The sequence below is a fragment of the Oncorhynchus clarkii genome, chromosome 20, assembly GCF_045791955.1.
Source record: "Oncorhynchus clarkii lewisi isolate Uvic-CL-2024 chromosome 20, UVic_Ocla_1.0, whole genome shotgun sequence".
Classification (NCBI taxonomy): Eukaryota; Metazoa; Chordata; class Actinopteri; order Salmoniformes; family Salmonidae; genus Oncorhynchus; species Oncorhynchus clarkii.
Genome location: NC_092166.1, coordinates 87,024,798 through 87,096,886, shown reverse-complemented (window position 1 = coordinate 87,096,886; position 72,089 = coordinate 87,024,798). Strand labels below are relative to the sequence as shown.

The 72,089-nt window shown below is 43.5% G+C and overlaps 1 protein-coding gene across 1 annotated transcript; it reads left to right on the top strand.

The window, feature by feature from the left end:
* The first annotated feature begins 30,933 nt into the window (after positions 1-30,933).
* On the top strand, positions 30,934-42,172 carry LOC139375747 (BTB/POZ domain-containing protein 3-like). Its single transcript, XM_071117562.1, has 6 exons — positions 30,934-31,274; positions 34,321-34,411; positions 35,693-35,811; positions 36,323-36,524; positions 39,265-39,459; positions 41,537-42,172. Exons 1-6 carry the CDS (start codon positions 30,934-30,936, stop codon positions 42,170-42,172), a joined length of 1,584 nt encoding a protein of 527 aa, XP_070973663.1.
* The last annotated feature ends 29,917 nt before the right edge of the window (positions 42,173-72,089 follow it).

Genomic DNA, 72,089 nt, shown 5'->3' with positions numbered 1-72,089 from the left:
ATTTAGTGCTTTATCCGGGTAGCCGGAAAGTAGAGCATTGCAGTAGTCTAACCTAGAAGTGACAAAAGCATGGATTAATTTTTCTGCATCATTTTTGGACAGAAAGTTTCTGATTTTTGCAATGTTACGTATATGGAAAAAAGCTGTCCTTGAAACAGTCTTATGTTCTTCAAAAGAGAGATCAGAGTCCAGAGTAATGCTGAGGTCCTTCACAGTTTTATTTGAGATGACTGTACAACCATTAAGATTAATTGTCAGATTCAACAGAAGATCTCTTTGTTTCTTGGGACCTAGAACAAGCATCTGTTTTGTCCGAGTTTAAAAGTAGAAAGTTTGCAGCCATCCACTTCCTTGTCTGAAACACATGCTTCTAGCGAGGGCAATTTTGGGGCTTCACCATGTTTCATTGAAATGTACAGCTGTGTGTCATCCGCATAGCAGTGAAAGTTAACATTATGTTTTCGAATGACATCCCCAAGAGGTCAAATATAGTGAAAACAATAGTGGTCCTAAAACGGAACCTTGAGGAACACCGAAATTTACAGTTGATTTGTCAGAGGACAAACCATTCACAGAGACAAACTGATATCTTTCCGACAGATAAGATCTAAACCAGGACAGAACTTGTCCGTGTAGACCAATTTGGGGTCCAATCTCTCCAAAAGAATGTGATGATCGATGGTAGGCAGACCTGGCTCTCAAAAGACAGGCTATGTGCACACTGCCAACAAAATGAGGTGGAAACTGAGCTGCACTGCCTAACCTCAAAATAAATAAGCATAAATATGGTTGTATTTACAATGATATTTTTTCTTCACTGATTGACCTTTTGTGGCAACAGGTCACAAATATTGCTGCTGTGATGGCACAACTGTGGTATTTCACCCAGTCGATATGGGAGTTTATCAAAATTGGTTTTGGTTTTGAATTCTTTGTGTGTCTGTGTAATCTGAGGGAGATATGTGTCTCTAATATGGTCATACAATTATATTATATCTGTGAGCGGACCAAGTAATTGGGCGTCACTCTAAAGCGTGAAGGTGGAATAAACGAGTCAGGAGTAGGTTTTCTTGGTTGAACACAGTTCTCTATTGAGGGCATTTGGTCAACACAAACACTCCAACATAATCAATGAAAATCTCCCAAGGAAAAACATGCATCTTCTCCAGATTAAACAGGAACATAATAGGATTATCTTTAAACTACAACAAACGTCACAGGATTATCACCGTTTTAGTGGTTCTTCATGGATCGCTCCTCTGTCTTGGTGGCCATCTTCCAGAGATCGTTTTCCCCTCCCTCTCTGCTGGTTCCATACTCTCTCTTATAGGGGAAGGAGAATATGTCATTAGTACCGTCAGCTGTGCTTAATTGCCTCTGGTTACCTTGTCTCCCATGCCTTGTTGGGCTACTTTCCGTGAGCCCAGCCTGCCCACTGGTGGTCCTTCCACATATCATATATATTATATAATATGGTCAAATATGGTGTGGCAGGTAGCCTAGGGGTAAGAGCATTGGACTATCAAATACACGAGCTGACAAGGTAAAAAAATCGGTCTTTCTGCCCCTGAACAAGGCAGTTAACCCACTGTTCGTAGGCCGTCATTGTAAATAAGAATTTGTTCTTAACTGACTTGCCTAGTTAAATAAAGGTATAAAAAATAGATATTTATTTATTGTCCCTTTTTGTATTTGAACTATTTGCACATAATATCACATTTGAAATGTCTTCATTCTTTAACTTTTGTGAGTGTAATGTTAACTGTTAATTTGTATTGTTTTGTCACTTTTGTTAATGATCTACTTCAAGTGCTTTGGCAATGTTAACATATATTTCCCATGTCAATAAAACCCATAAATTGAATTGAGAGAGACAGGGATTGAAAGAGAGCATGACACCTCCCCTCCAGCAAGCCCACCAAAGGAATTCCTAAGAAAACATGTTAAACAAAGAGGATTGGCATTTAGCCTGATATTAACAAAGCGATTCACACTTGAACCTGCCAAACCCAGAAAGGCCCTCTCTAACCCTGGAAGGCCCTCTCTAACCCCTAACTAACCCTGGAAGGCCCTAACTAACCCTGGAAGGCCCTCTCTAACCCTCGAAGGCCCTCTCTAACCCATCTCTAACCCCTGACCAAACCTGGAAGGCCCTCTCTAACCCCTGACTAACCCTGGAAGGCCCTCTCTAACCCCGGACTAACCCTGGAAGGCCCTCTCTAACCCCTGACTAATCCTGGAAGGCCCTCTCTAACCCCTGACATACCCTGGAAGGCCCTCTATAACCCCTCTCTAACCCTGGAAGGTCCTCTATAAATCTGGAAGGCCCTATCTAAACCCTAACTAGCACCAGAAGGCCCTCTCTAATCTCTGACTAACCCTGGAAGGCCCTCTATAAACCTGGAAGGCCCTCTCTAACCCCTGACTAACCCTGGAAGGCCCTCTTTAACCCCCGACAAACCCTGGAAGGACCTCTCTAACCCCTGACTAATCCTGGAAGGTCCTTTCCAACCCATGACTAACCCTGGAAGGCAATCTCTCTAACCCCTGACTAATCCTGGAAGGCCCTTTCTAACCCCTCTCTAACCCCTAACTAGCCCCGGAAGGCCCTCTCTAACCCATCTCTAACCCCTGACAGAACCTGGAAGGCCCTCTCTAACCCCTGACAATCCCTGGAAGGCCCTCTATAACCCGTCTCTAACCCTGGAAGGTCCTCTATAAATCTGGAAGGCCATATCTAACCCCTAACTAGCCCCAGAAGGCCCTCTCTAACCTCTGACTAACCCCGGAAGGCCCTCTATAAACCTGGAAGGCCCTCTCTAACCCCTGACTAACCCTGGAAGGCCCTCTCTAACCCCTGACTAATCCTGGAAGGCCCTTTCTAACCCCTGAATAATCCTGGAAGGCCCTCTCTAACCCCTCTCTAACCCCTGACCAAACCTGGAAGGCCCTCTCTAACCCCTGACAAATCCTGGAAGGCCCTCTCTAACCCCTGACTAATCCTGGAAGGCCCTTTCTAACCCCTCTCTAACCCCTAACAAGCCCTGGAAGGCCCTCTCTAAACCCCTGAATAATCATGGAAGGCCCTCTCTAACCCTTCTCTAACCCCTGACCAAACCTAGAAGGACCTCTCTAACCTCTGACAAATCCTGGAAGGCACTCTAACCCCTGACTAACCCTGGAAGGTCCTCTCTAATCCCTGACTAATCCTGGAAGGCCCTTTCTAACCTGTCTCTAACCCTGGAAGGCCCTTTCTAACCCCTCTCTAACCCTGGAAAGCCCTCTCTAACCCATCTCTAACCCCTGACTAACCCTGGAAGGCCATCTCTCTAACCCCTGACCAATCCTGGAAAGCCCTTTCTAACCCCTCTCTAACCCCTAACTAGCCCTGGAAGAACCCTCTCTAACCCATCTCTAACCCCTGACAGAACCTGGAAGGCCCTCTCTAACCCCTGACTAATCCTGGAAGGTCCTCTCTAACCCCTGACTAATCCTGGAAGGCCCTCTCTAACCCCTGACCAAACCTGGAAGGCCCTCTCTAACCCCTGACTAATCCTGGAAGGCCCTCTCTAACCCCTAACTAACCCTGGAAGGTCCTCTCTAACCCCTGACTAACCCTGAAAGGTCCTCTCTAACCCCTGACTAATCCTGGAAGGTCCTCTCTAACCCGTCTCTAACCCTGGAAGGCCCTCTCTAACCCATCTCTAACCACTGACTAATCCTGGAAGGCCCTCTCTAACCCCTGACTAATCATGGAAGGCCCTCTCTAACCCCTGACTAACCCTGGAAGGCCCTCTCTAAACCCCTGACTAATCATGGAAGGCCCTTTCTAACCCCTCTCTAACCCCTAACTAGCCCTGGAAGGCCCTGTCTAACCCCTCTCTAACCCTGGAAGGCCCTCTCTAACCCATCTCTAACCCCTGACTAATCCTGGAAGGCCCTCTCTAACCCCTGACTAATCCTGGAAGGCCCTTTCTAACCCATCTCTAACCCCTGACTAATCCTGGAAGACCCTCTCTAACCCCTGACTAACCCTGGAAGGCCCTCTCTAACCTCTGACAAACCCTGGAAGGCCCTCTCTAAACCCTGACTAACCCTGGAAGGCCCTCTCTAAACCCCTGACTAATCCTGGAAGGCCCTTTCTAACCTCTCTCTAACCCCTAACTAGCCCTGGAAGGCCCTTTCTAACCCCCGACTAATCATGGAAGGCCCTCTCTAACCCCTGACTAATCCTGGAAGGCCCTCTCTAACCCCTGACTAACCCTGGAAGGTCCTCTCTAATCCCTGACTAATCCTGGAAGGCCCTTTCTAACCTGTCTCTAACCCTGGAAGGCCCTTTCTAACCCCTCTCTAACCCTGGAATGCCCTCTCTAACCCATCTCTAACCCCTGACTAACCCTGGAAGGTCCTCTCTAACCCCTGACTAATCCTGGAAGGACCTTTCTAACCTGTCTCTAACCCTGGAAGGCCCTTTCTAACCCCTCTCTAACCCTGGAAGGCCTTCTCTAACCCATCTCTAACCCCTGACTAATCATGGAAGGCCCTCTCTAACCCCTGACTAATCCCGGAAGGCCTTTTCTAACCCATTTCTAACCCCTGACTAAGCCTGGAAGACCCTCTCTAACCCCTGACTAACCCTGGAAGGCCCTCTCTAACCCCCGACTAATCCTGGAAGGCCCTCTCTAACCCCTGACTAATCCTGGAAGGCCCTCTCTAACCCCTGACTAACCCTGGAAGGTCCTCTCTAATCCCTGACTAATCCTGGAAGGCCCTTTCTAACCTGTCTCTAACCCTGGAATGCCCTTTCTAACCCCTCTCTAACCCTGGAAGGCCCTCTCTAACCCATCTCTAACCCCTGACTAACCGTGGAAGGTCCTCTCTAACACCTGACTAATCCTGGAAGGCCCTTTCTAACCTGTCTCTAATCCTGGAAGGCCGTTTCTAACCCCTCTCTAACCCTGGAAGGCCTTCTCTAACCCATCTCTAACCCCTGACTAATCATGGAAGGCCCTCTCTAACCCCTGACTAATCCTGGAAGGCCCTTTCTAACCCATCTCTAACCCCTGACTAATCCTGGAAGACCCTCTCTAACCCCTGACTAACCCTGGAAGGCCCTCTCTAATCCATGACAAACCCTGGAAGGCCCTCTCTAACCCCTGACTAACCCTGGAAGGCCCTCTCTAAACCCCTGACTAATCCTGGAAGGCCCTTTCTAACCCCTCTCTAACCCCTAACTAGCCCTGGAAGGCCCTCTCTAACCCCCGACTAATCCTGGAAGGCCCTCTCTAACCCCTGACTAATCCTGGAAGGACCTCTCTAACCCATGACTAACCCTGGAAGGTCCTCTCTAATCCCTGACTAATCCTGGAAGGCCCTTTCTAACCTGTCTCTAACCCTGGAAGGCCCTTTCTAACCCCTCTCTAACCCTGGAAGGCCCTCTCTAACCCATCTCTAACCCCTGACTAATCTTGGAAGGACCTCTCTAACCCCTGACTAATCATGGAAGGTCCTTTCTTACCCATCTCTAACCCCTGACTAATCCTGGAAGACCCTCTCTAACCCCTGACTAGCCCTGGAAGGCCCTCTCTAACCCATCTCTAACCACTGACAAATCCTGGAAGGCCCTCTCTAACCCCTGACTTATCCTGGAAGGCCCTCTCTAACCCCTGACTAACCCTGGAAGGCCCTCTCTAAACCCCTGACTAATCCTGGAAGGCCCTTTCTAACCACTCTCTAACCCCTAACTAGCCCTGGAAGGCCCTCTCTAACCCCTGACTAATCCTGGAAGGCCCTGTCTAACCCCTGACTAACCCTGGAAGGTCCTCTCTAATCCCTGACTAATCCTGGAAGGCCCTTTCTAACCTGTCTCTAACCCTGGAAGGCCCTTTCTAACCCCTCTCTAACCCTGGAAGGCCCTCTCTAACCCATCTCTAACCCCTGACAATCCCTGGAAGGCCCTCTCTAACCCCTGACTAATCCTGGAAGGCCCTTTCTAACCCATCTCTAACCCCTGACTAATCCTGGAAGACCCTCTCTAACCCCTGACTAGCCCTGGAAGGCCCTCTCTAACCCCTGACTAATCCTGGAAGGCCCTCTCTAACCCCTGACTAACCCTGGAAGGCCCTCTCTAACCCCTGACTTATCCAGGAAGGCCCTTCCTAACCCTCTCTCTAACCCCTAACTAGCCATGGAAGGCCCTCTCTAACACATCTCAAACCCCTGACAAAATCTGGAAGGCCCTCTCTAACCCCTGACTAATCCTGGAAGGCCCTCTCTAACCCCTGAATAATCCTGGAAGGCCCTCTCTAACCCTTGACTAACCCTGGAAGGCCCTCTATAACCCCAGAAGGCCCACTATAACCCTGGAGGGACCTTCTATAACCCCTGACAAACCCTGGAAGGCCCTCTCTAACCCTTGACTAACCCTGGAAGGCCCTTTCTAACCCCTGACTAATCATGGAAGGCCCTTTCTAACCCCTGACTAACCCTGGAAGGCCCTTTCTAACCCCTCTCTAACCCTGGAAGGCCCTTTCTAACCCCTGACTAACCCTGGATTGCCCTCTCTAAACCTGGAAGGCCCTCTCTAACCCCTGACTAACACTGGAAGGCCCTCTATTACCCCTCTCTAACCCTGGAAGGCCCTCTAACCCTGGAAGGCCCTCTAAAACCCCTGACTAACCCTGGAAGGCCTTCTCTAACCGCTGCTTAATCCTGGAAGGCCCTCTCTAACCCCTCTATAACCCTTGACTAACCCTGGAAGGCCCTCTCTAACCCTGGAAGGCCCTCTCTAACCCTGGAAGTTCCTCTGTAACCCTTGAAGGCCCTCGCTGATCCCTAACTAACCCTGGAAGGCCCTCTCTAACCCCGGAAGGCCCTCTCTAACCCTGGAAGTTCCTCTTTAACCCTTGAAGGCCCTCTGATCCCTAACTAACCCTGGAAGGCCCTTTCTAATCCTGGAAGGCCCTCTCTAGAGGAGAGGGTAGAGGAATTAAGGGGGCTATAATTTTTCAGGTCAGTTTAGTAGAAAATCCCAGAGGCTTCTGATTTCATTTTTTCTGATCTTACCCTGTTCCATGGGTAAATATCTCTTAGATTCCACCCCAGTGTGTGTGTGTGCGTGTGTGTGTGCCATGGGTAAATAACCTTCCTCTCCCTGGGGATATTTCTGTCCTGACCTGAACTGATTCACGCAAAAACCTACTCTTCTCTTCCTCTTTTTTCCAGTCTAAATACATGGGGCTACTGCCATCTAGTGGTGATACTGCTCAGGTACCAGGCTGAAGATATGGGGCTACTGTCACAATGCTGAAAATATGGGGCTACTGTCACCAGGCTGAAGATATGGGGCTACTGTCACCAGGCTGAAGATATGGGGCTACTGTCACCAGGCTGAAGATATGGGGCTACTGTCACCAGGCTGAATGTATGGGACTACTGCCACCTAGTGGTGATACTGCTCAGGTACCTGGCTGAAGATATGGGGCTACTGTCACCAGGCTGAAGATGTGGGACTACTGTCACCAGGCTGAAGATATGGGGCTACTGTCACCAGGCTGAAGATATGGGGCTACTGTCACCAGGCTGAAGATATGGGGCTACTGTCACCAGGCTGAAGATATGGGGCTACTGTCACCAGGCTGAAGATATGGGGCTACTGTCACCAGGCTGAAGCTATGGGACTACTGTCACCAGGCTGAAGATATGGGGCTACTGTCACCAGGCTGAAGATATGGGGCTACTGTCACCAGGCTGAAGATATGGGGCTACTGTCACCAGGCTGAATGTATGGGACTACTGCCACCTAGTGGTGATACTGCTCAGGTACCAGGCTGAAGATATGGGGCTACTGTCACCAGGCTGAAAATATGGGGCTACTGTCACCAGGCTGAAGATATGGGGCTACTGTCACCAGGCTGAAGATATGGGGCTACTGTCACCAGGCTGAAGATATGGGACTACTGTCACCAGGCTGAATGTATGGGACTACTGCCACCTAGTGGTGATACTGCTCAGGTACCAGGCTGAAGATATGGGGCTACTGTCACCAGGCTGAAGATATGGGGCTACTGTCACCAGGCTGAAGATATGGGGCTACTGTCACCAGGCTGAAGATATGGGACTACTGCCACCTAGTGGTGATACTGCTCAGGTACCAGGCTGAAGATATGGGGCTACTGTCACCAGGCTGAAGAAATGGGACTACTGCCACCTAGTGGTGATACTGCTCAGGTACCAGGCTGAAGATATGGGACTACTGCCACCTAGTGGTGATACTGCTCAGCTCACCCAGAAAACTCCTGTACTTGTTCAAAAACAAATGCTTGGTTCCGTTTTCCATTGCATAATGTTTTGGCTACATTTTGCTGGAATTAATATGATCCTGTTGATAATATGAAATGTCGCGTTTGTATCATATGGTCACACCAAAACATATCATCCACACACATCCATCAAGGCCTGAGTTCAGATTCATAAATCCGTACATTGTTGTCGTTAGGTAGAAGGTATGAATCCATACGTTGTTGTCGTTAGGTAGAAGGTATGAATCCGTACGCTGTTGTCGTTAGGTAGAAGGTATGAATCCATACGTTGTTGTCGTTAGGTAGAAGGTATGAATCCGTACGTTGTTATCGTTAGGTAGAAGGTATGAATCGGTACTTTGTTGTCGTTAGGTAGAAGGTATGAATCCGTACGTTGTTGTGGTTAGGTAGAAGGTATGAATCCGTACGTTGTTAAGGTTAGGTAGAAGGTATGAATCCGTACATTGTTGTGGTTAGGTAGAAGGTATGAATCCGTACCTTGTTGTGGTTGGGTAGAAGGTATGAATCCGTACGTTGTTGTTAGGTAGAAGGTATGAATCCGTACGTTGTTGTCGTTAGGTAGAAGGTATGAATCCGTACGTTGTTGTCGTTTCTTTAGAAGGTATGAATCCGTACGTTGTTGTCGTTAGGTAGAAGTTATGAATCCGTACGCTGTTGTCATTTCGCAGTAGGTATGAATCCATACTTTGTTTTCGTTAGGTAGAAGGTATGAATCTGTACGTTGTTGTCGTTAGGTAGAAGGTATGAATCTGTACTTTGTTGTCGTTAGGTAGAAGGTATGAATCCGTACGTTGTTGTGGTTAGGTAGAAGGTATGAATCCGTACGTTGTTGTGGTTAGGTAGAAGGTATGAATCCGTACGTTGTTGTGGTTAGGTAGAAGGTATGAATCCGTACATTGCTGTGGTTAGGTAGAAGGTATGAATCCGTACGTTGTTGTGGTTAGGTAGAAGGTATGAATCCATACGTTGTTGTGCTTAGGTAGACGGTATGAATCCGTACGTTGTTGTCGTTTCTTTAGAAGGTATGAATCCGTACGTTGTTGTCGTTAGATAGAAGGTATGAATCTGTACGTTGTTGTGGTTAGGTAGAAGGTATGAATCCGTACGTTGTTGTGGTTAGGTGAAGGTATGAATCCATACATTGTTGTACTTAGGTAGAAGGTATGAATCCGTATGTTGTTGTCGTTTCTTTAGAAGGTATGAATCTGTACGTTGTTGTCGTTAGGTAGAAGGTATGAATCTGTACGTTGTTGTCGTTTCGCAGAAGGTATGAATCCGTATGTTGTCGTTAGCTAAAAGGTATGAATCCATACGTTGTTATCGTTAGGTAGAAGGTATGAATCCATACGTTGTTATCGTTAGGTAGAAGGTTTGAATCTGTACGTTGTTGTCGTTAGGTAGAAGGTATGAATCCGTACATTGTTGTTGTTAGGTAGAAGGTATGAATCCGTACGTTGTTGTTGTTAGGTAGAAGGTATGAATCCATACGTTGTTATCGTTAGGTAGAAGTTATGAATCCGTACGTTGTTGTCGTTAGGTAGAAGGTATGAATCCATACGTTGTTGTCATTTCGTAGAAGGTATGAATCCGTACGGTGTTGTCGTTAGGTAGAAGGTATGAATCCGTACGTTGTTGTCGTTTCTTTAGAAGGTATGAATTCGTATGTTGTCGTTAGCTAAAAGGTATGAATCCATACGTTGTTATCGTTAGGTAGAAGGTATGAATCTGTACTTTGTTGTCTTTAGGTAGAAGGTATGAATCCGTACGTTATTGTCGTTAGGTAGAAGGTATGAATACATACGTTGTTATCGTTAGGTAGAAGTTATGAATCCGTACGTTTTTGTCGTTAGGTAGAAGGTATGAATCCATACGTTGTTGTCATTTCGTAGAAGGTATGAATCCGTACGGTGTTGTCGTTAGGTAGAAGGTATGAATCCATACGTTGTTATCGTTAGGTAGAAGGTATGAATCCGTACGCTGTTGTGGTTAGGTAGAAGGTATGAATCCGTACGTTGTTGTGGTTAGGTAGAAGGTATGAATCCGTACGTTGTTGTTTTTAGGTAGAAGGTATGAATCCCCATGTTGTTGTTGTTGCGTAGAATGTCTGAATGCGTACGTTGTTGTCGTTAAGTAGAAGGTATGAATCGGTACGTTGCTGTCGTTGGGTAGAACGTATGAATCGGAACGTTGTTGTCGTTACCTAGAAGATATGAATCTGTACGTTGTTGTCATTTCGTAGAAGGTATGAATCCGTACATTGTTGTCGTTAGGTAGAGGGTATGCAGGCATTGAGAGGTATTACCCAGCCAAGTGTCTTTGTGTCCAATCTTAGCAAGCACATACTATATAAAAGGGATAATTTAACGATTGATGACTGAATGGCTTGGCAGGAAAATGTTTTGTTTCATAACAATGTACAGTTGTTCTTCCTTTAATAAATCCTGTTGCGACTCTAGGGGCAGTATTTTCATTTTTTTTAGCGTTCCCGTTTTAAACGGGATATTTTGTGAGGACAAGATGCTAGAATATGCATATAATTGACAGCTTTGCATAGACAACACTCTAACGTTTCCAAAACTGTAAAGATATGGTCTGTGAGTATAACAGAACTGATGTTGCAGGCGAAAGCCTGAGAAAAATCCAATCCGGAAGTGCCCATATTTTGAAAGCGCTGCGTTCCAATGATTCCCTATTGAGCTGTGAATGCCCTATCAACCAGCTTATGCTTTCTACGTATTCCCCAAGGTGTCTACAGCATTGTGACGTAGTTTTACGCATTTATGTTGAAGAATAGCCGTAGGCGGCTACATTGCGTAAGTGGTCACCTTATGGCTCCCAGAGAGATTCTCGCGTAAAATACAGAGGTAGCCATTACTTCAATCGGTCCTACTGAAAAACGAATTGTCCCAACAGATATATTATCCAATTGATATTAGAAAAACACCTTGAGGATTGATTATAAACAACGTTTGCCAAGTTTCTGTCAATATTATGGGGCTAATTTGGAATATTTTTTGCAGTTTTCGTGACTGCAATTTCCGGGCGATTTCTCAGCCAAACGTGAAAAACAAACAGAGCTATTTCGCCTACAAAAATAATATTTTGGGAAAAAATGAACTTTGGCTATCTACCTGGGCGTCTCGTGAGTGAAAACATCCAAAGTTCATCAAAGGTTAACAATTTAATTTGATTGCTTTTCTGATTTGTGACAAGGTTGCCTGCTGCTAGCAAGGCATAATGCTATGCTAGGCTATCGATAAACTTACACAAATGCTTGTCTAGCTTTGGCTGTAAAGCATATTTTGAAAATCTGAGATGACAGGGTGATTAACAAAAGGCTAAGCTGTGTCCAAATATATTTCACTTGTGATTTTCATGAATAGGAAGATTTTCTAGGAAGATTTATGTCCGTTGCATTATGCTAATTAGTGTCAGGCGATGATTACGCTCCCTGACCCGGGATGGGGAGTCACAAGAATTAAAAGTTGAGAAACACCAAAGCACAGCTTGCGCGGTGGCGTAGAATTCTATGGCACGTGTCAGCCATTGTTGCCAGAATGACGCAATTTACCACTATCTACCATCTTCTACCACAAACGTTCAGAGCACAAGCTCAAAGCTTTTACAAGGACGAACCAGTGTCCATGTTCTCTCTAGTCCCAGCTCTGACACTGAGTAGGGGGGAGACATGTTCTCTCTAGTCTCAGCTCTGACACTGAGTCAGGGAGACATGTTCTCTCTAGTCCCAGCTCTGACACTGAGTCAGGGAGACATGTTCTCTCTAGTCCCAGCTTTGAACGGGGAACGTAAAGACTTTTAGGATGAAACCAGAGTCTCAGACATTTTTAAAGGCTTGATATCAGCTTTAAGTTCAACACCAGGCCTGTCTGGGTGAATTATAAAGAAGACAATGACCTGTCTTCCCTTTTAATGATGATGAGGATGGTGAAGGAAAGACAGTTCAAGTTACTTAATTATAATAATAATAATTCTCCTTTAGAAGTTGTACAATTCATTATTATTAGCAGCACCCACCTGTAGCACGCGCTCCAGCAGGTCTCTCTGGTCACCCCCAAAACCAATTCTTTCTTTGGCCGCATCTCCTTCCAGTTCTCTGCTGCCAATGACTGGAACGAACTACAAAAATCTCTGAAACTGGAAACACTTATCTCCCTCACTAGCTTTAAGCACCAACTGTCAGAGCAGCTCACAGATTACTGCACCTGTACATAGCCCACCTATAATTTAGCCCAAACAACTACCTCTTCCCCTACTGTATTTATTTATTTATTTAGCTCCTTTGCACACCATTATTTTTATTTCTACTTTGCCCATTCTTCCACTGCAAAACTACCATTCCAGTGTTTTATTTGCTATATTGTATTTACTTCGCCACCATGGCCTTTTTTTGCCTTTACCTCCCTTATCTCACCTCATTTGCTCACATCGTATATGGACTTGTTTCTACTATATTATTGACTGTATGTTTGTTTTACTCCATGTGTAACTCTGTGTTGTTGTTTGTGTCGCACTGCTTTGCTTTATCTTGGCCAGGTCGCAGTTGTAAATGAGAACTTGTTCTCAACTTGGCTACCTGGTTAAATAAAGGGAACTTGTTCTGAACTAGCCTACCTGGTTAAATAAAGGGAACTTGTTCTGAACTAGCCTACCTGTTTAAATAAAGGGAACTGGTTCTCAACTGGCCTACCTGTTTAAATAAAGGGAACTGGTTCTCAACTGGCCTACCTGGTTAAATAAAGGGAAGTTGTTCTCAACTGGCCTACCTGGTTAAATAAAGGTGAAATAGAAAATAAATAAATATGGGACATGACTGATATACCTGGTAAACTTCAGCGCCGTAAAATCTAAATCCTCTTTTATGAATTGTTGAATTCCTCAGATCTGCAAGTAAACAGTTGTGGAATTATTTAGTATTTATATATACATTATTTAATGAAACACAAACAAAACTAATAATGACAGGAAGAAAACATCAAGTTTGAAGCCTCTGAAGACTGTTGTCTTTTAACGGTGTTGGGTTTATACTTGAATAAAACACTATCTTCCCACACTCTCAACAACAAGTAGCTCATTTATACAGGGCCTCACTATTACTGATACAGACTGGAGATGGTATGGAGAATGAGAGGGAAAAAGGGGGGAGAGGAGAGAGATGGATATGAGAGAGAGAGAGAAAGAAAAGAGAGGATAGAAAGAGAAAGAAAGAGGAGAGAGAGACATAGGAAGAGAGAGAGACCTACAGACCTGGGCCCTGGCAGTAAACCCCAAAAATACTGAAATAATGATTTTCCAGAGAAGATTAGACCAAAGTTCTCAATTGGTACAAAATATATAGAGTACTGCACACACTACAATTACTGAGGTTTAAAAATAAGCTCAACTGGACACCTTAATGATGCAGTGAATGAGCTGAGAGAGAAAGCAAGCAGGGCATTCTACGCCATTAAAAAACGAATTCAAATTGAAATGCCTTACAATTTGGCTAAAACTAATTGAATGTGTCATTGAACCAATTGCACTTCATGGCAGCGAGGTGTGGGGTCCACTTACAAAACAAGATTTCATCAAATGGGACAAACACCCCATTGAAACCCTGCATGCAGAGTTCTGTAAGATTCTCCTACATGTCCAGATGAAAACTACAATCAATGCATGCAGGGCAGAATTAGATATCCACTAATAATAAAAACTAAAAAAAGAGCCATTCAGTTTTGGAAACATCTAAAATACAGTGACCCCCTCTCAAATCATTACCAAGCCCTGCAATGCCAAGAGCTGAGCAAAGAAAAGAGTCCCCTCATCCAGCTGGTCCTGGGGCTGAGTTCACAAACCTGTTCTACTAACACACTGAAGCCTCAGTCCCCTCATCCAGCTGGTCCTGGGGCTGAGTTCACAAACCTGTTCTACTAACACACTGAAGCCTCAGTCCCCTCATCCAGCTGGTCCTGGGGCTGAGTTCACAAACCTGTTCTACTAACACACTGAAGCCTCAGGATCAACGTACAGGCTCAGTGAGCACAGCCTTGCCATTGAGAAGGGTAGACACAGGAAAACATGGCTCCCTGTAGAGGAAAGGCTGTGCAACCACTGCACAACAGCAGAACATGAGACAGAGGTGAATTTCCTGACAAAATGTCAAAAAATATAAAACAATTGGAGTGTCATTTCCCCAAATTTGAAACACTTACTCAAGATTTCAAAGACCTCGCTGATGAGAAAAGGCTACCCGTCCTGTTGGGGCAGGACGCAGAGAGCTGTGGGTTGGCAGCGCACTACATTGCTGCCTGCATTAGATGAGGGACAGTGTCTGACAGACCAATCAACCTGCACATGTCCTCCATGCTTATTGTTATTGTTGAATGTCTGGTTATTTTGACCCCTGGTTATTGTTGTTACTGTTGTCCCGTTGACAATATTGATTCTTATTATCTTAATATTGTAAATCTCCAAAATAAGCTTTGGCAATATGTACATTGTTACGTCATGCCAATAAAGCACATTGAATTGAGAGACAGAGAGAAAAAGACCAGAGAGTGGGAGAGAACGACAGAGAGAGAAAGAACAGGTGAGCAGATGAGCTCCTGCATTTTTCAGCATGTTTTTACAAAAAGATAGATTTAGAGTTAGATAAACTTAGATTTTTCAGCAAGGACATGTACAGGATACTACCCTCTACAACATAACCTTCATTATGTCACCAGGACATGTACAGGATACTACCCTCCACAATACTATGTCACCAGGAAATATACAAGATACTACCCTACACAACACTATGTCACCAGGACATATACAGGATACTACCCTACACAACACTATGTCACCAGGACATATACATGATACTACCCTCCACAACATAGCCTTCACTATGTCACCAGGACATATACAGGATACTACCCTCCACAACACTATGTCACCAGGACATATACAGGATACTACCCTCCACAACATAACCTTCACTATGTCACCAGGACATATACATGATACTACCCTCCACAACATAGCCTTCACTATGTCACCAGGACATATACAGGATACTACCCTCTACAACACTATGTCACCAGGACATATACAGGATATTACCCTACACAACACTATGTCACCAGGACATATACAGGATGCTACCCTCCACAACATAACCTTCACTATGTCACCAGGACATATACAGGATACTACCCTCCACAACATAACCTTCACTATGTCACCAGGACATATAAAGGGTACTACCCTCTACAACATAACCTTCACTATGTCACCAGGACATATACAGGATGCTACCCTCCACAACATAACCTTCAATATGTTACCAGAACATATACAGGATACTACCCTCTACAACACTATGTCACCAGGACATATACAGGATACTGCCCTCCACACCATAACCTTCACTATGTCACAAGGACATATACAGGATTTTACCCTACACAACACTATGTCACCAGGACATATACAGGATACTACACTCTACAAAACTATGTCACCAGGACATATACAGGATACTACCCTCTACACCATAACCTTCACTATGTCACCAGGACATAAACAGGATGTTACCATACACAACACTATGTCACCAGGACATATACAGGATACTACCCTCTACAACATAACCTTCACTAAGTCACCAGGACATATACAGGATACTACCCTCCACAACATAACCTTCACTAAGTCACCAGGACAAATACAGGATACTACCCTCCACAACATAACCTTCACTATGTCACCAGGACATATACAGGATACTACCCTCCACAACATAACCTTCACTAAGTCACCAGGACAAATACAGGATACTACCCTCCACAACATAACCTTCACTATGTCACCAGGACAAATACAGGATACTACCCTCCACAACATAACCTTCACTATGTCACCAGGAAATATACAGGATACTACCCTCCACAACATAACCTTCACTAAGTCACCAGGACAAATACAGGATACTACCCTCCACAACATAACCTTCACAATGTCACCAGGACATTTACAGGATACTACCCTCTACAACATAACCTTCACTATGTCACCAGGACATATACAGGATACTACCCTCCACAACACTATGTCACCAGGACATATACAGGATACTACCCTCCACAACATAGCCTTCACTATGTCACCAGGACATATACAGGATACTACCCTCCAAAACACTATGTCACCAGGACATATACAGGATACTACCCTCCACAACATAACCTTCACTATGTCACCAGGACATATACATGATACTACCCTCCACAACATAGCCTTCACTATGTCACCAGGACATATACAGGATATGTCCTGGTGACCCTCCACAACACTATGTCACCAGGACATAAACAGGATACTACCCTCCAATATGTCACCAGGACATATACAGGATACTACCCTGCACAACACTATGTCACCAGGATATATACAGGATACTACACTCTACAACATAACCTTCACAATGTCACCAGGACATATACAGGATACTACCCTCTACAACACTATGTCACCAGGACATATACAGGATACTACCATCTACAACACTATGTCACCAGGACATATACAGGATACTACCCTCCACAACACTATGTCACCAGGACATATAAAGATACTACCATCCACAACATAACCTTCACTATGTCACCAGGACATATACAGGATACTACCCTCCACAACATAACCTTCACTATGTCACCAGGATATATACAGGATACTACACTCTACAACACTATGTCACCAGGACATCTACAGGATTCTACCCTCTACAACATAACCTTCACTATGTCACCAGGACATATACAGGATACTACCCTCCACAACATAACCTTCACTATGTCACCAGGACATATACAGGATAATACCCTCCACAACATAACCTTCACTATGTCACCAGGACATTTGCAGGATACTACCCTCTACAACATAACCTTCACTATGTCACCAGGACATTTACAGGATACTACCCTCCACAACACTATGTCACCAGGACATATACAGGATACTACCCTCCACAACACTATGTCACCAGGACATATACAGGATACTACCCTCCACAACACCATGTCACCAGGACATATACAGGATACTACCCTCCACAACACTATGTCACCAGGACATATACAGGATACTACCCTCTACAACACTATGTCACCAGGACATATACAGGATACTACCCTCTACAACACTATGTCACCAGGACATATACAGGATACTACCCTCCACAACATAACCTTCACTATGTCACCAGGACATATACAGGATACTACCATCTACAACACTATGTCACCAGGACATATACAGGATACTACCCTCCACAACACTATGTCACCAGGACATATAAAGATACTACCATCCACAACATAACCTTCACTATGTCACCAGGACATATACAGGATACTACCCTCCACAACATAACCTTCACTATGTCACCAGGATATATACAGGATACTACACTCTACAACACTATGTCACCAGGACATCTACAGGATTCTACCCTCTACAACATAACCTTCACTATGTCACCAGGACATATACAGGATACTACCCTCCACAACATAACCTTCACTATGTCACCAGGACATATACAGGATAATACCCTCCACAACATAACCTTCACTATGTCACCAGGACATTTGCAGGATACTACCCTCTACAACATAACCTTCACTATGTCACCAGGACATTTACAGGATACTACCCTCCACAACACTATGTCACCAGGACATATACAGGATACTACCCTCCACAACACCATGTCACCAGGACATATACAGGATACTACCCTCCACAACACTATGTCACCAGGACATATACAGGATACTACCCTCTACAACACTATGTCACCAGGACATATACAGGATACAACCCTCTACAACACTATGTTACCAGGACATATACGGGATACTACCCTCTACAACATAACCTTCACTATGTCACCAGGACATATACAGGATACTACCCTCCACAACACTATGTCACCAGGACATATACAGGATACTACCCTCCACAACACTATGTCACCAGGACATATACAGGATACTACACTCTACAGCACTATGTCACCAGGACATATACAGGATACTACCATCTACAACACTATGTCACCAGGACATATACAGGATACTACCCTCTACAACATAACCTTCACTATGTCACCAGGACATTTACAGGATACTACCCTCCACAACACTATGTCACCAGGACATATACAGGATACTACCCTGTACAACACTATGTCTCCAGGAAATATACAGGATAATACCCTCCACAACACTATGTCACCAGGATATATACCGGATACTACCCTCTACAACATAACCTTCACTATGTCACCAGGACATATACAGGATACTACCCTCCACAACACTATGTCACCAGGACATATACAGGATACTACCCTCCACAACACTATGTCACCAGGACATATACAGGATACTACCCTCCACAACACTATGTCACCAGGACATATACAGGATACTACCCTCTACAACAGTATGTCACCAGGACATATACAGAATACTACCCTCTACAACACTATGTCACCAGGACATATACGGGATACTACCCTCTACAACATAACCTTCACTATGTCACCAGGACATATACAGGATAATACCCTCCACAACATAACCTTCACTATGTCACCAGGACATTTGCAGGTTACTACCCTCTACAACACTATGTCACCAGGACATATGCAGGATACTACCCTCTACAACATAACCTTCACTATGTCACCAGGACATTTACAGGATACTACCCTCCACAACACTATGTCACCAGGACATATACAGGATACTACCCTGTACAACACTATGTCTCCAGGACATATACAGGATAATACCCTCCACAACACTATGTCACCAGGATATATACCGGATACTACCCTCTACAACATAACCTTCACTATGTCACCAGGACATATACAGGATACTACCCTCCACAACACTATGTCACCAGGACATATAGAGGATACTACCCTCTACAACACTATGTCACCAGGACATATACAGGATACTACCCTCTACAACACTATGTCACCAGGACATATACGGGATACTACCCTCTACAACATAACCTTCACTATGTCACCAGGACATATACAGGATACTACCCTCCACAACACTATGTCACCAGGACATATACAGGATACTACCCTCCACAACACTATGTCACCAGGACATATACAGGATACTACACTCTACAGCACTATGTCACCAGGACATATACAGGATACTACCATCTACAACACTATGTCACCAGGACATATACAGGATACTACCCTCTACAACATAACCTTCACTATGTCACCAGGACATTTACAGGATACTACCCTCCACAACACTATGTCACCAGGACATATACAGGATACTACCCTGTACAACACTATGTCTCCAGGACATATACAGGATAATACCCTCCACAACACTATGTCACCAGGATATATACCGGATACTACCCTCTACAACATAACCTTCACTATGTCACCAGGACATATACAGGATACTACCCTCCACAACACTATGTCACCAGGACATATACAGGATACTACCCTCCACAACACTATGTCACCAGGACATATACAGGATACTACCCTCCACAACACTATGTCACCAGGACATATACAGGATACTACCCTCTACAACACTATGTCACCAGGACATATACGAGATACTACCCTCTACAACATAACCTTCACTATGTCACCAGGACATATACAGGATACTACCCTGTACAACACTATGTCTCCAGGAAATATACAGGATAATACCCTCCACAACACTATGTCACCAGGATATATACCGGATACTACCCTCTACAACATAACCTTCACTATGTCACCAGGACATATACAGGATACTACCCTCCACAACACTATGTCACCAGGACATATACAGGATACTACCCTCCACAACACTATGTCACCAGGACATATACAGGATACTACCCTCCACAACACTATGTCACCAGGACATATACAGGATACTACACTCTACAGCACTATGTCACCAGGACATATACAGGATACTACCATCTACAACACTATGTCACCAGGACCTATACGAGATACTACCCTCTACAACATAACCTTCACTATGTCACCAGGACATATACAGGATACTACCCTCCACAACACTATGTCACCAGGACATATACAGGATACTACCCTCCACAACACTATGTCACCAGGACATATACAGGATACTACACTCTACAGCACTATGTCACCAGGACATATACAGGATACTACCATCTACAACACTATGTCACCAGGACCTATACAGGATACTACCATCCATAACCTTCACTCCTAATCAAATTGATTTTGGACAAAATTTACCTGTAAGGATTCCTACTACCAAAGACTCTTATTTCCAAATGATCTGGCAAACAAACAACAGAAAGCTGAAAACACCATCCAACCTGGATCTGAGTGAGTAATGTTTAGTCTGATGCTATTTTTAAAACTACGAAGAAAAAAGACAAAGACATATTTTACTATATATTTTACTTTATAAGGAGTGAATGCTATATTAAGGCTACCAAGCTGGCTAGGACAGTTCTGACTGCAACTTCAATTAGCACTGAGGTGTGAAGTGAGAGGTGTCAAAGCCCTTGAGCCCAACAATGGAGAGTTTCACAGCCTACCTCACCCAAATGTAAAGCCCTTTGAAGCCCCCCCCCCCCCTATACACAAACCACAGATTCCACTCCTTATGGACTCAAATGGGAAATATGTCAAACAAAATAAGTACACTTATTTCCCAAACACAGTGTCTAAACTCTGGTGTCCAAACACCCAGCGTGCCCTAGACCTTCTGTCTGAGGACCAACTAGGGTCACCTAGCCACATTAATACACACAGGCACAAATGACCTGAGAACACAGCAGGAAAGGGTGGCCACAATACTCAAGGGAGTGATTGACCCTACAGGATCAACTGCAGCCCCAACACCTCACACTTGAGCAACAGATCAACAGACACCCCCCCGGACCTACACATAGAGGACCCACAACAAGAGGATCTACATCCGGACCATAACACCCCCAGCCAGATCCACTAGGGTCGCCTAGTGGTTAGAGCGTTGGACTAGTAACCGGAAGGTTGCAAGTTCAAACCCCCGAGCTGACATGGTACAAATCTGTAGTTCTGCCCCTGAACAGGCAGTTAACCCACTGTTCCTAGGCTGTTATTGAAAATAATAATTTGTTCTTAACTGACTTGCCTAGTTAAATAAAGGTAAAAAAGAATCATAAAATAATTATTTTAGCAAAAATGTTTATTTTTAATTTACAATCTGTAGAAGCTATGAGAATAGGAAGGTTCAATTATTTTGTGACGCATCACAGCACAGTTGAAAAATATATGGCAAGTAGAAATCCGAAATGGATGATGTTGAGAGACAGATGGGAGGGGTTGAGTGGAGCTGAAGGGAGGGACTAACAACAAGACAAACAATGTAGGGCATAAGGGATCTGTAGAATGTATATAGGTTCAGAACTTGTTCTCAACTAGCCTACCTGGTTAAATAAAGGTGAAGTAAATAAAATGCTCACTGGTAGAGACACAGGCCCTCTACAAAACACCTCTAATGATCACATGGTAGAGACACAGGCCCTCTACACAGCACCTCTAATGATCACATGGTAGAAACACAGGCCCTCTACACAGCACCTCTAATGATCACCTGGTAGAGACACAGGCCCTCTACACAGCCCCTCTAATGATCACCTGGTAGAGACACAGGCCCTCTACATAGCACCTCTAATGATCACCTGGTAGAGACACAGGCCCTCTACACAGCACCTCTAATGATCACCTGGTAGAGACACAGGCCCTCTACACAGCACCTCTAATGATCACCTGGTAGAGACACAGGCCCTCTACACAGCACCTCTAATGATCAAAGACAGGATTCTCTGTTATTCAAGTTCACCTCGTTATCCCATTCATCTCCAATAATCTAACAGTATAGAGTTAATCTGTTCTGCAGCTAGACAGAGACAGACGGAGCTCCTTCTCTCTGTTACAGGCCAGACATTAGACAGGCCAGTTATTAGGCAGGCCAGTTATTAGGCAGGCCAGACATTAGGCAGGCCAGACATTAGGCAGGCCAGACATTAGACAGGCCAGTTATTAGGCAGGCCAGACATTAGGCAGGCCAGACATTAGACAGGCCAGTTATTAGGCAGGCCAGACATTAGACAGGCCAGACGTTAAAAATCTCGTACAACGCTATGTACTACTCCGTTCATAGAACAGCACAAATTGTCTCAAACCAGAATAGAAAGAGAAGTGGGAGGCCCCGGTTTTCTAGTTTGAGAAACCGACTCCTCACAAGTCCTCTACTGGCGTCTTTGTTAAATAGTACCCGCAAAACACCAGTCTCAACGTCAACAGTGAAGAGGAGACTCCGGGATGCTGGCCTTCTAGGCAGAGTTGCAAAGAAAAAGCCACATCTCAGACTGGCCAATTAAAAGAAAAGATTAAGATGGGCTAAAGAACACAGACACGGGACAGAGGAACTCTGTCTTTTCTCACACCCTGAACAGTAATAGAAGTTCATCCTATTCTAGTCCTGACCGTGTTAGAATAAAAAACACAAGGCTTAATCATGCTCTCTCTCTCTCTATCCATCTGGCTCTCGTCTGCAGGTATGTTTTGATGTGAGAGAGGAAGCCAGTCCCGTCATCGCCACCTTACCCGATCTTAAGATAACCTTCGGGCTGACTGGGAGCCCAAGGCTGGTTAGGAGACACGGCTAGAGACACTGTAATTGTGATGAACTGAGAGAATATTAGGGTAGCACTTTAATTCATGAATCATATGCTGTCTGCCTCTGTTCTTACCTCTTTCCCTTTCTGTCTTCTACACCTCTCTCCCCACCTCGTCTTTCTTCCTCGTTTTATAATGCACACCATATGTGTCACGTGTTGATGCTGGAGATGAAGTAAAAACGAGACAGGAAACGAGACAGGAACAGTGTCAGCAAACTAATAGAAAAGACAAAAACAATACATTGCAGCGGCAGGGAACTGACAAATGTAGGGGAGGATATTAACAGGTGATAAGTGAGTCCAGGTGAGTTCAATATCGCTGATGTGCGTGACGAGGGAAGGCAGGTATGTGTGATGGATGGCAGGAGCGTGTGATGCAGGGCAACCTGGGGGGAGGGGGGGGGGGCAGATGTGACAATATGTGCATTGAAGTACAGATTGAACTTGTATTTATAATATAATTTTACATAATATTATATAATATTATAATTATTTTGCATGTATTATGTATTTATAACACCTGGATAATGAACTTCTTCATATAAAGTGTTTCACATTCTCCACTGGTTGAAATGAAATATCTCATTGAAATACTATCCTGTGTCCTCAGATTAATGCAGATGAAGAGAGTTCGATATGCATAGGTCTTGTTTCTGTATATATTAACTACAAACCAGCCTTTACTTAAATCATGTTTCTAGGCTATTGCATAGTTACAATGCTTCATCATTGATCTCCCAGGAGCAGGAGTGGTAAACACTGTTGAAGTGTAATATTGTAATACATGCATGCAGACACAGCATCATTCAAATACTAGAGTTTGATATGACTGAAAAATAAGGTATCAGAGATTCACACCTGAATTCACCTTTATTTGCCAAGGAAGAGTACATGATCAGTGAATATATTCAATGTACAGGCTACACTGTGGGGATCTCACGCATGGTGATAACTACTCACACATGGTGATAACTACTCATGCGTGGTGATAACTACTCACGCATGGTGATAACTACTCACGCGTGGTGATAACTACATGTGTATATAGGACTTGTATCCTTGGCAAAAAAAAGTTATTACATTCTACTAAATGTATTATATTCTACTCTATCCATAGGCTTCATTAAGGCCATTCAGACTTGAGGTTGATACAACAACTACGACAGCTGAGGTTCATAGATTGGTATGAATATTAGTTCAGAACGTTTTAGGGTCCACACACAGATTGGCTGCATACTGTAGCTAGCTACACATCCATAGGCGTACAGTTATTTTTCTCCTCCACTACACAATAAGCAAGTAAATAGTTAGATAGCTATGCTACTTCAGCTGCATTGCAAGGCAAGCTTACACAATTGTACATTCAGTTTGCAGTAAATGCTTTAGCTAGCTAGATTCCTTACATCCACTGTTTCACAAAACGATAGCCTGGTTTGCTGGTTCTCAGGAGTCCCTAAAACATTAAACACGACTTAGAAATTCATTCTCCGGTCATCCTAGCTTGCCAGCTAACTTAATAAATGCTCATTTTCATAAATTAACTTTATGACAAAAAAATATGCACTAACATTTGTCTCTACATTAACTAAAATATTCCTCACAATTGTAAATGTTTTGCTTGACCCGTTATGACATAACCACTTATATGAGGTTCCACCATAATGTTTTGATTGACCCGTTATGACATAACTACTTATATGCGGTTCCACCGTAATGTTTTGATTGACCCGTTATGACATAACCACTTATATGAGGTTCCACCGTAATGTTTTGACAGCCATCTTCACCCAGGGACGGGCGGCTCGCGTCAAAATTCTTCATTGGAACCACACGATATGATTGGTCAAATAAAAACCTTGGGACCCAAATGCATAATGAGTGATCTAACTCCCCCTAGACTGGTTTGCTGGTTTTCTCAGGAGTCCCTAAAACATTAAACAACACAAATTACAAATGCATTCTCCTAACACTAGGTAGTTGGCTAATGTCAGATAACTTGCTAAATAGCGATTTTCGTAAATTAACTTTTTGACAAAAAAAATATGCACAAACGTTTGTCTCTACATTAACTAACAAATTCCTCTCAATTGTACATCTTTTTCTTGACTCATTATGAGGTTATAACAACTAACATCTGGTTCCACTGTAATGTTTTGACATCTGGTTTTGACATTGGTTCCACTGTAATATTTTGACATCTGGTTTTGACATCTGGTTCCACTGTAATGTTTTGACAGCCATCTTGTTGAAAAACCTCACAAGACAAGGGTGGCTCTCGTCAAAACTCGTCATTGGAACCACTCGATATGATTGGTCATATAAAAACCTTGGGACCCAAATGCATAATGAGTGCTCTAACCGTGACGCTGGGTACCTCTAGCTCCCCCTTGTGGTGGTCTGGAGCATGAAGCCATGACGATGGGTGCCTCTAAGTCTCACTTTTAAAGGAGGAGCCACTGTATGTGGGCATACTATAGGCTATACGTACGGCGGTTGTTCTGCAGTGATGTCTAAACTGCTTTGAATGAATCAGCACCTTGGAGAGAGCTGTCCGTTTCACCACCATAGACAGTAGGCTACATGGCTGTTTACTCTGTCTGCTGCGCTGCTACGTTGTATTTGTCTCTTTTTTCCTCAAGTGTTCCGGTACCTCAGAGCCCCCTGGATAACCCCCCCCCCCCCCCCCCCCCCCCTCTTGTGCTCACTATGTGTTCCCGGGATCTCCCGATTTACAAATTAAGCACGGACTATAAATCTTGTTAGGGACAGGGTCTCGTATCCTGAATTTCCGCCTGACTGACGTGCCCAAAGTGAACTGCCTGTTACTCAGGCCCAGAAGCCAGGATATGCATATAATTGGTAGCATTGGATAGAAAACACATTGACGTTTCTAAAACTGCTAAAGTAATGTCTAAGGCTATAACAGAATTGATATGGCAGGCGAAAATCCGAATAAAATCCAACAGTAAAATACTAATGTTCCTTTCCTATACTTTCCGTATGAAATATTATAGTTTATTTCCATTTTAGAGTACCCGAGGATTAAATAGAAACATCGTTTGACTTTTTTGGACGAAGTTTAGCGGTAGCTTTTTGGACTCCTTTGTCTGCATGTTGAACGACTGTACTACTGAAATCGATGGCGCCAACTAAACTGACTTTTTTGGGATATAAAGAAGGATTTTATCTAACAAAAGGAACATTTATGTTGTAGCTGAGACCCTTGGGATTGCAAACAGAGGAAGATCTTCAAAAGTAAGTGATTTGTTTGTGATTTTTTTTAAGCCTGTGCTGGTTGAAAAATATGTTGATGTGTGGCGCCGTCCTCAGACAGTCGCATGGTATGCTTTTGCCATAAAGACTTTTTGAAAACGCAGTTGGATTAACAAGAATTTAAGCTTTTAAATGATATAAGACGCTTGTATGTCCATGAATGTTTAATATTACAATTATTAATTTGAAATGCCGCCCTTCAATTTCACCGGATGTTGTTGGCATTTATCCCGCTAGCAGAACGCCTATCCTTGGTGTATTTTAACACCAACTAACCCATCCATTTAAATGTTAATTTAGTATATGTCAATCTAGCAAACCAAACAAACCAGGCCACGAGACATTGTTTTGGTTTGTTTCTAGCTTATTAGTTAAGTATACTGCCCCCTATCCTCAACAAGTTTTAAGTTAGCTGGTTAGCCAGTTCAAATAATTACCATAGCTGACAACATCTTAACTTTAGCTAATTTATATTAATTATTACAGGACAATAAACTCAACACAATATCATTATTTACAAGTTAATGGTGAGATAATTACAAAAAATAGCTCATGGTTGTGAGTGTGACAAATGAAAGCGGGGCATTCTAGAATCTTATAAAGTGTCTTGTGGGCCTAACGTTATATCCTACATTCTAGAATCTTATAAATTGTCTTGTTAGCCTAACGTTATATCCTACATTCTAGAATCTTATAAAGTGTCTTGTTGGCCTAACGTTATATCCTACATTCTTGAATCTTATAAATTGTCTTGTTGGCCTAATGTTATATCCTACATTCTAGAATCTTATAAAGTGGACACTGTCTGGTTGGCCTAACGTTATATCCTAATTTTACATTGGTACAGGTCATGTTGTTCTTCGCACTACCATCTCTAGTAAACAAACACTATATCAAATTAAATCAAACTTTATTCATCACATGCACAGGATATAGGTATAAACAGTACAGTGAAATTGTTACTTGCATAGTGGAGTCTTTTGTCGCTAGCTAGCTAACTAAATAAACAATGAACAATAATCCCAACGGTACTACCATGCATGAATCTGCAGATAATTAAAGTTAACCAAATGGGTTCAATGTTAGCTAGCTAGGCTATAACTAGTGGTGCAAATAGTTTTCTGAGATCTTAAAAATATTACTACACAGATCATACACATAACGCTAGCTAGCAAGCCTGCCAGTTAACGTTAGCTAGCTAGCTAATAGTACACTTTAACTTGCAATGAAAACATATAATATCTGAAAATGTAGCTAGACTCTCTTACCCGTTTACATGGATGAACGCTTCTCCCTCTCTGTCATGGAGGCCATGAGGTCATGCTCTTAGTTTGTAGATGTAATCCGAAGACAGGTGTTGTAAACAGCCTTCTGTGTTTTCTCCCATCTCCTGGAGAGATTCTAAATACAGATGAATCATAAATGACAGATACAGTGCCTTGTGAAAGTATTCGGCCCCCTTGAACTTTGCGACCTTTTGCCACATTTCAGGCTTCAAACATAAAGATATAAAACTGTATTTGTTTGTGAACAAGTGGGACACAATCATGAAGTGGAACGACATTTATTGGATATTTCAAACTTTTTTAACAAAACAAAAACTGAAAAATTGGGCGTGCAAAATTATTCAGCCCCCTTAAGTTAATACTTTGTAGCGCCACCTTTTGCTGCGATTACAGCTGTAAGTCGCTTGGGGTATGTCTCTATCAGTTTTGCACATCGAGAGACTGACATTTTTTCCCATTCCTCCTTGCAAAACAGCTCGAGCTCAGTGATGTTGGATGGAGAGCATTTGTGAACAGCAGTTTTCAGTTCTTTCCACAGATTCTCGATTGGATTCAGGTCTGGACTTTGACTTGGCCATTCTAACACCTGGATATGTTTATTTTTGAACCATTCCATTGTATATTTTGCTTTATGTTTTGGATCATTGTCTTGTTGGAAGACAAATCTCCGTCCCAGTCTCAGGTCTTTTGCAGACTCCATCAGGTTTTCTTCCAGAATGGTCCTGTATTTGGCTCCATCCATCTTCCCATCAATTTTAACCATCTTCCCTGTCCCTGCTGAAGAAAAGCAGGCCCAAACCATGATGCTGCCATCACCATGTTTGACAGTGGGGATGGTGTGTTCAGTGTGATGAGCGGTGTTGCTTTTACGCCAAACATAACATTTTGCATTGTTGCCAAAAAGTTCAATTTTGGTTTCATCTGACCAGAGCACCTTCTTCCACATGTTTGGTGTGTCTCCCAGGTGGCTTGTGGCAAACTTTAAACGACACCTTTTATGGATATCATTAAGAAATGGCTTTCTTCTTGCCACTCTTCCATAAAGGCCAGATTTGTGCAATATATGACTGATTGTTGTCCTATGGACAGAGTCTCCCACCTCAGCTGTAGATCTCTGCAGTTCATCCAGAGTGATCATGGGCCTCTTGGCTGCATCTCTGATCAGTCTTCTCCTTGTATGAGCTGAAAGTTTAGAGGGACGGCCAGGTCTTGGTAGATTTGCAGTGGTCTGATACTCCTTCCATTTCAATATTATCGCTTGCGCAGTGCTCCTTGGGATGTTTAAAGCTTGGGAAATCTTTTTGTATCCAAATCCGGCTTTAAACTTCTTCACAACAGTATCTCGGACCTGCCTGGTGTGTTCCTTGTTCTTCATGATGCTCTCTGCGCTTTTAACGGACCTCTGAGACTATCACAGTGCAGGTGCATTTATACGGAGACTTGATTACACACAGGTGGATTGTATTTATCATCATTAGTCATTTAGGTCAACATTGGATCATTCAGAGATCCTCACTGAACTTCTGGAGAGAGTTTGCTGCACTGAAAGTAAAGGGGCTGAATAACTTTGCACGCCCAATTTTTCAGTTTTTGATTTGTTAAAAAAGTTTGAAATATCCAATAAATGTCGTTCCACTTCATGATTGTGTCCCACTTGTTGTTGATTTTTTACAAAAAAATACAGTTTTATATCTTTATGTTTGAAGCCTGAAATGTGGCAAAAGGTCGCAAAGTTCAAGGGGGCCGAATACTTTCGCAAGGCACTGTATTAAAACATTTGAATGTCCTCTCTCCACATGTCCGTAAATGACTATGTAAATATACTTTCAATAAATATATATATATATATATGATACCTTAAATTCAACGAAAGCCTTTATGACCCTGTTATTAAAGTCCAATAAAAGCAACAATGTAAAGACGGCTCTTTATACATTCAGTTCAGCATCTTATAAAGTACAATTTCGTTGTGAAAAAATATAACTGATCAGGCATGCATAAATTAAGCAAATTCTGACCATACAAAGGCCTCTTAGATCAGAATTGCCCTTTAATATTTACAATATTTACAATATAACAAATCATATGTACAGTTGAAGTCGGAAGTTTACATACACCTTAGCCAAATACATTTAAACTCAGTATTTCACAATTCCTGACATTTAATCCTAGTAAAAATTCCCTGTCTTAGTATTTACAATATTTTCAATATAACAAATCATATATTTAGGAGTGACATCCCAAATGGCACCCTATTCCCTACACAAGTGCTCTAGTTTTGTCCAGAGACCTCTGTCCAAAGTAGTGCACTAAAAAGTGAATAGGGTGCAGCCATATATCATTCTCAGGGGGCCACGGCTGTCACTTTAATAGAAGGAGTTGACTTAGCATATCCTAGTAGGCACTGTACTGCACTCAACTGCAACAGCCAATCAGGGATCCTGAGCGTGCCTATTGGCTGACATTGCTGATGATGCCTTGTGCTGCTTGATGGTGGTGGTGGGGGGGTTTATCTCATTCTCTCTCTCTCCCTTCTTTTCCATCCTCATCCTTTCATCTGCTGTAGTCAGCAGAATACAGGAGGAAGGGAGCAGAGTGTAGCACAGACACCGGAGCTGCTTACACAGGGCATCCTGCAGGAGAGACAGGACCTGAGTTACAGAGCGGAGAAGGAGAGAGATAACGGGAGAGAAAGAGAGGGAGAAACAGAGAGAGAAAGAGATAAGCAGAGAGAGAAAGAACGGATAGAGATACAGAGAGAAAGGTAGATAGAAAGAGAGAGAAAAAGAAAGAGAGAGAAAGCAGGCTGTCTGCCTTAGGACTACTGCAGCTGCACTAAATCTCTTGGCTGTCACGCCAGCACTCACCGGAGGAGAGAGGAGATAGAAGAGAGAGGAGAGTGATTTCACTAAGGATTTCATTGGTACGGTATCTGGCACAAATAGCGATGGGTACCCAACAAGACCGTCTGTCACCAGATCAAACTTAAAAAGGAAAACTGGAGGAAAAGAAAAGTCTATCTTCTCCAGAAAAAGCATTAGATTCTACCTTTCTGTTTTCTTGAGTAAAGTGAAGGAGAAGAGAGAGAGTGCAGGATAACCTTGTGACTGTTTCCTAAAAGATGAACCGACGGTACAGTAGAAGGAGGATTTCTGACTGACTAACTCTTTGCCCTTTGCTCTCCACTGTCCTGTCCTGTCCGAGCCCCCCCCCCCCCCCCCCCCCCCCTCTCTGCATATACTCCCACTGCTCGGCGGGACAACACACTCATGGTGGATGCAAAGGGCCGGAACATGAAATGTCTGACCTTCCTCTTGATGCTCCCAGAGTCCGTCAAGAGCAAGTCACCGAGCTCCAAGAGCTCCAAAAAGACAGTAAACAGCGGCAGCGCTGCCGGGGGCAGTACCGGGTCCAAGCTGCCTCCGGTGTGTTACGAGATCATTACCCTGAAGAACAAGAAGAAAAAGAAGATGGCAGATATTTTCCCTAAGAAGCAGGGTGAAGGGTCGTCTGCCACCACGGTACAGGAGAACCAACAACAGAACCTGAATAACAACAATACCATTCAGAAGTGTAACTGGCAGGGGCTGTACTCTACTATACGAGAGAGGTAGGTGACACTAACTAACTAACTAACTAACCAACTTACTAACTAACAAACTAACTAACCCATATACTAACTAACCCATATACTAACTAACGAATCTACTAGAGAGGAAGGTGACACCAACTAACTCATATGCCAGAGAAGTAGGTGACACTAACTAACTAACTAGAGAGGTAGGTGACCCTAACTAACTAATATACTAGAGAGGTAGGTGACACTAACTAACTAATATACCAGAGAGGTAGGTGACACTAACTAACTAGAGAGGTAGGTGAAACTAACTAACTAATATACTAGAGAGGTAGGTGACACTAACTAACTAATATACCAGAGAGTTAGGTGACACTAACTAACTACAGAGGTAGGTGAAACTAACTAACTAATATACTAGAGAGGTAGGTGACACCAACTAACTCATATACCAGAGAGGTAGGTGACACTAACTAACTAACTAACTAACAAACTAACTAACTAACGTGAGAAGTAGGTGACACTAACTAACTAACTAGAGAAGTAGGTGACACTAACTAACTAGAGAGGTAGGTGACACTAACTAACAAACTAACTAACTAACTAGATAAGTAGGTGACACTAACTAACTAGAGAGGTAGGTGACACCAAATAACTAGAGGTAGGTGAAACTAACTAACTAATATACCAGAGAGGTGGGTGACACTAACTAACTAGAGGTAGGTGACACTAACTAGAGGTAGGTGACACTAACTAACTAGAGGTAGGTGACACTAACTAACTAGAGGTAGGTGACACTAACTAACTAGAAGTAGGTGGCACTAACTAACTATAGGTAGGTGACACTAACTAACTAATATACCAGAGGGGTTGGTGACACTAACTAACTAGAGAGGTAGGTGACCCTAACTAACTAACTAGAGAGGTAGGTGACACTAACTAACTAGAGAGGTAGGTGACACGAACTAACTAATATATCAGAGAGGTAGGTGACACTAACTAACTAACTAACTAATATACCAGATAGGTAGGTGACACTAACTAACTAGAGAGGTAGGTGACACTAACTAACTAACTAGAGAGGTAGGTGACACTAACTAACTAGAGAGGTAGGTGACACTTACTAACTAGAGAGGTAGGTGACACTTACTAACTAGAGAGGTAGGTGACACTTATTAACTATTATACCAGAGAGGTAAGTGACACTAACTAACTAGAGAGGTAGGTGACACTAACTAACTAGAGACGTAGGTGACACTAACTAACTAGAGAGGTAGGTGAAACTAAATAACTAGAGGGGTAGGTGACATTAACTAGAGAGTTAGCTGACACTAACTAACTAGAGGTAGGTGATACTAACTAACTAATATACCAGAGAGGTAGCTGACACTAACTAACTGACTTACTAGAGAGGTAGGTGACACTTACTAACTAGAGAGGTAGGTGACACTAACTAACTAGAGAGGTAGGTGACAATAACTAACTAATATACCAGAGAGGTAGCTGACACTAACTGACTACTATACTAGAGGGGTAGGTGACACTAACTAACTACTATACTAGAGGGGTAGGTGACACTAACTAACTACTATACTAGAGGGGTAGGTGACACTAACTAACTCATATACCAGAGAGGTATACGTTTTTTGATTTGGGTATGTTTGAAATATACTATCAGTAATTTTTAGATGAATCGGGTGACTGAGTCGACGTATTCATTGACATTATCTTCAGAGGCGACACAGAACATATTCCCGTCCACGTGATCAAAACAGTTTTGGTGCGTGAATTCTGATTGGTCCGACCAATTCTGTACGAACTTCCCCCTTTAGTCTGTTTGTAGGCGGGGAGAAGCAAGATGGAGTCGTGGTCAGATTTTCCGAAAGGAGGACGGGAGAGGGGCTTATACCCATGTTGAAAAGGTGTGTAGCAGTGGTCAAGGGGAGAATTTCTACGAGTTAGACAGTTGATGTGTTGGTAATAATTTGGGAACATGGTCCTCAAATTACTTTTGTTGTCCCCCGCAACAATGAACACTGCCTCTGAGAATGTGGTCTCCAGTTTGCGGCAACGTCATAGGATGCCACCTTTCCAGTTTCCTGTTTGTCAAAGTTCTGCCCTGCTAGAGCTGCCCCGGTCAACTGTAAGTGCTGTCATTGTGAAGTGAAATTGTCTAGGAGCAACAACGGCTCAGCCACGAAGTGGTAGTCCAAACAAGCTCACAGAATGGGACTGCCGAGTGCTGAAGCGCGTAGCGTGTAAAAATCGTCTGTCCTCAGGTGCAACACTCACTACCGAGGTCTGCATCTGAAAGCAACGTCAGCACAACAGCTGTTCGTCGGGAGCTTTATGCATTAGGTTTCCGTGGCCGAGAAGCCGCATACAAAACTAAGATCACCATGCGCAATGCCAAGCTTCGGCTGGAGTGGTGTAAAGCTCACCATTGGACTCTGGAGCAGTGGAAATGTGTTCTCTGGAGGGATGAGTCACGCTTCACCATCTGGCAGTCCGACAGACGAATCTGGGTTTGGTGGATGCCAAGACAACGCTAACTGCCCCAATGCATAGTGCCAACTGTAAAGTTTGGCTGAGGAGGAATAATGGTCTGGGGATGTTTTTCATGGTTCGGGCCCCTTAGTTCCAGTGAAGGGACATTTTAACGATACAGCAAACAATGACATTCTGTACGATTTTATGCTTCCAACTTTGTAGCAACCGTTTTGGGATGGCCCCTTTTTTCAACCCCATTTCTCAACTTTGTAGCAACCGTTTTGGGATGGCCCCTTTTTCAACCCCATTTCTCAACTTTGGTATGAACTGGAACACCGAAGCTGCCCGTCCTCACTAATGCTCTTGTGGCTGAATAGAATTCTAGTGACCTAGTGGAAAGCCTTCCTAGAAGAGTGGAGGCCATTACAGCTGCAAAGGGCAGATCAACTCAGTATTAATACCAATGATTTTGAAATTAGATGTTGGACGGGCAGGTGTCCACATACTGTTGGTCATGTAGTGTATGAGAGTTACTCTTACCATACAGCACAGGTGATGTACTTTGATCTTCCTCTGGTCTGTTTTTCAGAAACTCTGTGATGTTCAACAATGAGTTGATGGCCGACGTTCATTTCGTGGTGGGACAGACAGGAGGGACTCAGAGACTTCCAGGACACAGGGTAAGTGTAACCAGCAGGGATTGAACCCTTCTCCTGATCGGCACGGTCCAAGGGTGATATTTGAGATTAAGGTAGGGATCATTTATCACTAGAGCATGATTTCAAATAACCTCCGCTACTTAAGACTTTTATCTAACTGTCCTCCACGACATAAGACTTTTATCTAACTGTCCTCAACTACATAATATCTAACTGTCCTCCACTACATAATATCTAACTGTCCTCCACTACATAAGACTTTTATCTAACTGTCCTCCACTACATAAGACTTTTATCTAACTGTCCTCCACTACATAAGACTTTTATCTAACTGTCCTCCACGACATAAGACTTTTATCTAACTGTCCTCCGCTACATAAGACTTTTATCTAACTGTCCTCTCCTACATAAGACTTTTATCTAACTGTCTTCCACTACATAAGACTTGTATCTAACTGTCCTCCACTACATAATATCTAACTGTCCTCCACTACTTAAGACTTTTACCTAACTGTCCTCCACTACTTAAGACTTTTACCTAACTGTCCACTACTTAAGACTTTTACCTAACTGTCCTCTGCTACTTAAGACAGTACATATGTGCATCATCATCATCATCATCATCATCATCATCTTCCAGTTATCTCACCATCTCTCATCTCTCTCCAATAGTATGTTCTGTCTCACCATCTCTTCTCTCTCTCTCCAACAGTATGTGCTGTCTTCCAGTTCTGTCTCACCATCTCTCATCTCTCTCCAATAGTATGTTCTGTCTCACCATCTCTTCTCTCTCTCTCCAACAGTATGTGCTGTCTTCCAGTTCTGTCTCACCATCTCTCATCTCTCTCCAATAGTATGTTCTGTCTCACCATCTCTTCTCTCTCTCCAACAGTATGTTCTGTCTTCCAGTTCTCTCACCATCTCTCATCTCTCTCCAATAGTATGTTCTGTCTCACCATCTCTTCTCTCTCTCCAACAGTATGTTCTGTCTTCCAGTTCTCTCACCATCTCTCATCTCTCTCCAATAGTATGTTCTGTCTCACCATCTCTTCTCTCTCTCCAACAGTATGTTCTGTCTCACCATCTCTTCTCTCTCTCCAACAGTATGTTCTGTCTTCCAGTTCTGTCTCACCATCTCGTCTCTCTCTCCAATAGTATGTTCTGTCTCACCATCTCTCCTCTCTCTCCAACAGCTCTACACTGCTAAGAAGTGCATTGTGCCCCACCTGGCCAGAGCCTGTGTTAACTTTCTGTTCTGTCTTCCAGTTCTCTGTCTCACCATCTATGCTCTCTCTCCAACAGTATGTTCTCGCTGTTGGCAGTTCAGTGTTCCATGCCATGTTTTATGGAGAGCTTGCGGAAAACAAGGATGAAATCCGGATTCCGGACATGGAGCCTGCTGCATTCCTGGCAATGTTGAAGTAAGGAAGAAGACCTATCGTTTACCTCAATTTTTCTCCTCTTCAACTCCCTCTATTTCTGAATTCCAAATTTAACCTTTCTCTCTCATTATTGTTATCATCTTCCTCTCTTTCTCTCTCTCTTTCTCTCTCTCTTTCTCTCTCTCTCTCTCACTCTCACTCTCACTCACACACACCTCGCTTATCAAACTGTAGCTAGAGCCCTATTGTCCCTGGTTAAATATAGTGCGATATGAAAGGAACAAGGTACCATTTGGAACACAAACACAGTGTTGAAATGTACACTGATAATGTTATAGGCCTTGGGGTGGAGGTGGTGAGGTCAGTCGAGAATAAATTCAGTACAAGAAAAGATACTGATTTCTACACCTAATATTTCACACAGCTTTTTTTATAGCAGTACATTAATCAATCATCAATAATAAGAGTTAAATCAAAAATAACTGATAAAAAATAATAATATTACAATTATTCTTCTAATAACCACCCCTCTACCTGCACCTATCCCCAGGTACATCTATTGTGATGAGATAGACCTGAGTGCTGACACAGTGCTGGCCACGCTCTACACTGCTAAGAAGTACATTGTGCCCCACCTGGCCAGAGCCTGTGTTAACTTTCTGGAGACTAGCCTTTCAGCCAAGAACGCCTGCGTCCTGCTGTCACAGAGCTGTTTGTTTGAGGAGCCTAAGTTGACGCAGCGATGCTGGGAGGTGAGAAACCTTTGTGAATATTGTACTGACAAGGAGACAGTGAGAAACCTTTGTGAATATTGTACTGACAAGGAGACAGTGAGAAACCTTTGTGAATATTGTACTGACAAGGAGACAGTGGGAAACCTTTGTGAATATTGTACTGACAAGGAGACAGTGAGAAACCTTTGTGAATATTGTACTGACAAGGAGACAGTGGGAAACCTTTGTGAATATTGTACTGACAAGGAGACAGTGGGAAACCTTTGTGAATAGTGTACTGACAAGGAGCCAGTGAGAAACCTTTTTGTGAATAGTGTTTTGATAAGGAGGTAGTTTTACTTCTGACAGCATTTATTGGAAAGAAGATGGGTCACTATAATAGGTTCAGGAACATCTTTCCTAAGATAGAACAGGATATGTAACATAGGGATAGGGCATTATGGGTACTGTCGTATATAATGCTACGAATATACGCTACACAAAAAATATTAAAATCAAAATGCAACAATTTTAAAGATGACTTGAGTTACAGTTTATATAAAGAAATCTGTCAATTGAAATAAATAAATTAGGACAAAATCTATGGATATCACATGACTGGGAATACAGATATGCGTCTATCTGTTGGTCGGGGCGTGGATCAGAAAACCAGTCAGTATCTGGTGTGACCAACATTTGCCTCATGCAGCACAACACATCTCCTTCGCATAGATTTGATCAGACTGTTGATTGTGGCCTGTGGAATGTTGTCCCACTCCTCTTCAATGGCTGTGTGAAGTTGCTGGATATTGACAGGAACTGGAACACGCTGTCGTACACGTCGATCCAGAGCATCCCAAACATGCTCAATCAGTGACATGTCTGAGTATGCAGGCCTTGGAAGAAGTGGGACGTTTTCAGCTTCCAGGAAATGTGTACAGATCCTTGCGACATGGGACCGTGCATCATCATTCTGAAACATGAGGTGTTGGGGGTGGCTTAATGGCACGACAATGGGCCTCAGGACCTCGACATGGTATTTCTGTGCATTCAAATTGCCATAGATAAAATGCAATAGTGTTCGTTGTCCATAGCTTATGCCTGCCAATACCATAACACCACCACCACCATGAGGAACTCTGTTCACAACGTTGACATCAGCAAACCGCTCGACAACACGACGCCATACACGCTGTCTGCCATCTGCCCGGTACAGTTGAAACCTGGATTCATCCGTGAAGAGCACACTTCTCCAGCATTGCAGTGGCCATTGAAGGTGAGCATTTTGTCGGTTACAAAACCGAACTGCAGTCAGGTCACAGGATGATGAGCCACAGAGATGGATGAAACAGTTACTGACAGTTTGTAGAGAAATTATTTGGTTGTGCAAATCCACAGTTTCATCAGCTGTCCGGGTGGACGGTCTCAGGCGATCTCGCAGGTGAAGAAGCTGGATGTGGAGGTCCTGGCCTAACAAAGTTTCACGTGGTCTTGCGTTTGTGAGGCAAGTTGGTCTTCCTGCCAAATTCTCTAAAACTACGTTGGAGGTAGCTTATAGTAGAGAAATTAACATTTTGTTTTCTGGCAACAGCTCTGGTGGACACTCCAATAGTCAGCATGCCAATTGCATGCTTCCTTTAAACTTGACAAATCTGTGGCATTGTGAGTCTAAGCCCTGTCCAAGCTGATGGAGGTGGGTGAGGGGGAGGGGTTCTACTAAGATATAATTAATTGTTTTATTAAGGCCATAACCATGATTTTTTTTTTTTTGCTACTTGATTTAGAATTTTAAGACCCCTTGAAGTATCAAAAACATGTGTTAAATGAAAAATGTTATTACATATTCACTACATAGAACAACACATAGTTCCCCTCAAAATATCTAAAGGAAGTTTGTTCTGACGTGTCTGTCCTATATCTGAGAAATAGAAGAAACATCAGGAAACAGTGTATTTAACCCCTGATTTTTGGTTCTAAACAGTCTCCATATATACTTCCATACATGTTTTCAACTGGTACCGAGGGACCTTCAGACGAGTCTTGTGAGGCCTGTGGGAGTCCTACAGCAAAACAACAATATGTGGGTGGTTGTGAGAGTCTCATCTTTCCACAGAGGGGTCATGTTAGTGTGTATCCCTAACTGTTTGAACGCTACAGACAGAAGTTGGCGGATTGGCTGTACTGACTTCAGACGAGTCCCAAGACTCTTGTTGCGGTCGTAGGGCAAAATGGAGAACAAACCGTTCGGACGCTACAGACGATTTTGTGAGAAGGCCGCTTTTAGGGACTCATTGTCTGATAAACACCTAAAGACCTCTATCTTTTTAACCTTTCAGATGTGGACTGATGCAGTGAACAGAGAAGCATCTAGCTTAATTTGCAAATTAGATTTCCTCGGGGTGCAAACATCGACCTTAGGGGGTTAATCAGCTTATTGATATGCCACATATCAGGTGGAAGGTTTATCTTGGCAAAGGAGAAATGCTACCTATAACAGGGATGTCAACAAATTTGTGCACATTTTAGAAAAATAAGCTTTTTGTGCATATGGAACATTTCTGGGATCTTTTATTTAATCTCATGAAACATGGGATCAACACTTTACATGTTGTGTTTATATTTTTGATCAGTATATTTTGGGCTAAAATTTGTTTATCATTGATGTTGTCTGTTATCTTCAATTTGACCAGTGTGTTGTCTCTGCATGCTGAAGAAGGATGCGGCCAAAACGCATCTATAGCCTACAGATTCTTCACGCTGCCCATCCTCATCCCACCAGGTGATTGATGCCCAGGCAGAGCTTGCACTGAGGTCGGAGGGTTTCACTCACATCGACTCCCAGACACTAGAGAGTATCCTCCAGAGAGAGACCCTCAATGCCAAAGAGGAGGTGGTGTTTGAGGCAGCTCTGAGCTGGGCCGAGGCAGAGTGTCAGAGACAGGACCTCACCACTTCCATCGACAACAAACGCAAGGTATTACTAACTGGATTACAGCAACAATGACAGTAATTACCAACCCAACATTTTAGCCATTATGGTAAGAGGTTGACGCGGTTGCATGGTGTTTTTTTAAATGTTTATTTCACCTTTGTTTAACCAGGTAGGCTAGTTGAGAACAAGTTCTCAGTTGCAACTGCTACCTGGCCAAGATAAAGCGTAGCAATTCAACATATATAACAGCACATAGTTACACATGGAATAAACAAAACATACAGTCAATAATACAGTAGAACAAAAGAAAACTAAAAGTCTATATACAGTGAGTGCAAATGAGGTAAATTAAGGCAATAAATAGGCCATGGTGGCGAAGTAATTACAATATAGCAATTAAACACTGGAATGGTAGATGTGCAGAAGATGAATGTGCAGGTAGAGATACTGGGATGCAAAGGAGCAAGATAAATAAATAAATACAGTATGGGGATGAGGTAGGTAGATAGATGGGCTGTTTACAGATGGGCTATGTGCAGTGAACTGTGAGCTGCTCTGACAGCTGGTGCTTAAAGTTAGTGAGGGAGATATGGGTCTCCAGCTTCAGTGATTTTTGCAGTTCGTTCCAGTCATTGGCAGCAGAGAACTGGAAGGAAAGGCGACCAAAAGAGGAATTGGCTTTGGGGGTGACCTGTGATATATACCTGCTGGAGCGCATGCTACGAGTGGGGTTGCCAGTGAGCTGAGATAAGGCGAGGCTTTACCTAGCAGAGACTTGTAGATAACCTGTAGCCAGTGGCGACGAGTATGAAGCGAGGGCCAACCAACAAGAGTGTACAGGTCGCAGTGGTGGGTAGTATATGGGGCTTTGGTGACAAAACGGATGGCACTGTGATAGACTGCATCCAATTTGTTGAGTAGAGTGTTGGAGGCTATTTTATAGATGACATCGCTGAAGTCGAGGATCGGTAGGATGGTCAGTTTTACAAGGGTATGTTTGGCAACATGAGTGTTGGGTGAAGGTCACTACATTCTCTTATGAATGTAATTATTGATGATATCTTATGCTGATATACAATGGTATGGCATGTTTAGGAGTACTTTGTATGGCTCCTCAGTTTCTAGTGTGTTGTGTATTTAGGTTTTAACAGGTGTGGTTTTAATATATGCAGTTGAAGTCGGAAGTTTACATACACTTTGGTTGGAGTCATTAAAACTAGTTTTTCAACCACTCAGCAAATTTCTTGTTAACAAACTATAGTTTTGGCAATTCGGTTAGGACATCTACTTTTTTTTCCCCAACAATTGTTTACAGACAGATTATTTCACTTATAATTCATTGCATCACAATTCCAGTAGGTCATAAGTTTACATACACTAAGTTGACAGTGCCTTTAAACAGCTAGGACAATTCCAGAAAATTATGTCATGGCTTTAGAAGCTTCTGATAGGCTAATTGACATAATTTGAGTCAATTGGAGGTGTACCTGTGGATGTATTTCAAGGCCTACCTTCAAACTCAGTGCCTCTTTGCTTGACATCATGGGAAAATCAAAAGAAATCAGCCAAGACCTCCGAGAATTTTTTTTAGACCTCCACAAGTCTGGTTCATCCTTGGGAGCAATTTCCAAACACCTGAAGGTACCACGTTCATCTGTACAAACAATTTTTGTGGGCAGAACTGAGAAAGCGTGTGCGTGCAAGGAGGCCTACAAACCTGACTCTGTTAAACCAGCTCTGTCAGGAGGAATGGGCCAAAATTCACCAAACTTATGTGGGAAGCTTGTGGAAGGCTACCCGAAATATTTGACCCAAGTTAAACAATTTAAAGGCAATGCTACCAAATACTAATGTAAACTTCTGACCCACTGGGAATGTGATGAAAGAAATTAAAGCTCAAATAAATCACTATCTCTACTATAATTCTAATATTTCACATTCTTAAAATAAAGTGTTGATCCTAACTGACCTAAGACAGGGAATTTTTACTAGGATTAAATGTCAGGAACTGTGAAAAACTGAGTTTAAATTTAGTTGGCTAAGGTGTATGTAAACTTCAGACTTCAACTGTATATATATTTTAGAATAAATGAATGAATCAACCCTCTTTCTTTTGTAGGTGCTGGGCAAGGCCGTATTCCTCATTCGCATCCCCACCATGACATTGGATGACTTTGCCAATGGTGCCGCTCAATCAGGCGTCCTGACCCTGAACGAAACCAACGACATCTTCCTGTGGTACACCGCAGCCAAGAAACCGGACCTCCTGTTCGCCAGCCAACCACGGAAGGGCCTGTCTCCTCAGCAATGTCACCGTTTCCAGTCCTGTGCCTACCGGAGCAACCAGTGGCGCTACCGGGGTCGCTGCGACAGCATTCAGTTCACAGTGGACCAACGCATCTTCATCGCTGGGTTCGGCCTCTATGGCTCCAGCTGCGGATCGGCGGAGTACTCGGCTAAGATTGAGCTCAAACGCCAGGGCCTTCTCCTCGGACAGAACCTGAGTAAATACTTCTCTGATGGTTCTAGCAACACGTTCCCCGTGTGGTTTGAGTACCCTGTGCAGATAGAACCGGATATGTTCTACACGGCCAGCGTGGTGCTGGATGGGAGCGAGTTGAGTTACTTTGGACAGGAAGGCATGACGGAGGTGCAGTGTGGGAAGGTGACGTTTCAGTTCCAGTGTTCGTCAGACAGTACCAACGGAACCGGAGTCCAAGGGGGACAGATACCTGAACTCATCTTCTACACATAAATAAACCTAATGACTAATGTGTACCTTCTGTGACCATCCACATGTCTGGTTACGGGTCCACTCACCTCCTTGGAAAAATATCCCATGAACATGTGCGGACGGGAGCGGAATGTTCAATATTGCAACATTTTGTTTGATTGGCCTTAGTGCACAGTGCGGAAGAGGAAGGTATGAAATATGGACCATACCATTAGTTTGGCAGTAAATTGACCTAGTGACCTCATGGGTGGAATGTAATGAATATTTTTAATAATTGCGTAATTAATTAACATTATTTTGAAAATCCAGTGTTTGTATGTCAAGTGGTGTTGTGATATTTCAGTCTTCTGTGATGTGAATCAATTGTAATATTGGGATGCAAACTCAAAATGTAATACATTTCAACTCGATGTCTGACATGATACAGGTGTCTTTTTTTCAGCCCATAACTATGTGTGTGAGGTGTATACCTTCGTAGATGTGTTTACTGCTACCAATAAATACTCTGTGTGACCCTGTTTTAGCCCACCGTACTAAAACGTTTTAAGGACTATGGTTGGATGGTCAAAATGTGTCCATGGTGTCTGAGAATGGATTTAGTTTCTAGGTGATAATTTATTTGCAGGTGCTGGAAGTCTTTAGGATAGTGGACTCATTACTGTCTTCAACAGATATTTTCTTTGTACATTGTGTCAATATCTCTTTCTGTACGTGTGAAACAACAGATATCTAATTTGGGAATTTGAAAACACATAATTGAGGATTCTGTTTTGGTGCTGTTAGATGGTCTCCCTCTCTGTGCCATGAGTTCTTAATCTTCAAAAATAGTCTCTAACATCTCATCAGAGCATAAACTGAAGAGGGTCACCGGATTCAATATCATGACATGTTTCTAATGTATGTACAGAGATAGCCCCATTTATTAAATTTTCAGCTAAATGACAAACACAAATCTAACTGCCTGTAGCTCAGGCCCTGAAGCAAGGAAATTCGTATACTTGGTACCATTTGAAAGGAAACACTTTGAAGTTTGTGAATTGAATGTGGGAGAATAATGTGAATTGAATGTAGGAGAATATAACACAATAGATCTGGGAGAAGAAAATACAAAGAAAAAACCAACCACCTTCTTTGAAATGCAGCAGAACAGCCATCACTCTGGTTGTAATTCCAATGGTGTCCACAAGATGGGAGCCTGTCTATGTGCAAAGTTTCAGACGGATAACTTGAAGTATGAGCGTACTACATGACATTTAGCGTGAATTCACCCAGGTACATTTGGGCAAATTGTGAAGCAGACATTTGCATTCACATTACATTTTTCTATAAGAATATCGTCAAATCTGTGTACTTGGACTTTGATTCAGCTTTTCCAGTATTAGTAGTCATATTATAAGTTCAACATTTGCAAAACAACCAGTTTTCATAACTTCATAAACCTGAATATCCTTGTAATGTTTGTCCAAAATGAAAAGGCATGCTGTCGTACAAGGTTAGTAGCTACATTTTACGACAGATACATGGTTTCCGGATACTCCCGTAAATCCCAGCTCATTGGCTATCTAGCTAGCTTTGTTTGACTGGTTCAAGTGAAGACCGCCTGAGTCATCGGCTTGCCATGAAGGCGCAACTCTCTGACCAAATATGGTGTGCTATAGGATATACTACACCCCTAATGATATTGCGAAGTCTGGTTACGTTCTAGGATCTCTGAGGAATACATACAGACATAATTTGACTTGTTGAAACAACGTTTAGGGTGAGATTTTCACAGATATCTTTCTTTGCAAATTGAAGGAGTGGAAATACAAAATTGATTATGCATGCTATATGGATCATTTTAGAATATGGAAAAGGTTTTTACCTAATAAAACCACACTTCACGTTATCTCTGGGACCCTTTGGATGATAAACCAGAGTAACATTTCAGAACGTTTCACCTTCAGAGGTGAATTCATCAAACCTATCGCGGTGAAAAAAGGCATTTTTTCACAGTAATATCTACTGTAAATTGGACAGTGCATTTAAATTAACAAGAATTTAGGCTTTCAACCAATATAAAACCCTTATATGAACCGACATTTGTTGTTTATCTAAAATCTGCGATGTGACACAAGGCGCTGCATGATTTCTAACTGACCCGTTAACGGTCACAAAGAAGATGATCGTTATTATGTTTACGCCTGCTACTGATGATGTTACAGGGATGATGGTAATAATGAAGATGAAGATGGTAGTAATACTAATAATGATGATGATGGTAGTAATGATGATGATTATGATGATGATGGTGATGGTAGTAATGATGATGATGATGGTGATGGTAGTAATGATGATGATGATGATGATGATGGTGATGGTAGTAAAGATGATGATGATGGTGATGGTAGTAATGATGATGATGATGATGGTGATGGTGATGATGATGGTAATAATAATGATGATGATGACGATGTAATGATGATTATGATGATAATGGTAGTAATAATGGCGATGATGATGATTATGGTGATGATGGAAATAATAATAGTGATATCGAAGATTATGATGACTATGGGCAGAAATAACAATGATGATAATGGAAGCAATAAGGATGATGATGATGGTAGAATAATAATACTGATGGTAATAGTAATAATGATAGTAATAATAATGATGCTGATAACGGTAGTAATAATAATAATGATGTAATGGTGGTAATAATGGTGATGATGGTGGTAGTAATAATAATAATGATGTAATGGTGGTAATAATGGTGATGATGATGATTTTAATAATAATGATGATGATGATGATAATGATGATGATTTTAATAATATTGATGATGATGATGATAATGACGAGGATGATGATTTTAATAATGATGATGATGTAATAATGATGATGATGAGGATGGTAGTAATAATGATAATGATGATGATGATGACGGTAGTAATGATGATGATGATGATGATAATGTTGCTTTTAATAATAATGACGATGATGGTAATAATGATGATGATGAGGATGGTAGTAATAATGATAATGATGGTAGTAATAATGATAATGATGGTAGTAATAATGATAATGATGATGATGACGGTAGTAATAATGACAATGATGTTGATGATGATTTTATTAATAATAATGATGATGATGATAATGATGATGATGATGATGATGGTAATAATAGTGATGATGATGATGATGATGGTAGTGATGATGATGATGATGGTAGTGATGATGATGATGATGATGATGATGATGATGATGATGATGGTAGTAATAATGATAATGATGGTAGTAATAATGATAATGATGATGATGATGATGATGATTTTAATAATAATGATGATGATGACGATAATGATAATGATGCTGATGATTTTAATAATAATGATGATGATGGTAGTAATAATGATAATGATGATGATGATGGTGATGATTTTAATAATACTGATGATGATGATGATGCTGATGGTAATAATGATACTGATGATGATGGTATTAATAATGATGATGATGATGATGATGATGGTAGTAATAATGGTGATGATGGTAGAAATAATATTAATGATGATGATGATGGTTGTAATAGTGATGATGATGATGATGATGATGATGGTTGTAATAATGGTGATGATGGTAGAAATAATAATGATGATGATGATGATGCATTTTGCAATAATGATGATGATGATGATGATTGTCACGCCCTGACCATAGTTTGCTTTGTATGTTTATATGTTTTGTTTGGTCAGGGTGTGATCTGAGTGGGCATTCGATGTTGTATGTCTAGTTTGTCTGTTTCTGTGTTTGGCCTGATATGGTTCTCAATCAGAGGCAGGTGTTAGTCAGTGTCTCTGATTGGGAACCATATTTAGGTAGCCTGTTTTGTCACTGTGGGTTGTGGGTGATTGTCTATGTTATGTTGCTTTTTAGCACAGTGTTTCATTAGCGTCACAGTTGTCACTTTGTTGTTTTGTAGTGTTCAGTTTTTCCATTAAAATGACGAACACTTACCACGCCGCATCTTGGTCCGATCTGAAATCTGCCGTGACAATGATGGTAATAATAGTGATGATGATGATGATGGTAGTAATAATGATTATGATGGTAGTATTAATAATTATGATGGCAGTGATGATGATAAAGATGATGACAGTGATGATGATGATTCTAAAGTGACTGATATTCCCTGTTACTGTTCATGTAGCGTTCATGATGTGTTACAGTGCTGAGTGACCTATGAATGTATATGATTGTGAAATAATGCAAATAAACCAAACAAGGGGTTCTCTAGATAATGGATTGGTTGTGTTGTCGATAATGGATTGGTTGTGTTGTCGATAGTGGATTGGTTGTGTTGTCGATAGTGGATTGGTTGTGTTGTCGATAGTGGATTGGTTGTGTTGTCGATAGTGGATTGGTTGTGTTGTCGATAGTGGATTGGTTGTGTTGTCGATAGTGGATTGGTTGTGTTGTCGATAATGGATTGGTTGTGTTGTCGATAATGGATTGGTCGTGTTGTCGATAATGGATTGGTTGTCATGTAGATAGTGGATTGGTTGTGTTGTCGATAGTGGATTGGTTGTGTTGTCGATAGTGGATTGGTTGCGTTGTCGATAGTGGATTGGTTGCGTTGTCGATAGTGGATTGGTTGCGTTGTCGATAGCTTCATACTCTGTAATATTACCAGTAGATACAGCATCATACTCTGTAGTATTACCAGTAGATACAGCATCATACTCTGTAATATTACCAGTAGATACAGCATCATACTCTGTAATATTACCAGTAGATACAGCATCATACTCTGTAATATTACCAGTAGATACAGCATCATACTCTGTAGTATTACCAGTAGATACAGCATCATACTCTGTAATATTACCAGTAGATACAGCATCATACTCTGTAATATTACCAGTAGATACAGCATCATACTCTGTAATATTACCAGTAGATACAGCATCATACTCTGTAGTATTACCAGTAGATAAAGCATCATACTCTGTAGTATTACCAGTAGATACAGCATCATACTCTGTCGGGCGACAGTTCACAGACCGGAACCTCCAACGACGGGCCACAGTCCGGAACCTCCAGCGACGATCCCCAGCCCGGGGTCTCCAGCGTCGGTCCCCAGCCCAGGGTCTCCAGCGACGGTCCCCAGTCCAGGACCTCCGGCGATGATCCACGCAGCGAGGGTCCCCAGTCCAGAGCCTCCGGCGATGATCCACGGGTAAGTGCTACAAGGGCGGAGGGATCAGTGTAAAGAAGGGAGGCGGCGTCCAGAACCAGAGCCGCCACCGAAGTTAGATGCCCACCCAGACCCTCCCATAAAGGTTTAGGTTTGCGGCCGGGAGTCCGCACCTTTGGGGGGGGGGGGGGGGGGTACTGTCACGCCCTGACCTTAGTTATCTTTGTTTATTTTATTATTTTGGTTAGGTCAGGGTGTGACTAGGGTGGTTTGCTTCATTTTTTGGATTGTCTAGGGGTTTTTGTATGTCTAGGTTTTTTGTGTAAGTCTAGGTGTTTATATGTCTTTGGTTGCCTAGATTGGTTCTCAATCAGAGGCAGCTGTTTATCGTTGTCTCTGATTGGGGACCATATTTAGGTAGCCATATTCCTTGGGTATTTTGTGGATTCTTATTCTATGTTTAGTTGCCTGCACTAGCCATATTAGCTTCCCGGTTCGTTTTGTTGTTTTGTATAGTTTGTTCGGTGTTCTTTCTTTCATTAAAGAAGTATGTACGCTTACAACCCTGCGCCTTGGTCTCCACGATGACCGTGACAGTAAGATCATACACATCACATAACGTTAGCTAGCAAGCCAGCCAGCTAACGTTAGCTAGTTAAACAACAATGCACATAGTGCCAAATCATGTCATTACTACCCTGCATGAATCTGCTGGGAACTAACCAACCAGGTTCAATGTTAGCTAGCTGACATTAGACTCTAGCCAAGCAAACGGCTCTGGGATACGAATAATAACATCATACACGTAACGTTAGCTATGGAGCCAGCCAGCTACCGTCAGCTAGCTAACAATACACTTTAGCTTGAAATTAAACTTCTGTCAAAATTAGAAATGTGTCATATATGAAAATGTAGCTAGCTAGACTATCTTACCTGTATACATCATCAAACATGATGGACGCATCTCCCTGTCACAGATGCCATGCCATAGTTGCCCTTAGCTTGAAAATGTAATCCGGAGACAAGTGTCTCCATCTCTTTAGCTATCATACTCTAATCCAACTGATTTCAAAACTCAATCCTCCAGAAAGTGGAGATCAACACTTACGCAGCTCCACTAATCAATAGTTTTTTTTTAAAGCCATGTTCGACAGGATTACCAACACAGACTGACCAGGTCAAATAGACAGAAGCCATCTATATGACAGTCCAATCTGAACTCTTCTCTCGGCATATCTCAGCCAATCATGGCAAGTGGGAAGGTTGCTGACTTTTTCTGTGGCTTAACTTCTTGACGCGGGATCATTTTCGTCAGCAACCACTGAATAGCATAGTGCAACAGTCAAACAATATTACAAAAAAAAAATGAAATCACAAGTGCAATATTGCAAAACACAGTTTAGCCTTTTGTTAATCCACCTGTCGTCAAATGTTCCTTTTGTTCCATAAAGATTATTTTTATACCCAAAATACCTCCGTTTTTTTGTCGCGTTATGTTCAGAAATCCACAGGAAAGAGCGTTCACGACAACGCAGACGGAAATTCCAAATAGTCTTCATAATGTCCACAGAAACATGTCAAACATTTTTTATAATCATTCTTCAGGTAGTTTTTAAAATACTGTATATATTCGATAATATATCAACCGAGTATGTAGGTTTTTCAATTTAAGCGGGAGGAACAATGGCTGCTTTACTCTGTAGCGCAAAAACTCACTCTGAGAGCCCCCACCTATCCACTTACGCAATGTGATCTTTCACGCTCCTTTTTCAAAATAAAAGCATGAAACTATGTCTAAAGACTGTTGACACCTTAGGGAAGCCACATATCTGGTTGATATCCCTTTAAATGGAGGATAGGCATGCATAGGAACAGAAATGTTTCAAAATAAGAGGCACTTCCTGATTGGATTTTATTATTTTTCCAAACATAAAAATAGTGCCCCCTAGCTTCAAGAGGTTATTAACAAACTAGGCTCAAAATGTAACGATTTTATTCGTATTTACACATAGCATAAAACTTTGTTATTATCTTCTTAAGGTATAGGGGGCAGCATTTTCACTTTTGGATAAATAGAGTGCCCAACTTCAACTTCCTGCTACTCATGCCAGGAATATAAGATATGCATATTATTAGTAGATGTGGTTAGAAAACACTCTGACGTTTCTAAAACTGTTTGAATCATGTCTGTGAGTATAACATAACTTATGTAGCAGGCAAAACCCAGAGGACTAACTGTTCAGATTTTCTTTTTTGAGGTCTCTGTTCAGGTCTCTGTTCAAAAGGACCAATTGGACCAAACGTGATGTTTATGGGACATTTTGGAGTGCCGAAAAGCTTTCGCAGAACAGCAAGATTTTGAAGGTATCGATCAATAGCCAAGATACTCAGCTTTCCGCAGACAACCTGCTTTTGCAAATAGGGGCTACCGTTCTCATACCAGACTGAATGGAAAGGTTACCTGAAATATTTGACCCAAGTTAAACTATTTAAAGGCAATGCTACCAAATACTAATGTAAACTTCTGACCCACTGGGAATGTGATGAAAGAAATTAAAGCTGAAATAAATCACTATCTCTACTATTATTCTGACATTTCACATTCTTAAAATAAAGTGGTGATCCTCACTGACCTAAAACAGGGAATTTTTACTAGGATTAAATGTCAGGAATTGTGAAAAACTGAGTTTAAATGTATTTGGGTATGTTAACTTCTGACTTCAACTGTATACTGTGCTAATGACGTATATCGAAGAGCAATGTACAATATGGCAAACGTAGCCAAGAAGGCATTTGTGCTACTGCTGTTTCATTACACATCACCCCTTGTTACTGTTGCAAAAACCATCAAGGCCCTGACTGGTGAACCACTTATCCAGTCGCAGCTCTTTGCCTTTAGGCTATGCTAGGGACAACCACACAGACATAACAGTACGTTTTAACTTACATATTTGACACACATACACAAACAGGACATGATTACATGGTGTATTTTAATTTACGTCCTCACCTGGGATTTGAACTCACAACCTCTTGCTACACCACCGTGTCTGTATCAATGATTTAACCTGAAAGGCCTACTTTGCACTTCAAAGTAACTCTCAGCTCTGTTAAAAATACACTGAAGAAAAACGATTATATTTATCATAGTGATTCCAGAGTAACATATGGGGCGGCAGGTAGCCTAGTGGTTAGAGCATTGGAAAAGTAACCAAACGGTTGCTGGATTGAATCCCCGAGCTGACAAGGTAAAAATCTGTTGTTCTGCCCCTGAACTAGGCAGTTAACCCACTGTTCCCCGGTAGGCTGTCATTGTAAATAAGAATAAATTCTTAACTGACTTGCCTAGTTAAATAAAGGTTAATGAAAAGAAAATAATATATGACCAGTGGAGGACATCTCATAATAATGGAGTGAATGGAATAGTATCAAACACGTGCTGGATACCATTGCAGTCATTCCACTCCAGCCATTAACAAAAACCTCCAGGGGACCATAACACAACATCCCAAGAACGTTCAGGAGACCTTCAGGGTACTATGACACAACACCCCAAGAACGTTCAGGAGACCTTCAGGGTACTATGACAAAACTCCCCAAGAATGTTCAGGAGACCTTCAGGGTACTATGACAAAACTCCCCAAGAACGTTCAGGAGACCTTCAGGGTACTAAAAACGTCCTTGGGACAAACCCGGGAACTAGACAAAACCTCCAGAGGTCCATGACACAACATCCTAAGAAATAGTAAAATGAAAGTCCTCAGAACCTCAGTGATGTACAGGGAACTAGACAAAGGACCCCCAGAGAACATTCCCTTGGGATCGTGATACAACTTTCTTAGAACGTTCTCAGAACATCAGTGGGATAATGTTAGTGGGATAATGTCGCACCGAAACCCTTAAAGGAACTAATGGGAACGTTGCCAAATGTCCTCAGGACGTCCCATGTTTGCTGGACATACAGCCATTGTATAGGTTTCTTTATGTAAGTGTAAGTAATATTAGTCTCACACACTGTGAGAGCAGGGTACAACCCTGTAATGTACTCATTGTCCTTGCAAAAAACAGGCTATACAGTCAAAGGGAGAAACAGTAGGGAGGGGAAGGAAGGTCATTAAAGCAGGTTGGCAAGTAAAGCAGCTATATGTTGCACCACGGAGAGGCTAGTGAGGTGAGGGAACACGTTAGCAACCACCTGGGGCGATACACACAGGACACATTTACACCTGAATACTGCATGTATTTCTCCAGAAACCACCTCTGTAGAAAAGTCTTTGTGTTTCTGGGTGTATCAGAGACTCAGGAAAGACCATCACCGCAGCGGCTTTGTGAAAATTGTGCTGACTCCCTGTCTAGCTGGTATTTCTCTCTAAAGGAGACAAAACCAAATGGCTTATTGGATAATGCTTCTATTGATGAGTAGACTCCAACTACTAGATTATACGATCATTGAGGAGATACTGATGAATGAAGATGGGGAACCAGGCAGTATTACAACTACTATTATGCTGGAAAACAGCTATGTCAGCTTGACTCCATTCAGCTTGTGAATAATGTGAGCTGGACATGTAATCAACTGCAGTGGTGTAGAAACTGTACTGTTTCTTAAAAGAAAAGTTGTTTAAACTGAAGAGGTAATATTCCACATAAGTCAAGGTTGTCTGTTTTGTGGAGGCTGCTGAGGGGAGGACAGCTCACGGTAATGTCTGGAATGGAGTCAATGGAATGGTACCAACCACATGGAGACCACATGGAAACCACATGGAGACCACATGGAGACCACATGGAAACCACATGGAGACCACATGGAGACCACATGGAGACCACACGGAAACAACATGGAGACCACCTGGAGACCACCTGGAGACCACATGGAGACCACATGGAAACAACATGGAGACCACATGGAAACAACATGGGAGAAGGAAGGGAGGGAGGGAGGTAGGAAGGGAGGGTCGGAGAGAGATAGAAAGGGAGGGAGATAGGAAGGGAGGGAGCAGAGAGGGAGGGAGAGAGGAAGGGAGGCATGAAGGGAGGGAAGGATGGGAGGATGGGGGTAGGGAGGGAAGGAGGGAGGTAGGATGGGTTGGAGAGAGAAAGGGAGGGAGGTAGGGAGGGAAGGAGGGAAGGATGGAGGTAGGGAGGGAGAAAGGGAGAGAGGGATGGAGAAAGGGAGAGAGGGAGGGTCGGGGAAAGGGAGGGAGGAAGAGAGAAAGGGAGGGAGGTAGGAAGGGAGGGAGAAATTAAGGGAGGGAGGGAGGGAGGAAGGGAGGGTGGGAGAGAGAAAGTAAGGGAGGGAGATAGGAAGGGAGGGAGGGAGAAAGGGTGGGAGGGAGGTAGGAAGGTAAGGAGAAAGGGAGGGAGGGAGGGAGGGAGGTAGGTAGGTAGGAAGGAAGGGAGGAGAAAGGGAGGGAGGGAGGGAGGGAGGGAGGTAGGTAGGTAGGAAGGAAGGGAGGGGAAAGGGAGGGAGAGAGGAAGGGACGAAGTAGACTCTCAGCTCGTTCACAGCTTTTTGGAAGTTACCCATGGCGCTGATGTTTGGGCCAAGGTACATTTGAAGTCTGAAGTTTAAACACACTTAGGTTGGAGTCATTAATAGCTCATTTTTCAACCACTCCACAAATTTCTTGTTAACAAACTATAGTTTTGGCAAGTCGGTTAGGACATCTACTTTATGTATGAGACAAGTCATTTTTCCAACAATTGTTTACAGACAGATAATTTCACATATAATTCAATGTATCACAATTCCTGTGGGGCAGAAGTTAACATATACTAAGTTGACTGTGCCTTTAAACAGCTCGGAAAACACCATGGGACCACGCAGCCATCATACCGCTCAGGAAGGAGACGCGTTCTGTCTCCTAGAGATGAACGTACTTTGCGAAAAGTGCAAATCAATCCCAGAACAACAGCAAAGGACCTTGTGAAGATGCTGGAGGAAACAGGTACAAAAGTATCTATATCCACAGTAAAACGAGTCCTATATCGACATAACCTGAAAGGCCGCTCAGCAAGGAAGAAGCCACTGCTCCGAAACCACCATAAAAGAGCAAGACAACGGTTTGCAACTGCACATGGGGACAAAGATCGTACTTTTTGGAGTAATGTCCTCTGGTCTGATGAAACAAAAATAGAACTGTTTGGCCATAACGACCTTCGTTATGTTTCGAGTAAAAAGTGGGAGGGTTGCAAGCCTAAGAACACCATCCCAACTGTGAAGCACGGGGGTGGCAGCATCATGTTGTGGGGGTGCTTTGCTGCAGGAGGGACTGGTACACTTCACAAAATAGATGGCATCATAAGGGTGGAAAATGGATATATTGAAGCAACATCTCAAGACATCAGTCAGGAAATTAAAGCTTGGTCACAAATGGGTCATCCAAATGGACAATGACCTCAAGCATACTTCCAGAGTTGTGGCAAAATGGCTTTAAGGACAACAAAGTATTGGAGTGGCCATCACAAAGCCCTGACCTCAATCCCATAGAAAATTTGTGGGCAGAACTGAAAAAACGTGTGTGAGCAAGGAGGCCTACAAACCTGACTCAGTTACACCAGCTCTGTCAGGAGGAATTGGCCAAAATTTACCCAACTTGTTGTGGGAAGCTTGTGGAACTCTACCCGAAACGTTTGACCCAAGTTAAACAATTTAAGGCAATGCTTCCAAAAGCTAATTGAGTGTATGTAAACTTCTGACCCACTGGGAATGTGATGAAATAAAAAAAAGTTTAAATAAATCATTCTCTCTACTATTATTCTGACACTTCACATTCTTTAAATAAAGCGGTGATCCTAACTTAAAGGATGTCTAAGGTCAGGGCTGTAAGTATTTAAGTATTTGTCACGCCCTGACCTTAGAGATCCTTTAACTTCTCTATTTGGTTAGGTCAGGGTGTGATTAGGGTGGGCATTCTAGTTTTTCATTTCTTAAAAAACAAAGCATGAGAAGATTAACCTTTGTTTTGGTTTGTTTGTCAATTATGGTGAGCAAGGTGAATACGTTGTCTGTAGTTTGGTAATTTGGTAAATGTTTCTATGTTTTCTATTTCTTTGTGTTTGGCCGGGTATGGTTCTCAATCAGGGACAGCTGTCTATCATTGGTAGCTTTTTTTTTTCAACCCTCCTTCAGTGTGGGATCTTGTTCTTCGGTTGTTGGTACAACGAAGCTGTTCGGTCGCTGTATTCTTTATTGTTTTGTTTTTTCTAAAAGTTTCACTTCATTATTAAATTAGGTGGAACTCAAAGAACGCTGCGCCTTGGTCTCATCCTTTCCCCGTTACACACCCTTTGCCTTGATGACAGCTTCGCATTCTCACAACCGGCTTCACAAATAGCAATTGTCTCTCTCCGAGGCCTAATGATGAGCTGTCTTGTCTGTCTGTCTCTCAATGATAAAGATTGGTCTCTCTCTCTCTCAATGATAAGCATGGTCTCTCTCTCTCTCTCAATGATAAGCATGGTCTCTCTCTCTCTCAATGATAAGCACGGTCTCTCTCTCTCTCAGTGATAAGCATGGTCTCTCTCTCTCTCAATGATACGCACGGTCTCTCTCTCTCTCAGTGATAAGCATGGTCTCTCTCTCTCTCAATGATAAGCATGGTCTCTCTCTCTCTCAATGATAAGCATGGTCTCTCTCTCTCTCAATGATAAGCACGGTCTCTCTCTCTCTCAGTGATAAGCATGGTCTCTCTCTCTCTCTCAATGATACGCACGGTCTCTCTCTCTCTCAATGATAAGCATGGTCTCTCTCTCTCTCAATGATAAGCATGGTCTCTCTCTCTCTCAATGATAAGCATGGTCTCTCTCTCTCAATGATAAGCACGGTCTCTCTCTCAATGATAAGCATGGTCTCTCTCTCTCTCAATGATACGCACGGTCTCTCTCTCTCTGTGATAAGCATGGTCTCTCTCTCTCTCTCTCAATGATAAGCACAGTCTCTCTTTCTCTCTCTCTCTCTCTCAATGATAAGCACGGTCTCTCTCTCTCTCTCAATGATAAGCATGGTCTCTCTCTCTCTCAATGATAAGCACGGTCTCTCTCTCTCTCTCTCAATGATAAGCACAGTCTCTCTTTCTCTCTCACTCTCTCTCTCTCTCAATGATACACACGGTCTCTCTCTCTCTCAGTGATAAGCATGGTCTCTCTCTCTCTCTCTCTCTCTCAATGATAAGCACAGTCTCTCTTTCTCTCTCTCTCTCTCTCTCTCAATGATAAGCATGGTCTCTCTCTCTCTCAATGATAAGCATGGTCTCTCTCTCTCAATGATAAGCACGGTCTCTCTCTCTCTCAATGATAAGCATGGTCTCTCTCTCTCTCAATGATACACACGGTCTCTCTCTCTCTCAGTGATAAGCATGGTCTCTCTCTCTCTCGCTCTCTCTCAATGATAAGCACAGTCTCTCTTTCTCTCTCTCTCTCTCTCTCTCTCAATGATAAGCACGGTCTCTCTCTCTCTCTCAATGATAAGCATGGTCTCTCTCTCTCTCAATGATAAGCATGGTCCTTCTCTCTCTCAATGATAAGCACGGTCTCTCTCTCTCTCTCAATGATAAGCATGGTCTCTCTCTCTCTCAATGATAAGCATGGTCTCTCTCTCTCTCTCTCTCTCTCTATCTCTCTCAATGATAAGCACAGTATCTCTTTCTCTCTCTCTCTCTCTCAATGATAAGCACGGTCTCTCTCTCTCTCTCAATGATAAGCACGGTCTCTCACTCTCTCTCAATGATAATCACGGTCTCTCTCTCTCAATGATAAGCACGGTCTCTCTCTCTCTCTCTCTCTCTCTCTCTCAATGATAAGCACGGTCTCTCTTTCTCTTTCTCTCTCTCTCAATGATAAGCATGGTCTGTCTTTCTCTCTCTCTCAATGATGAGCATGGTCTCTCTTTCTCTCTCTCTCTCTCTCTCTCTCTCAATGATAAGCATGGTCTCTCTTCCTCTCTCTCTCGTTCTCCAATAGACTTTATTGACACGGCAAGTAAAAATACTTACATTGTCAAAGTATACATGACACAAAAATGGTGGTACCAACAGCAATAATGGTAGTAGTAGTGAAGATTAGTGATTAAGGTTAGGGTTAGTACCACTAACAGCTACAACAATATTAATGAGAATAATAATATATTAAAGCAATAGTAGTAGACCAGTGTCAACATGACTGAGAAGACACATGACCTGGTAGTAGACCAGTCTCAACCTGACTGAGAAGACACATGACCTGGTAGTAGATCAGTGTCAACATGACTGAGAAGACACATGACCTGGTAGTAGACCAGTATCAACATGACTGAGAAGACACATGACCTGGTAGTAGACCAGTCTCAACCTGACTGAGGAGACACATGACCTGGTAGTAGACCAGTCTCAACCTGACTGAGAAGACACATGACCTGGTAGTAGACCAGTGTCAACATGACCTGCTAGTAGACCAGTGTCAACCTGACTGAGAAGACACATGACCTGGTAGTAGACCAGTCTCAACCTGACTGAGAATACACATGACCTGGTAGTAGACCAGTCTCAACCTGACTGAGGAGACACATGACCTGGTAGTAGACCAGTCTCAACCTGACTGAGGAGACACATGACCTGGTAGTAGACCAATCTCAACCTGACTGAGAAGACACATGACCTGGTAGTAGACCAGTGTCAACATGATCTGGTAGTAGACCAGTCTCAACATGACTGAGGAGACACATGACCTGGTAATAGACCAGTCTCAACCTGACTGAGGAGACACGTGACCTGGTAGTAGACCAGTCTCAACCTGACTGAGGAGACACATGACCTGGTAGTAGACCAGTCTCAACTTGACTGAGGAGACACATGACCTGGTAGTAGACCAGTCTCAACCTGACTGAGGAGACACATGACCTGATATGACCGACAAAACAGAACTTCATTACATTGTACTTTTCACTGGCTGTCCCTCAGGTTGTGGCAGGAGGACACATATTTGATCCTGTTGAATCTGACAATTAATCTTAATGGTTGTACAGTCGTCTCAAATAAAACTGTGAAGAACCTCGGCGTAACATATCAAGACCATTTCAAGGACAGCTTTTTTCCATCTACGTAACATTGCAAAGCAGCACGCACACAGACCAGGGCAGCACGCACACAGACCAGGGCAGCACGCACACAGACCAGGGCAGCACGCACACAGACCAGGGCAGCACGCACACAGACCAGGGCAGCACGCAGACAGACCAGGGCAGCACGCACACAGACCAGGGCAGCACGCACACAGACCAGGGCAGCACGCACACAGACCAGGGCAGCACGCACACAGACCAGGGCAGCATGCACACAGACCAGGGCAGCATGCACACAGACCAGGGCAGCATGCAGACAGACCAGGGCAGCTTGTAGACAGACCAGGGCAGCATGCACACAGACCAAGGAAGCATGCACACAGACCAGGGCAGCATGCACACAGACCAAGGCAGATCAGTTTCACATCTTATATCACATTGAATGATTACATTGACAAGGGGGAGCTTAGTGAATACGGGCCCAGGAAGAAAGCTGTTAACCAAATCCTTGCACAGCAGTCTTTCACCACAGTATGTTTGTCTGTGAATTTCCATATCAAAGGCATTAACAAAAAGAGTTGAATTCTTCAGCAACATGTGCAGTGAACACGGCTTTGGTGATGAAAGGAACATAATGCATTTATTGTCATCTCCCTATCAGGCCACTGCATGCTGGGACATGGGCTTGGATGGTGACACACGCCTTCTTCAAGCTTCAAACTGAATACTGGGAGTCTTCAGAGGTTCTGGAAACAAGGGCCTAACCTGGGAGTACAGCAACAGTCTGTCTCACAGCCATTCCGCCAACATGTATTGTATGTAACCACTCAAATTCAGACAACCTGCTACGGTTGCAAGAACCACCTTATATTCACTTTGTCCCATTCCTTAATCTTTTGTGGGATATATATATATATTAATTGAATGATATGCATTAAAACTTCTTATGGCTGCAATCCCGTTAACGGGATGATATGACAACAGCCAGTGAAAGTGCAGGGCGCCAAATTCAAAACAACAGAAATCTCATAATTAAAATTACTCAAACATACATGTATTTTATACCGTTTTAAGGTAATCTTGTTGATAATCCCACCAAAGAGTCCGATTTGAAATAGGCTACAGCGAAAGCACCACAAGCGATTGTGTTAGGTGACCACCAACTCACAGACAAACCCAGCCATTTTTCCAGCCAAAGAGAGGAGTCACAAAAAGCACAAAGAGATAAAATGAATCAGTAACCTTTGATGATCTTCATCAGATGACACTCACAGGACTTCATGTTACACAATACATGTATGTTTTGTTTGATAAAGTTCATATTTATGTAAAAACAATCTGAGTTTACATTGGCACGTTACGTTCACTAGTTCCAAAAACATGCAGTGATTTTGCAGAGAGCCACATCGATTCAACAGAAATACTCATCATAAATGTAGATGTAAATACAAGTTACACACATGGAATTATAGATATATATATAGCATATAGATATACTATTATAGATATATTATAGATATACTTCTCCTTAATGCAACCGCTGTGTCAGATTTTTTAAAAACTTTACGGAAAAAGCAAACCGTGCAATAATCTGAAACTGCACTCAGAAAAATAGTCAAATTAGTTGTTGACTCCATGTTGGAGTCAACAGAAATCAGAAATCACATCATAAATATTCCCTTACCTTTGATGATCTTAATCAGAACGCACTCCCAGGAATCCTAGTTCCACAATAAATGTTTGATTTGTTTGATAATGTCCATTATTTATGTCCAAGTAGTTACTTTTGTTAGCGCGTTTAGTACACAAATCTCGTGCAGGTCCATCCGAACGTCGGATGAAAACTTCAAAAAGTTATATTACAGGTCGAAGAAACTTGTCAAACTAAGTATAAAATCAATCTTTAGGATGTTTTTGTCATAAATCTTCAATAACGTTCCAACCGGAGAATTCCATTGTCTGTAGAAAAGTCATGGAACGCAGGTCGCTCTCATGTGAAATGCTCCTGACCAGGACCTTGCGCTCTGCCAGACCACTGACTCAAAGAGCTCTCATCTGGCCACACATCACAGTAGAAGCCTCTAGTGGAAGCCCTAGGAAGTGCAACTTCATCCATATCCCACTGTGAATCCAATAGGGGCTGGGTTGAAAATCGACCAACCTCAGATTTCTCACTTCCTGTTTGGATTTCTTCTCAGGTTTTTGCCTGCCATATGAGTTCTGTTATACTCACAGACATCATTCAAAGAGTTTTAGAAACTTGAGAGTACAGTGCCTTGCGAAAGTATTCAGCCCCCTTGAACTTTGCGACCTTTTGCCACAATTCAGGCTTCAAACATAAAGATATAAAACTGTATTTTTTTGTGAAGAATCAACAACAAGTGGGACACAATCATGAAGTGGAACGACATTTATTGGATATTTCAAACTTTTTGAACAAATCAAAAACTGAAAAAATTGGGCGTGCAAAATTATTCAGCCCCTTTACTTTCAGTGCAGCAAACTCTATCCAGAAGTCCAATGTTGACCTAAATGACTAATGATGATAAATACAATCCACCTGTTTGTAATCAAGTCTCCGTATCAATGCACCTGCACTGTGATAGTCTCAGAGGTCCGTTAAAAGCGCAGAGAGCATCATGAAGAACAAGAAACACACCAGGCAGGTCCGAGATACTGTTGTGAAGAAGTTTAAAGCCGGATTTGGATACAAAAAGATTTCCCAAGCTTTAAACATCCCAAGGAGCACTGTGCAAGCGATAATATTGAAATGGAAGGAGTATCAGACCACTACAAATCTACCAAGACCTGGCCGTCCCTCTAAACTTTCAGCTCATACAAGGAGAAGACTGATCAGAGATGCAGCCAAGAGGCCCATGATCACTCTGGATGAACTACAGAGATCTACAGCTGAGGTGGGAGACTCTGTCCATAGGACAACAATCAGTCATATATTGCACAAATCTGGCCTTTATGGAAGAGTGGCAAGAAGAAAGCCATTTCTTAAAGATATCCATAAAAAGTGTTGTTTAAAGTTTACCACAAGCCACCTGATAGACCAGCTAGATCTGCTGTCTCTATTACATTATGACAGACCAGCTACATTTACTGTCTCTATTATATCAAACATGTGGAAGAAGGTGCTCTGGTCAGATGAAACCAAAATTGAACTTTTTGGCAACAATGCAAAACGTTATGTTTGGCGTAAAAGCAACACAGCTCATCACCCTGAACACACCATCCCTACTGTCAAACATGGTGGTGGCAGCATCATGGTTTGGGCCTGCTTTTCTTCAGCAGGGACAGGGAAGATGGTTAAAATTGATGGGAAGATGGATGGAGCCAAATACAGGACCATTCTGGAAGAAAACCTGATGGAGTCTGCAAAAGACCTGAGACTGGGACGGAGATTTGTCTTCCAACAAGACAATGATCCAAAACATAAAGCAAAATCTACAATGGAATGGTTCAAAAATAAACATATCCAGGTGTTAGAATGGCCAAGTCAAAGTCCAGACCTGAATCCAATCGAGAATCTGTGGAAAGAACTGAAAACTGCTGTTCACAAATGCTCTCCATCCAACCTCACTGAGCTCGAGCTGTTTTGCAAGGAGGAATGGGAAAAAATGTCAGTCTCTCGATGTGCAAAACTGATACCCCAAGCGACTTACAGCTGTAATCGCAGCAAAAGGTGGCGCTACAAAGTATTAACTTAAGGGGGCTGAATAATTTTGCACGCCCAATTTTTCAGTTTTTGATTTGTTAAAAACGTTTGAAATATCCAATAAATGTCGTTCCACTTCATGATTGTGTCCCACTTGTTGTTGATTCTTCACAAAAAAATACAGTTTTATATCTTTATGTTTGAAGCCTGAAATGTGGCAAAAGGTTGCAAAGTTCAAGGGGGCCGAATACTTTCGCAAGGCACTGTGTATTCTATCCAATACTAATAATAATATGCATATATTATCAACTGGGACTGAGGAGCAGGCTGTTTACTCTGGGCACCTTTCATCCAAGCTACTCAATACTGCCCCTGCAGCCTTAAGAAGTGTTCATTAATACACATGTTTTCACTCTGGACATGAGACTTGCATTTATTTCAGACCTTTAAATCATACTGCTGTGTATTTGTCTGTATGTTTATGTTATGACATAAGTAAGTACAAGTAAAGACCAACATGATAAACATGCTATGAAAAAAGTTATTGGTTTGTAAACTATAAACTATAATAAAAAATGAAAATTAGGTCTTTATATAAACATTTGCATTTGGACATCCCCAAAATACAGCCATTGAAAGTCTCTGGATAAATGACAACAGGTTGGTGCTGTAGAGTTCTATAGCCCAGCAGGCTCACCTGGGGACAGAGGATAGACACATGTTTGTTTTGATGAAAGTCTGGGAGACCTATACGGGGAGGAGAGAGCATGAGTTGGTGCCTAGCCCAGGGCCTCCTGCCTAACCCCTCACTCCTGACCTCCCACTGGCCCAGGGCCTCTTGCCTAACCCTCACTCCTGATCTCCCACTGGCCCAGGGCCTCCTGCCTAACCCTCACTCCTGACCTCCCACTGGCCCAGGGCCTCCTGCCTAACCCTCACTACTCCAGGAGTAGATCGCTGTATGGTGCCCAGGGCTTTTCTACTCCTTGTGAGTGGATTACTAGCTCTTGAAATGTGATAATGCAACGTAAAGGTGTGTGCTCCATGTTCCTGTTGATAGCATGGAGTGGTCCATGTTCCTGCTGATAGCATGGAGTGCTCCTTGTTCCTGCTGATAGCATGGAGTGCTCCATTTTCCTGTTGATAGCATGGAGTTGCTGCTAGCCCGAATATTACTTTGCATGAGCTTGCTGCTAGCCTGAATATTACTCTGCATGAGCTTGCTGCTAGCCTGAATATTACTCTGCATGAGCTTGCCGCTAGCCTGAATATTACTATGAGCTTGCTGCTAACCTGAATATTACTCTGCATGAGCTTGCTGCTAGCCTGAATTTTACTCTGCATGAGCTTGCCGCTAGCCTGAATATTACTCTGCATGAGCTTGCTGCTAGCCTGAATTTTACTCTGCATGAGCTTGCCGCTAGCCTGAATATTACTCTGCATGAGCTTGCTGCTAGCCTGAATATTACTCTGCATGAGCTTGCTGCTAACCTGAATATTACTTTGCATGGAGTTGCTGCTAACCTGAATATTACTATGAGCTTGCTGCTAGCCTGAATATTACTCTGCATGAGCTTGCTGCTAACCTGAATATTACTCTGCATGAGCTTGCTGCTAGCCTGAATATTACTCTGCATGAGCTTGCTGCTAACCTGAATATTACTCTGCATGAGCTTGCTGCTAACCTGAATATTACTCTGCATGAGCTTGCTGCTAACCTGAATATTACTCTGCATGAGCTTGCTGCTAACCTGAATATTACTCTGCATGAGCTTGCTGCTAGCCTGAATATTACTTTTCATGAGCTTGCTGCTAACCTGAATATTACTTTTCATGAGCTTGCTGCTAGCCTAGCTTATCTGCTAGCACTGCATGTTGTTAAAGAAGCATATGAATATTCTCTAACAACAGATATCCATGGATAAATGTCTAAAATACTACAACAGAATTTAAAATACAGTAGCCTCAGTAGTCTGTTAGATACAAGATGCTATCTAATGTACAGGCTATGAATATGAAACGGGATTTTAGACAAAAGGCCTGAAAGATTACTGTTAAAGAAACTGTACACACTAAAAACAAACAGTCCTATGTATAGTGCCAAATAAGGGTTATTTGGTTCGTAACACACACACACAGACACAATCACACGCACAGACACACACACACGCACAGACACACACAGACACACACACACGCACAGACACACGCAGACGCAGACACACACACACACACAGACACACGCAGACGCAGACACACACACACGCACAGACACACGCAGACACACACACACAGACACACGCAGACACACACACACACACGCGCACAGACACACACAGACACACGCACAGACAGACACAGACACACACACACACACACACACTAATTAATTTCCAAACCACTTTGTGTCACAAAGGACATCAACCCTTTCATCTTCCCTCTCAACTGATTTCTGGTCAGACTGACTGATCTGATAAGTGGAGCTGATGGAGAGATAGAGGGATGGTCTTTCTGATGGAACTGTCTCACACACTTCCCTCTCATCAGAGGATCAGGAAGCATCCCTGTCCTGCCTGTCCAACTGAGGAAATACACACAACAGCACACAAAGAAAAACATTTTGTCCTGTGACACTTCAGTCTGACCCCACGACACACAACGATTCACTAAAGCTTGACATTCAGCTTTAAGAAATGGATTTTAAACGCAGGACATGACATTTTCCTAATGAGAAAAGTTACTGGACAATGAAACGCACAGTAACGTCACAAAGAAGATATCTAGGAACGGTTTGATGAAGTTCTCTGATTAAAAGTCACCTTATATTGTTAAGGATCTAGAATAAACTTTTATTTTACAATGGAGAGTTTGACACCTTCTGATGCCTTTGTAAATACACCTACCCAGGCCTATGGGCTGAGTGGAGTCTGATAGAGCGGCCCTGTGGTGAACTGTCATCTACTGTGTTTCCACTGACAAGACTCTGTTTTGTCTTTTTTCATCCACTTCTAGGACGTCTCCTCTGAGAAATGTCTCCAGCTTTGTTATCACTGAAGCTCTCTTCCTGTGCTATACTAAGGGTCTGTGTACCACACACATTCAATGTATGTCAATGTAAGGAATATACTCTCTCTCTCTCTCCCTCTCTCTCTCGCCCTCTCTCGATTTCTCACTCCCTCTCTCTCTCACTATCTCTCTCTCCCTCTCTTGATTTCTCTCTCCCTCTATCCCTCTCTCTCTCCCTCTATCCCTCTCTCTCTCTCCCTCTATCCCTCTCTCTCTCCCTCTCTCTCTCTCCCTCTCTCTCTCTCTCTCTCTCGCTTGATCTATCCCTCTTGCCCTCTCGCTATTCCTCTCACCCACTCTCTCTCTCTCTCTCTCTCTCGCTCGCTCTCTCTCTCTCCCATTCTCTCTCTCTCTCCCACTCTCCCTCTCTCTTTCCTCTCCCTCTCTCGATCTCGCTCTCACTCACTCTCTCGATTTTTCTCTCCCTCTCTCGATCTCTCTCCCTCTCTCTCTCCGTCTCTCTCGATCTCTCTTTCTCTCGATATATCCCTCTCACCCTCTCTCTCTCTTTTTCTCTCTCTCTCACGCTCTCTCGATCCCTCTCGCCCACTCTCGCTTTCCCTCTCCCTCTCTCCCTCTCCCTCTCCCTCTCTCCCTCTCCCTCTCTCTCTCGATCTCCCTCTCCCGATCTCCCTCTTTCGATCTCCCTCTCTCCCAATCTCCTTCTCACAATCTCTCTCTCCCCTCTCTCTCCCTCCCTCCCTCTCTGTATCTCCCTCCCTCGTTCCCGCTCTCTCTCTCTCTCTCTCTCTCTCTTCTTCCTCCCGGTCACACACCCCTAAAACAAGTCTAAGTACACACACACACACACACACACACACAAACAAGGGTATGCTTCAAGAAACACAATCCTGTTAGCTATTGGCAGTGAATGTAGCTCTCTGTGCCAGAGTGAAAATATAGCAATCTGTTCATTCTTTTAGCAAAACCAGCAAACAACCACCGGACATGTTCATGTGTATAGTATATAGGCTAGTATATAGGCTAGCATATAGACTTTCAAAGACTGGATGTAGGTCTGTAACAGTTTGGGTCTAGAGTGTCACCCCTTTGAAGAGAGGGATGACCGCGGCAGCTTTCCAATATTTAGGGATCTCGGACGATATGAAAGAGAATCATCCTGAAGGAGAGAGTTGCTGTAGTGATCCTCCCCCTGAACAGACACACAGGCCAGAGACAGATAGGCTAGAGCCGGACAGACAGGCTAGAGCCGGACAGATAGGCTAGAGCCGGACAGACAGGCCAGAGCCAGACAAACAGGCCAGAGCCACAACTCATCCTAAAGGAGAGAGAGTTGCTGTAGTGATCCTCCCCCTGAACAGACACACAGGCCAGAGCCAGACAGATAGGCTAGAGCCGGACAGACAGGCTAGAGCAGGACAGACAGGCTAGAGCCGGACAGATAGGCTAGAGCCACAACTCATCCTAAAGGAGAGAGTTGCTGTAGTGATCCCCTCCCTGAACAGACACACAGGCCAGAGACAGATAGGCTAGAGCCGGACAGATAGGCTAGAGCCGGACAGACAGGCTAGAGCCGGACAGACAGGCTAGAGCTGGACAGATAGGCTAGAGCTGGACAGATAGGCTAGAGCCGGACAGATAGGCTAGAGCCGGACAGATAGGCTAGAGCCGGACAGATAGGCTAGAGCCGGACAGACAGGCTAGAGCCGGACAGACAGGCTAGAGCCGGACAGATAGGCTAGAGCCGGACAGATAGGCTAGAGCCGGACAGACAGGCTAGAGCAGGACAGACAGGCTAAAGCCGAACAGACAGGCTAGAGCCGGACAGACAGGCTAGAGCCGGACAGACAGGCCAGAGCCAGACAGACAGGCTAGAGCCGGACAGACAGGCCAGAGCCAGACAGACAGGCTAGAGCCGGACAGACAGGCCAGAGCCAGACAGACAGTCTAGAGCCGGACAGACAGGCTAGAGCCGGACAGACAGGCCAGAGCCAGACAGACAGGCTAGAGCCACAACTCATCCTAAAGGAGAGAGAGATGCTGTAGTGATCCTCTCCCCTCCCTGAACATACACACAGGCCAGAGCCAGACAGACAGGCTAGAGCCGGACAGACAGGCCAGAGCCAGACAGGCCAGAGCCAGACAGACAGGCCAGAGCCAGACAGACAGGCCAGAGCCAGACAGACAGGCTAGAGCCAGACAGACAGGCCAGAGCCACAACTCATCCTAAAGGAGAGAGAGATGCTGTAGTGATCCTCTAAAAGCTCAGCTAGTCCTCCACAGAGCTCCACTGCTAACACAGAGACACCCAACTGAGCACAGACACCAGGATTCCTAGTGAGGACCTCATTACATTCACAACCTAAAAAAAAATTGATTTCACTGATGCTTCAGTCTGCTATTCACTGTGGTTTTCATATTGGGCATTTTCCAGTTAGTGTAATTCCACGTTTGGTGCTTGCACATATTTGTTCTTCTAATCGTAAGTAGTGTACAGTAGGTATGGTACCTTCTGCAGGGGGTAGGGTCCAGTGTGTTGTAGAGAGTTAGTTAGTATGGTTCCTGCTGCAGGTGGTAGGGTCCAGTGTGTTGTAGAGAGTTAGTTAGTATGGTACCTGCTGCAGGGGGTAGGGTCCAGTGTGTTGTAGAGAGTTAGTTAGTATGGTACCTGCTGCAGGGGGTAGGGTCCAGTGTGTTGTAGAGAGTTAGTTAGTATGGTACCTGCTGCAGGTGGTAGGGTCCAGTGTGTTGTAGAGAGTTAGTTAGTATGGTACCTGCTGCAGGTGGTAGGGTCCAGTGTGTTGTAGAGAGTTAGTTAGTATGGTTCCTGCTGCAGGTGGTAGGGTCCAGTGTGTTGTAGAGAGTTAGTTAGTATGGTTCCTGCTGCAGGTGGTAGGGTCCAGTGTGTTGTAGAGAGTTAGTTAGTATGGTTCCTGCTGCAGGTGGTAGGGTCCAGTATGTTGTAGAGAGTTAGTTAGTATGGTACCTGCTGCAGGGGGTAGGGTCCAGTATGTTGTAGAGAGTTAGTTAGTATGGTACCTGCTGCAGGTGGTAGGGTCCAGTGTGTTGTAGAGAGTTAGTTAGTATGGTTCCTGCTGCAGGTGGTAGGGTCCAGTGTGTTGTAGAGAGTTAGTTAGTATGGTTCCTGCTGCAGGTGGTAGGGTCCAGTGTGTTGTAGAGAGTTAGTTAGTATGGTTCCTGCTGCAGGGGGTAGGGTCCAGTGTGTTGTAGAGAGTTAGTTAGTATGGTACCTGCTGCAGGGGGTAGGGTCCAGTGTGTTGTAGAGAGTTAGTTAGTATGGTACCTGCTGCAGGGGGTAGGGTCCAGTGTGTTGTAGAGAGTTAGTTAGTATGGTTCCTGCTGCAGGGGGTAGGGTCCAGTATGTTGTAGAGAGTTAGTTAGTATGGTTCCTGCTGCAGGTGGTAGGGTCCAGTGTGTTGTAGAGAGTTAGTTAGTATGGTACCTGCTGCAGGGGGTAGGGTCCAGTGTGTTGTAGAGAGTTAGTTAGTATGGTACCTGCTGCAGGGGGTAGGGTCCAGTGTGTTGTAGAGAGTTAGTTAGTATGGTACCTGCTGCAGGGGGTAGGGTCCAGTGTGTTGTAGAGAGTTAGTTAGTATGGTTCCTGCTGCAGGTGGTAGGGTCCAGTGTGTTGTAGAGAGTTAGTTAGTATGGTACCTGCTGCAGGGGGTAGGGTCCAGTGTGTTGTAGAGAGTTAGTTAGTATGGTTCCTGCTGCAGGGGGTAGGGTCCAGTGTGTTGTAGAGAGTTAGTTAGTATGGTTCCTGCTGCAGGGGGTAGGGTCCAGTGTGTTGTAGAGAGTTAGTTAGTATGGTACCTGCTGCAGGGGGTAGGGTCCAGTGTGTTGTAGAGAGTTAGTTAGTATGGTACCTGCTGCAGGGGGTAGGGTCCAGTGTGTTGTAGAGAGTTAGTTAGTATGGTACCTGCTGCAGGGGGTAGGGTCCAGTGTGTTGTAGAGAGTTAGTTAGTATGGTACCTGCTGCAGGGGGTAGGGTCCAGTGTGTTGTAGAGAGTTAGTTAGTATGGTACCTGCTGCAGGGGGTAGGGTCCAGTGTGTTGTAGAGAGTTAGTTAGTATGGTTCCTGCTGCAGGGGGTAGGGTCCAGTGTGTTGTAGAGAGTTAGTTAGTATGGTACCTGCTGCAGGGGGTAGGGTCCAGTGTGTTGTAGAGAGTTAGTTAGTATGGTACCTGCTGCAGGGGGTAGGGTCCAGTGTGTTGTAGAGAGTTAGTTAGTATGGTACCTGCTGCAGGGGGTAGGGTCCAGTGTGTTGTAGAGAGTTAGTTAGTATGGTACCTGCTGCAGGGGGTAGGGTCCAGTGTGTTGTAGAGAGTTAGTTAGTATGGTACCTGCTGCAGGTGGTAGGGTCCAGTGTGTTGTAGAGAGTTAGTTAGTATGGTACCTGCTGCAGATGTATAGAGTAATAACCACTCTGTGATGTATAGAGTAATAACCACTCTGTGATGTGTAGAGTAATAACCACTCTGTGATGTGTAGAGTAATAACCACTCTGTGATGTGTAGAGTAATAACCACTCTGTGATGTGTAGAGTAATAACCACTCTGTGATGTGTAGAGTAATAACCACTCTGTGATGTGTAGAGTAATAACCACTCTGTGATGTGTAGAGTAATAACCACTCTGTGATGTGTAGAGTAATAACCACTCTGTGATGTGTAGAGTAATAACAACTCTGTGATGTATAGAGTAATAACCACTCTGTGATGTATAGAGTAATAACCACTCTGTGATGTGTAGAGTAATAACCACTCTGTGATGTGTAGAGTAATAACCACTCTGTGATGTGTAGAGTAATAACCACTCTGTGATGTGTAGAGTAATAACCACTCTGTGATGTGTAGAGTAATAACCACTCTGTGATGTGTAGAGTAATAACCACTCTGTGATGTGTAGAGTAATAACCACTCTGTGATGTGTAGAGTAATAACCACTATGTGATGTATAGAGTAATAACCACTCTGTGATGTGTAGAGTAATAACCACTCTGTGATGTGTAGAGTAATAACCACTCTGTGATGTGTAGAGTAATAACCACTCTGTGATGTGTAGAGTAATAACCACTCTGTGATGTGTAGAGTAATAACCACTATGTGATGTATAGAGTAATAACCACTCTGTGATGTGTAGAGTAATAACCACTCTGTGATGTGTAGAGTAATAACCACTCTGTGATGTGTAGAGTAATAACAACTCTGTGATGTGTAGAGTAATAACAACTCTGTGATGTGTAGAGTAATAACCACTCTGTGATGTGTAGAGTAATAACAACTCTGTGATGTGTTTTTATTCTTGGCCTTATTGTCCTTTTCTCTAGACAGAGATCCCAGATCCCAGGAGATGGTCTGAACCCAGGAGATGGTCTGAACCCAGGTGGACATGTCAGAGGAGAGGAGAAAAGTGAAGAGTAGAAGAGGTGGATGGATTAGAAGTGAAGAGAGGATATGAGGGGGGTTGGTGACACCAGGATGAAAGGATGAAAGGAGAGAACAGAGGAAGAGTGGATTTGAGGAAAAGAGGGAGAGAGGGTGAGGGGAAGAGAGGAAGAGAGGAAGAGTGGATTTGAGGAAAATAGGGAGAGGGGGTGAGCGGAAGAGAGGAAGAGAGGAAGAGGTTTTAAACGAAGGAGGAAGCCGAGCAGCATACAGATCAGCAGCTGCTACGTCCCATTGTGCTCCCATACTGTTCCCATAGGTCTCCCATTGTGCTCCCACAGGTCTCCCATACTGTTCCCATAGGTCTCCCATTTGGCTCCAATAGGTCCCCCATACTGTTCCCATAGGTCCCCCATACTGTTCCCATAGACCCCCCATACTGTTCCCATAGGTCTCCCATACTGTTCCCATAGGTCCCCCATACTGTTCCCATAGGTCCCCCATACTGTTCAATCAATCAATCAATCAAATTTATTTTATATAGCCCTTCGTACATCAGCTGATATCTCAAAGTGCTGTACAGAAACCCAGCCTAAAACCCCAAACAGCAAGCAATGCAGGTGGAGAAGCACCTGAAGTTCCCATAGAAGTTCCCATAGGTCTCCCATACTGTTCCCATAGGTCTCCCATACTGTTCCCATAGGTCTCCCATACTGTTCCCATAGGTCTCCCATACTGTTCCCATAGGTCCCCATACTGTTCCCATAGGTCTCCAATACTGTTCCCATAGGTCTCCCATACTGTTCCTATAGGTCCCCCATACTGTTCCCATAGGTCCCCCATACTGTTCCCATAGGTCCCCCATACTGTTCCCATAGGCCCCCCATACTGTTCCCACAGGTCTCCCATTGTGCTCCCATAGTGCTCTCGTGGTGCTCCCATTGGGCTCCCATAGGTCCCCCATACTGTTCCCATAGGTCCCCCATACTGTTCCCATAGGTCCCCCATACTGTTCCCATAGGTCCTCCATACTGTTCCCATAGGTCCCCCATACTGTTCCCGTATGGTCCCCCATTGTGCTCGCATAGGTCCCCCATACTGTTCCCATAGGTCCCCCATACGGTTCCCTTAGGTCTACCATACTGTTCCCATAGGTCTCCCATACTGTTCCCATAGGTCCCCCATACTGTTCCCATAGGTCTCCCATTGTGCTCCCATAGGTCCCCCATACTGTTCCCACAGGTCTCCCATTGTGCTCCCATAGTGCTCTCGTGGTGCTCCCATTGTGCTCCCATAGTGCTCTCGTGGTGCTCCCATTGTGCTCCCATAGGTCCCCCATACTGTTCCAATAGGTCTCCCATTGTGCTCCCATAGGTCCCCCATACTGTTCCCATAGGTCTCCCATTGTGCTCCCATAGGTCCCCCATACTGTTCCCATAGGTCTCCCATAATGTTCCCATACGTCTCCCATTGTGCTCCCATAGGTCCCCCATACTGTTCCCATAGGTCCCCCATACTGTTCCCATAGGTCTCCCATTGTGCTCCCATAGGTCCCCCATACTGTTCCCATAGGTCTCCAATACTGTTCCCAGAGGTCCCCCATACTGTTCCCATAGGTCCCCCATACTGTTCCCACAGGTCTCCCATTGTGCTCCCATAGTGCTCTCGTGGTGCTCCCATTGGGCTCCCATAGGTCCCCCATACTGTTCCCATAGGTCTCCCATTGTGCTCCCATAGGTCCTCCATACTGTTCCCATAGGTCCCCCATACTGTTCCCGTATGGTCCCCCATTGTGCTCGCATAGGTCCCCCATACTGTTCCCATAGGTCCCCCATACTGTTCCCTTAGGTCTCCCATACTGTTCCCATAGGTCTCCCATACTGTTCCCATAGGTCCCCCATACTGTTCCCTTAGGTCTCCCATTGTGCTCCCATAGGTCCCCCATACTGTTCCCACAGGTCTCCCATTGTGCTCCCATAGTGCTCAGGTGGTGCTCCCATTGTGCTCCCATAGTGCTCTCGTGGTGCTCCCATTGTGCTCCCATAGGTCCCCCATACTGTTCCAATAGGTCTCCCATTGTGCTCCAATAGGTCCCCCATACTGTTCCCATAGGTCTCCCATTGTGCTCCCATAGGTCCCCCATACTGTTCCCATAGGTCTCCCATACTGTTCCCATACGTCTCCCATTGTGCTCCCATAGGTCCCCCATACTGTTCCCATAGGTCCCCCATACTGTTCCCATAGGTCTCCCATTGTGCTCCCATAGGTCCCCCATACTGTTCCCATAGGTCTCCCATACTGTTCCCATAGGTCTCCCATACTGTTCCCATAGGTCTCCCATACTGTTCCCATAGGTCCCCATACTGTTCCCATAGGTCTCCAATACTGTTCCCATAGGTCTCCCATACTGTTCCCATAGGTCTCCCATACTGTTCCCATAGGTCTCCCATACTGTTCCCATAGGTCCCACATACTGTTCCCATAGGTCTCCCATACTGTTCCCATAGGTCCCCATACTGTTCCCATAGGTCTCCAATACTGTTCCAATAGGTCCCCCATACTGTTCCCATAGGTCTCCCATTGTGCTCCCATAGGTCCCCCATACTGTTCCCATAGGTCTCC

Bases quoted from the DNA above. Each gene is read 5' to 3' on its own strand.
- LOC139375747 (XM_071117562.1), top strand. From the start codon at position 30,934: ATGGTGGATGCAAAGGGCCGGAACATGAAATGTCTGACCTTCCTCTTG. The intron at 34,412-35,692 runs GTAAGTGTAACC...TCTCTCCAACAG, and splicing joins AGAGACTTCCAGGACACAGG to TATGTTCTCGCTGTTGGCAG. The intron at 36,525-39,264 runs GTGAGAAACCTT...TCATCCCACCAG, and splicing joins TGACGCAGCGATGCTGGGAG to GTGATTGATGCCCAGGCAGA.